Raw genomic sequence first — 72,089 nt, forward strand, 5'->3', positions numbered from 1 at the left:
GAAATTTCTTATTCCAACAGTTCCTATAACTATTTAATATCCTTGACCTTTAGTTTGAAGATTTTAGTAAAAGGGTTAGGTATCACTACTCACTCCAACTAGTGTTCTTTCTGGCAGTCCTCAGGGAAGGTGATCCCTCGGAATCTGTCCAAGATTCACAGATCTTACAGTCCTCCCATGGCCATTATCTTTTTTATTGTTGTGAAATACTTTAAGCATCTTGAAGCCACAGCAGTTGATGGACTGGATAAATTTATGCAGTTTCCCTTGGAACTCTGGGGCAGAGCTGCACAGATGTGCCCACTGCATGAGCAGTCCCCCACTGCTCTTTGTTTGGTTTGAGCCTTGCTCTCTTGAGCCTCAGTCCACGCACTTTAGCTCTCCCACCGGCACAAACAACACACAATCAATTCTTATAGGCTTTACTCAGTGCCTTTCAAGATTTTGCCATGTCTTTTCCAGACTGAAGAGTTGTAGTTTATTTTATCCTTTGCTCATCCCCTTTGTCTTTGAATCCTTTCTAGTTCCATTGCATTCTTCCTGAGACAAGGGGATGAGAAATGCATATGGTATTAAAGATAGGTGTGAACCAAGGTTATTTTCTGCTTTGTTCTTTAATCCTTTCTTGGCAATTCCTAACATTTTAATTGTTTTTCCACTAAAAACAAATTTACTTATGATTTGAAGGATCTGTCAAAACTCCAAGTTCTTGCTTCTAGAGGCAACAGTTAGCTTATAGTCCATAAACATATAACCTGAAGCTGGTGCTTTTTCCCTTATATACACATCTTTCCACAGCCTTCAGTGGCAGAGCTACAGCAGAAATAACATGCACTTCTAACTCTCCATTTCTCCAGTGTGCACTTACAGCATCCTAAAAAGGGCCAGAAGTGGAGAGTGCTGCTCTCTAGCTCCAGGTCCAGAGTAAAACAAATGGATTTAGTCCAACCATGGATTTACAGTAAAATGGGGTGAGGCCATAGACATGGGTATCAGGACAATTCACATCCCATCTCCTTCTCTACCAGGTGAGACAAGAGTGAGCAGATTCCACCCACATGCCACCATTGCCACAGAGTTCACCAATTCCTTTGTGGAAGATATAAAACAAACACATCAAAGACAACATTTTGACTCAAGAAGAGCTTAAAGTCTTAGGAGACAAAGAAAGGAAAGAAAAGGCACATGGAGTGAAGGATATGCAGCAAGCCAGAGAAAAACAAGGAGAGGCAGGTCCATCCCTAAGCCATGTAAGAGTCATTTTTGCTGCCTACTCTAACCAGAACAGAATAAAATATTAAGGGAACTTGACTAAACACTTGTTCCTCTAAAATCAAAATACTTAAGCTGGTAAGTAAAAAGAAAAGATTTCTACAGAGAAGTTGCTTTTCTGTTCTTGCCACACAAGCCTCCAGCCAAAGTCACCCAGAGGCAATCTCTACTCTCACGTCCTGCTAGACAAAGGATTGTCCAACACACACCAAAACCACAGACCCGGAAAATGAATAGAAACTTTGCCTATAGGCAATAGGAGTGAGACTAGAAAATTTGGAAAAGAAATAAGCTTATAAATAATTGAGATACTATTTTTATTTAATGTTTTTCTTCTTTTTTTTTTCATTTTTCATGCCTCACTCTTTTCTCATCCCCTCCCTATCCTCCCCCACTTTAGTATACTTAGCAAAGCGCCCGTGCCAAGCAAGTTCAAGTGGAGCCATGGCAAAAAATTTACAACATGGAGGAGCCAAGAAAACATCTCCATTCTAAGCTGCATGCAGGCGTGGGTGGACTCAAGGTGTCATATCAGGCTGTCAAATAAAGTATGAGTGGGCAATAGTGAATCAAAACCCTTTAAATGAATTGTTTTGTTTTCCCTGTCTGCCTGGTAGGTGCACCTGTGCTCCAGATGACATACATCTTTGTTTTCCTGCTTAATATTCAGCACATGAGACACATGCATAGAAAAATAAATAAAAGGGAGGAAAGCAGGAGGAGAAAATAGATTATTTTTTTAAGTGCCTTCAGAATTAAATCTTAAGGGCAAGGTCATGCATACAGGAGGCTGGAAAGACTGGACAATTACCCATGAGGCTTGCATAATAAATGGAACTAGCAGGTAGGAGATGGGCACTGAAGACTGGGGGAAAGAAGCTGCATCTCACACATTGCCAGGGGGACCACGGGTGTTTGATAGCACGAGCAGGTGCAGGAGTGCTTCTTAGAGTCTAATGGGAAAGGGAACTGTCTGGTGTCTCTTGTGATTGCAATGCATTTACCCCAAGATGCAGCTGAAATATATTGTTGCTTCTGTTGTCCTGGTGCAGGTGAACATGCATAAAAGACTGTAAAACTAGTCAGCTATTTCACAGACTGAAATCTTGACAAAACAAGCTGCCATTGTATAGAGTGAAAGTAATAAAAATAAGAGAGGGAGAGGGAAGAAGGGTTTCTGCAAACACAGGCTCCCTCATAACCAGTGAATACTTTTTTCCTCTTTTCTTTTGCTTGTCTGCAGTGTCAGGAATCAAACTGAACTGTACTTTTGGCATCAGCTCCTGCTAGATGTGAGCAGTGAACTTGCCCTGCCCTCCAAGATAAAAGTTTAAAAACCTGAAATGGAAGCTGCTCCTAAGAGCAAAAGCTGTTAGAGCAAACCAAACTGGAGCTGCTGTGTTGTTTTTTCCCTTTAGGACATCACCTCAGTATTTTGCAGTGATTGCTTCATACCCTGAGGCCCTTGGATGCTGGAGGGAGAGATCCAAATTTTTTTTTCTATTGACTTCAGTAAAACCCTTCTCTGAATTACACCTAGGAATTTAGCTGGCCTCCTGAAGGGGTTTGTAAACCGCTTTCAGTATAATTACTATTTAGCTGTAACTAAGCTCCTTTAAAAGGAGTTTATATAAGAGAAAGGTTTATAATATAAAGTTTATCATATATAAGCTTTTATATAAGAGAAAGGTTTTTAGGCTTTGATTCCCTGTAGCCTCCATACTGAAAGCTGAAGTCTAACAGGGCAAGTGTAGGCGGCAGTGCCACATGTGAGAAATCTGTCCTGGGACTGAGGAAAAAATTGTCTACAGTTACAAGTCTTTGTTTTGATACATACTAAGATTTAAGTTAATTAGTCTTGTACCTAGACATCCCACCAAATCACTGCTGCCAATCTGGTTTCTTTTTCTGGGACCCTGAATAAGCACCCACCCACATCACCCCCAGCATCTTACACCTTTTCAAGTGCTCACCCCTCAAGCAAAGGACTGGGTGAGAGCCACCAAACTATCTAAATTAACTGCAGAGAGCCAAGGAAATATGACTGAGCCATGCTCTACATTAAGAGCAAGTAATGTTTTTGACAATATAAAGGCAGAAAGATTTGGAAGGGATGGACTTATCAGTGTTCATTGGGGAATGAATTGCATCTGAAGCTGTGCCCTTCAGCAATGTGCTGTGTTGAAACTAAAATTGATAATTATAAAGTTGATCGATGGACTAATACAGTAGAAGCCACAAGCACCCTTATTGCATTCAGATAGTTGGTACCACGCACTTGGTGACAGCCAACCTTTATGTTCTGGTCCACTAACAAAAGGGTCTTTTGTCGGAGAAGGACACTGAGTCTTTGGGAAGCTGCCTTCCATGGATACGTCATGCCCTCCCCATAAAAAGTTGGCATTAGGGCTAGCATTAGTGCAAAAAGATTATAGTACAATAACAAAATAGAGGGTCAAAGATGAGAGAGTTCATAGTAAGGATTTTCTCACTAACAAAATGAAAGCTTCAATATTTCACTTCAGAGAGCAGGGCCCAAAAGAAGTACACCCCCTCTTTATCACTTCAGGAGGCAGAGGTATTATTAAGGTCACTGAAGTGTAAGGATGACAAGCCAGAGGCCTGAAACTGTGCCTCTGAGTATTTAAGAACATAGCTTTTAAGGGAGTACTAGCAGGTAGCAACTGTTTTGAAATACATATATAAAAAGGCAGAACTGAGAAGTAACTTTTTAAAGAGAGACATAAGATGAAACCAAAACAAGAAACCCCTTTCCACCTTGGAGTAATATGTGAAGATGCATTTCAAGTGTCCCCAAGTCTGTTCACTCCATTACATGATAATTTGTAAGGAAATCTGTAAATAATTGTCTTGGCTTTGGTGATGACAGAGCCTCTGGTACTGTCCAGCTGAAACTGTCTCCTTACTTTCTTCTTCCTTGCTGTCTTTGGCAAGTTGTTTCCATACTTGTCCTATGACGCTTGCATTTTTTCACTCTCCCAGTATTAACAGGAACACACAAAACACTCAGTTAAAAAAACCTCCAAATCCTGTTGAAAGGCCTTCATTAAAATTCTATTAATATCCGTTTGTCTCACACCGTGAATAAATTGTTGACACTTCCATGCTCTTCTAAATAAAGCCAAAAATAAAGCACTGTCTTTCTGAAAAACACTTGACATGTAAGAACAGCCAAGTTCTTGATGGAGCACACTGTATTTTCACTAAGGGCTCCACTGTTGAATATTCTGGTAGCTTAAGATGTTCATCTAAACAGTAAATGCCGCGATAATGGATGCAACATTTCACAATTTAGTTGGGATCTGCCTACATGAGACACAGTTGCTGAGAAATGGACAGATGGAAGAAAACAAAATATTTCTTCAGGCCCCTGACTTTCATTAGCTTTTCACTCCATAACCCTTAGAGTGAGATCACAAAGTTCCAAATAGGTTGAAAAAGAATCCAAATTTTGTAAATATCCATCAACAAACAAGTTTTCTCTCTTCTCCCCTGTGTCTCCTAGGACTTCTGGCCCCATGTTAGGGTAGAATATATATGGAATCTAAGTGGCATTTTCTAGCAGCACTACCATATGCCTTTAACATTTTTCAGAACAACAGGAAACCCTTCCCAAATCAACTAGCCAACAGTTTCCTTGAAAAGGCTCACCTAAGCAGGAGAAACAGAATATTAGCCAGGTGAGTCAGAGGTCAGGAGTCCTCTGTTTCACATCAGATGTAAGCGTTCTTCACAAAAGTCTGTATGTCACATAAGGGTCTTGCTGCAGTTTTAGCCATTTGAGAAACACATCTTTCCAATGCTGAAGTTTGCACAAAAAATTTCATCATTACAGAGAAGTGGTGCTTTGCTAGGCAAAATCAGAATTATTTGGCCTTAGTTAACAACAGGGCTTCCCCTTATCTTTTTCAAACTTTTTTACATCTCCACTTCTTCATTTATCCTGTTATCCTCTTAGGAGAAATCCTCTTCCATATTTTTCCCCTTACCACTCTTTTTTCCATCTCTTCTGCTCCACAGAAGCTGCTAGTTTAGCAACTGTGGTGGCATCAGCCTAGCCTGTGATAGAGCTGTGATGGTCCAAGACTGCTCCAAGAGGCCTTCATGTAGTTTTTTTCCAGCAGATATGACTAGATCTCAAGTCTGATTATTTTTATTGTTCAGAAGCTTAGAGTATGGAGAGTTCCTGTGCAAACTCTCCTTCACTTGCAGGCAACTGGTGCAGAGGTCTGGCAGATTTGAGATTAGCAGTGGAAACTGCAGAGCTAAAGCCAAGAAACTTTTTACCACAGATGAACACGAACCCTTCAAGGATGCTTACTTCTGACCTTTACACTAACCTGAAGAATATGCTCAGTGAAGTTCTTTCATAACATTGAGCTTTACAATTTAGATCACTAGTAGGACTTTGGTGCCAAGCCAGGGAAAATGTCACTTTCCCCATTTAAGTGCTTGCCCCATTTATGTTGACCTGAAACAACTTCAAATACAGGATTTCCAGGAGTTTGTGAATAAATCTGCTTAGTACTTTTAAAGTTGGTCAAATTTCTCACTGTAAAAGTAGGCACTGCACCTAATTCCACAGATCTGGCAGGGTTCACTGTAAATATTTCCAGTCCATCCACACACAGTAATTTAGCCTTGGAGATATTTTTCCTCATCAATTAGTGTACTGCTCCTTTTCAGTGTTTCCAGATATGAATTGAAGGAGCATCATGTTCCGAGGCTATTTCTAAGGAAGGTTTCCTTGCAGAGCAAAAGCGAGGGTGGAATCATGGCTTAAATCCTCTAACATGTGCAGCCAGAACAAAGTGAAAGCAAAGCAAAATACAACAAAAATGAGAAACAAAATATACACCTGACACTTTTAGCATTACAGGGGCCAGAAAAAGCACTGGGCTGGGATTTTTCTGAATGGTGAGGCAAGTTGCAAAATAAGGGGAGGGTATTTTGTCAGGAATGTAGTCAGCATGGCACTGCTCCCCAGTGAAGCAGCCAAAACACTTGCCCACACAAGAGAAAGGTACTTCAAATCTGCTTTGAGCTGTGTTAATCCATGTATGCAAGTGCCTTGTAGCATAGGACAGACACCTCACAAACTGGCCCTGCCTGAAAGCTGCAGAAAAAAACAGGCACATAATAACAGAAAAACATAAAAGGTTGAGCAGAGAGAGAGAAAAGCATTAACACTGTTTCTAGGTACATGCTTGAACAACGGGGCAAACCAAACAATTTTCCCTGTTTCATTACACTTGAACACAAAGAGAGGGATCCTGTGAATCACTTCAAGCACCTCCTCCAGTGGTGCCTGAGGGGCCACAGCACCAGACAGAACTGAGCCAAAGAGACAGCCATTAAAAGATAGCTAAATCATTAAATCTTCATGCTCATGTAGTGATTTAACCCCAGAGCCTTGTAAGACAAGCACTTCAGCACATTCTTTTCACATATCTCCATCATGCCCACTACATTCCCTCTTGTTATTTTTGCAAGCACAACCTGTATTTTGTATTCTCCAGGTCATTCACTCTTAATGTTTGTGATTCCTCTTATAAAGCTTGGAAACAGCACTTCTTCCTCAAAAGGTTTTGTCTTTTTCCACTTGGCCAATAATATTTCTGCTGTCACAAGGTGGGAGCCAAGACAGCTTTGGTTTGTTTGCTTCTTTGTTTATGCACTGGCATCCCTGATCTGCTTTTCCTGTAGATATCAAATTAAATGAGAACCATTAGCATCTCTGGTGCAGGACACTGAAAAGGTGTGCATGGCCTCATCTCAGGAAAATATGAGAATTTTCTTCTTTATCCTAATGTCTTCCTTACATTAGAAGGTAAAGGAGAGGGATTCATCTCACCTGAGTACACACACATGCAACTTAGATTTCCTTAGTAGACAAGAAAGTAAAAGGCTCTCACCTCTTATCATGCTTTATACCATGCTCCATCTTCTCCTATGAGTATAGCCATGATATTGAAATGTGGTTTTTTTCCATTCACAGCAGCAGTGAAGTCTGACTGCTTCAGATGTAAATGGTTATTTCATACTCTCAGAGTTACATAAGGTGAAGTCCAGCCAAAGCATCCGATCACATAAAAAACATAGAGCACCAGAAGAAAAACAAGGGCTCCCTGGCAAAGAAAGTTAGTATTTTCAGTTTGTGTCTTCTGAAACAGCAAGGTGACAAACAGAAATGACAGTTTGTTGTTGTAGATGTCAGTGAACCCAATGAGAAGAATGATGATGTCTGACTTAGTTCAGAAGGCTGAATGATTTCTTTATTATAATTATGCTATAACACATTAATATACTATATAAAAGAGGATACTAAAAACTACATGCTACTTTCTCTAACTATCATATCTCACTAACTCACAACTTGTGACCCTCTCGCAAGAGTCCAGACACAGGTGGAACTGATTGGCCATCAGGCCCAAACAATTCACCATGATCCAGCCAAGCATTTGCTCTAGGTAAACAATTCTCCAAACACATTCCACAAGAGAAAAACAAGGAGCAGAAATAGAAATTGTTTTCTCTTTAATTTCTCTCTGTGCACCTCAATGAAAAATCCTGAGAGAGAGAGAAATGTGCTTGCCACACCTTGTAAGCTTTCCATTTCCACTATTTTCAACTCTGGGAGCTGAGCTGATGAAAGAACAGAAGTGGCTGAATTTGTGTCACTACATTCTTGGACCTTCACTGTCCTCTGTTACATAGTTGTTTACTAAAAGGTTCAAAAATAACAATTTCTTTTTAAAAAGGAAGAAATTTGTACTTGTCTCTGCTGATGCAAAATATAAGGCGGCAAGGACCCAGGCATTGGAGTTAAAATCCCTGCAGTTCTCCAGAAACTGATCTGGAGAAGTACCTAGGATTTCCAGAGCCATGGATCTGCCCTGACTTTCAGCTGCCCTCAACACCTTGGACACAGTCCTGGCAGTTTTCTGCTGCAAACTCAGCCAAGGAAGGGGTAGCGGAGGTGCACGGATTTCTTACTGCCTTTTTTGTGGTTATTCCCATATCAGTTTAGTCAATTTTCCTGTTTATTCACCTTGATTATATTCTGCTCAGTGCAGGAGAAATCACTCTGGGTTCAGATATCTCATGTAAATGCATAGCTTACATTTTTATTTTCAGCATGGACAGCTTACATCTCTGTAAAATGCCAATGACTGCCACACGCTGGAGGATGCTGGCTTTCTGCAGTAGCTTTCTTCAGAAAAATAGATTCATTTCCAGTTTAGTGAACTGAAAGGATCAGGCCGTGTGGATGCAATACAAGGAGAGAGAAGGGGGTTGGTGACCTCATTTCGTTACTTTCAGTGGAACTGCATCGATGCTGTTCCGTAAAACTGTGCAAATGTAAACGAGGTGTGAAATGCTTTCACATCTCATTTAGGTAACAGATGGGGCATGAAATGTGTTTCAGGGGCACGTGTACCAGAGCAGTATGCTAAGGCTTGTGACAATGAAGGACTCCTTTTATCAAACAGAAGAACCCTTTCTCAGAGCACTGGATTAGCTCTGAAAGAATGTGTGAAGAGGAGAGAGATCATCAAGAAATGGCATGTCGTCTGCTTTTATTAGCTCTCAAAATATTTTGGATAGTAATCGAAGTTCCTGGGTCCTCTGTCATTGCAAAGTTTGATTCATTTTTCTTTTCCCACAAAATAAGTCATCTCCAGATGGTACCAAACAATGAAAATAAATAAGTGAGTAAACATAAAGTCTCTGCTCCTAGAAAATAGCTTCTGAGCCAGGATGCAGATTAATTTCTCTTGAAGAACATGAACCTAAAGTAAAAAATAGTCTTCAGTTGTTTTTCAAAAGAATGTACTTGCCAATCACACAGCACAGGTAACATCACTGGACTTTTTCTAATTTCTAAAACAAGTACAGATAAGGTAGAGGAAAGTTAATGCAAGTTTAAGGTAAACGAACACAGCTACAAAAAAAGCTGGGAAAATGTGAAGAAAAAAAAAGCCAAAGTCATCATAAAACAAAGAAGTTAAAAGTAAAAATGCATTCTAAATTAGAGAGACTCTGCAATGAACTATACAACCCATGGAGAGATACTCATCTTCTTGATATCAGGTGAGCATAGAAAGATATTTGCTGGCAGAGAGTCAGAGGAAAATGTAAAATGTATTTTGATGCCAGTGGCACAGTTGAAAAGTTCAGCAAAGGACACAGTCATGAGGAGAACATCCTCATGCTAAGGGCAGAAATGTAGACATCCAAGAGCAGAGCAAAGCAAAGGAAAACTTCCTTCGAATCACAACGGTAAAGAGTTCAAAAATGTTCGTATTTTTGTAGAAACCCACCAAAAGTCACTTCAGATGTCTTCAGCATTTATACCTTTTATCATAGAAAAAGTTTGAATATACCTGTTCAGAATTTGAAGCACTTATTTTTTAATTTTCTATCACTGTGAAACTACTTAAAAATCCTAAACAAACCCATTTGTGCTCAATTAAGCACAACTCCCTTGACTGACATTACAATTTTTATAAACATTAGAAATTAATTTAAAATTAATTATACTTTGTTCATCAGGAAAAATTAATCTGAGAACTGCTTATGGACAGTGTTCCAAGTCTTACAGTTTCTTGCAGTGTTCTTTTTTTAATTCAGGTAGAGCACATCAGGTACACATACAAATTGACTATTGATGAATAATGGCTTTACAATACTGAAATAATAACTTGAAGAACCAAATACTTCAGCCATTAATTAGGCGAAAATCTCACTAATTTGAGACTGAAAGGGAAATCTACTTCAATAAAAACTGCACGATCAGGCCAAAAACTGCTAATAAATGAAAAGGAAAAGACTGAATGGAGAAACAAGTAAAGGACTCAAGAGTTCTGGACAGTGCAGAAATGACCTGGCAGAACATTGTTAATGATTCAGATAAGTCACTGCAAACATTTTTGTTCTTGTGCATCTCCCTCAAACTTAGGAAGCATTTGGGTGCTGTTCTTTATCATAAACATTCCCTCCCTCTCTCTGTTCAATCTAATTGGTACCTGCCAGGTCTCCTGGATAATCACTGTCATTCCCTCAATTAAATTATTATAAATCTCTTGCCTAGCTCTCATTTTCAAGGCTATAGACTGCCTGCATATTAAATTAGCACTGCTCCTACCTCCCTTCTCAACCCTTCTTCAGCACCTGTCCCTCCATCTTTTTCCTACTCTTTCCTTAGGTTCCCCAGCTCCCCTCATTGTTCTCTCTGAATGTCCTTTCTCCATCTTTACCTGAGAAAGGCCTGTTTTGCACTCAGCTGTGCATCACAGAATCCGCACGCAGCCAAGATCTGCCAACAGAGACGCCCACAAACTGCCACCCACACACTCCTGATTCATACCCAGCCATCAAGATCCCTTCAAAGTTGGTCTGCTGCCAATTAATCTCACCTTCAAAAGTGACTGTCATGACATGGCATGTCAGCAGTCCTCTGGCATTCATCCTCTTTTCATCTCTGCATAGAAATGGAACATAGTCCTTATCTGTCCTTTGCAGTCGTTTTTCCTCTAGATCCATTTAGTGTTTTACTCACCTTTGCAGATGAGAATTCCAAGGATAGTAGAGACCCTGGGCTTTACACTGTAGCTTCAAACCACACAGTAGAAATGTCAGTCTGTGTGTCTCTGCCTCTCCTTTTCCTGTAAATGAGTTCATCTGTCTAGGTAAATGGCAGCCATCTGCAGATCCTCTCAGAAAGATCACAGCCTCAAAGATAAAAGATACAGTAAATAAGCCTTTTGTAGATAACCATTGTCTCAATTCATCATTTGACTGACTCTCAGCAATTACTTATTTGCTAACAGGCTGGAAAGACCAGAGAGGCCTTTAAGTCCTACTGTGGAGCACTCAAGGCACTTAAAAATATCATCTATTGTCGATTTTTATCTTCCTTTTTTGCTTTGGTCAGGGTTGGGATTAAATGGACAGAGATGGTATTTTGTATTTGGACTCAGATATTTATTAATTCTTATTTATATTACAGTCTTACAAGTGGTGATTTCTACAGTATTTCACTAACAAGCTACAAAATGGCTCCGTATTTATATCTATAAAGTCTTTTAAGGAAAAACTATCTAATTAAGACATGACACTTAAATTATTTTTACTTTTAACCTAATAGCTAATCACCTGTGTCTCACAATGCGGACTTTTCTGTCTAATTATACAATACCACCTAAAACTCTGAAGAAGAAAGTGAAGAAGGACTAGCTACTGCTCTAAAACTTTAATCTTGTTTTATATATGTTACTATATTCTAAAACCTTAAACTCTAAGTTTTCTACCATGGGATATTACACACTTCTATTCAAACTACATACCTATAATCCTAGTGCTATCAATCAATTTTGGAAGCCTTCTCCACAACTTCAGGTCAAATGTAGTGTTCTCTCGAGGGTCTGTGCCTTTTAACTCAGAAAGTCTAAAATTCTTAACATCTAGAGTTCTAACAATCTCTCTTAACAATTTTTTTCTTTTCCAACCAGCATTGCTTTTTTTGTTTCATCTTCTGCAAGGTCATCACCTGACAAATGCCAGTTGGGCAGCCTGTTGGCAGAAGCAAGTACACCAAAATCACAGGGTCGATCTGAAGGGTCATTCTGTAACTCCTGATATAATTCTCTCTTACTAGGACCTGTACGTACTGCTGACCTCGTCAACTAGCCAGTATGGTTTCAGGGATCAGACATAGATCAAGATTTTATCATGGTCCTTTCTTTCTTGCTTCAGTGATCAAACAGGTCCTGTTGTAATTCTCTGAGCACAGCAGGTGCAGACTCTGAGTAGTTATGTTTTAATCTGATAGAGGGATGTTAGGATGGCATTTCACTGTCAGTGGAATATGGGGCTGAATGGCTTTTAATCAGATATTCAAAGCCATTCAATGTTTTACGTATTTTATTTAATGGCCTAGAAAATATGCTTTTTAGCATATAAGACTGCAGAATTAATGCCTGAGGACTACATTATTGTTAGAACATCATGCAGTGGCAAAATGGACCATCTTTCCTGAGTATTTAATGAACAAACACCATTGAAAAAGCACCACTTATCCTCTATTAGAGTAAGAGCAAAGATACTGTGCTAATACTGTGTTATTTGTATTTAAATAAATGTACAGCATAGACAATCATCCTATCAAATAAATGTATTGGTGCAGCAGAGTGCAAATTTTTCAATTAATTGTTACTTACCTGCAGCTTTTTGATCTTTTCAAGTGTGTTTGCATGAGGTGCTGATTCAAGGAGTCAATGAGCTTCAACAGCATTCAGCACACCTCAGGAATGTGATCTCAGGTATTCTGTGTTTCAGTCAATCAGAGACCACTTTATATATAACAAAGACCATGACTGAGAAACAGAAAGTATTATAGTTCTGCACACATCTTTTCAGAAAACCTGATTCATCTTGTTAAATATTACACCCGAATGCTGATCAGGAATCCTGCCACTGAATTTACAATTAAAAATAAAGCTAACTAAAAATTAAAAAAAAAAAAAAAAGGCAGATTATTTTGGTTCCAAATCCTTTAATTCATGATCAAACATAAACCTTAAATAAGAAATAGTCTTGTTAATCTCATTTTACAGTTTTCAGATTTCTCTTCCTACCATGCATATCTTTTCTTTTTCTTTCTATACTTTTCTCCCCTGAACCTCTGAGGTACTGTTTCACCTTTAAAACTAATAAAACTCTTTAATCATCAGGTGTTAATTCAAATATTTCTTTTTCACTAGTGAAGAGAATTAACATTTTCTTCACTTTCCTGTAAGGGATTTGCAATCTTCCACTAATCAAGATAAATAGAAGAGAAATCACAAACTACCCGAGGCAAAAGAGTTTTGTACTTGGGAGCTTAATGACAAGCACATAAATCCATATAAAAGTAACCAAATAAACATCCCAATTAAAAAAAAAAAAAATACAGAACTTCCAGCAATCCCCATTGATTTCCATAGTCACTTTGTTTTCTTCATTGCTAGTGAAAAATTGAGTACTTACACACAATGCCTAACTGTGGGTTTTCACATTTGAAAATATTTACTTCAGAAAAACTATTCTCAAAAAACTTCTGCCCCAATATAAGAAATTAAAAATATCAATATTTTGATAACAACTGTAAATTATGGGATTAAGATAACTTCTTATATCTCAAATAACATCAAACCTATTGATTCACGGTGCCACTGAGTTATGCGTATTGACCTGAAAGATTTTAGGTAAATAGCAAATAAAAGTGTTCCTAATAACTGGTAAATCAAGGCATTCAGATCTGCAAAGCCTAAGGTAGCCACTGCATGAGTTCACATTTGCTTTCAAAACAAATAGCAAGAAAATTGTTACTATACTGAAACTCATAACTTTGTCACAGGTTAGGGAGTTCTCAGACTGCCATTTCTCAATGGGCCTCACCCTATAATCACTACACAACTGATCCCACACAAGGGAATTTCTAAATTCAGGCTCCTCAGATTTCTGTATGCAGCTAGTTTGCATCATTTCATAATCTGAGAATGGGACAGGGAATGGTAAGGAATAGTAAGACCTAAAAAGTATTCAAGAGTGATGGTTTGCCTTCACCCATATCCCTGCTCCACACCCCATGCAATCACTCATACCATACCAAAACTTCTTTGATTACCATAATGTAGGAACATACCCCATTAGAAAAGCACCAAGAAGAATTCACACCTCCAGAGCTTAGAACAAAACTTACACCTCAAAAAACAAACAAACAAACAAACAAACAAAAAAAAAAAAAACAAAATCAAAAAACCACCATACTAAAGAATGACACATTGTCAAGTGGTTTGGCTACTGCTAGACTATCAGGACATTTATTTTCCTTCAGGCATTTCCCAGGTGGCTACAGAATCTTCCAGCTGAAACCTCTGTGCTCCTGTGGCAATACTGACACATGGCAGAAACACCGGTATCTGACCAATCTTTGTGAGACTGCAAATACATAATGCTGTTTACTCAGGACTGTTATTAGCCACGGAGTCTCTGAGCCCCAGTTGTTAGTAAACATTCATTATCAGAATCTTCTATGAAAATCACAAGAAGGAAGCAAATATGACGAGGCAGTCTTTTCAGTTTTTCTCATGCAACTGCCTCTTGGGACTAATTAGGGCTGCTTTTGTAATTCACAAGCTATAAATTCCTTCAGATGCTTTTGGAAACACTATGTGATCTCCTCAGTGGGATTCTGCTTTGTGCTGATACAGCAAGTCAGCTAAACTTCTCAAATCATGTAACAATCTGTCCGATTAACATGGTAAAGTCAAGCATGGTAACAGAATAATGGCAGCTGGTTTGTTAATTTGACGTTTCCCTTCCTCACTCACTTCAGGTTAATTGTACATCCTGCAGAAGTCTACATTCCATTCTCCTGCTAGACTTTTTTTTAATTAGCTGAATAACTCTATCTTATTTAATGACTGACCACAGCTAAGAGCTGGAACAGACTATGCCTACATTGCAAAAAGAGCAACTCAAAGCCATAAGATGGGATTTCAAAAGACTGGTTAATGTAGAATACCAAAATGCAGATATTGTCTCCTTTTGAAGGATTCAGAGGATGTACAGCCACATATTTTAAGTCACACTTGCAATTATTCCTTTCTTGCGGGCAGGTAGGATCCACCATCAGACACGTTATGTATGGACCACACCACTACACAGGCATCTCCCAGACACAGATTCGGCAGCAGCCAGTGCCCTTACAAGTGCCCCTATGGGGGACGGCAAGCCCGCAGTAGGAGTGCAATGTGCATTTGGGGCGCAAGTATAGATAACCAAAAGGACATTTCACCCTGCTCCTGGTGTGTCTTCCCCCTTCAGATTACAGCCAAAGCACAGAGAAAGTCAGCAGACTACCAACAGAATTGGGAATTTTTGCTGAGGCTGACACTGGGGAAAATTAAGAGAAAGCTAATCATGAGAAAAGCAAGACTAGGCATCAGCAGCAGAAAGGGAGTGGCAGAGCTGTCCATGGCCATCCATGCAGATGCAAAAATCCAGGTGCATAAGGAAGGACTGGGCTCTGAAGGAAAATTAACAGATCTGGGTTAGCTGAATGTAAAGGAAAAGACTAAGGGACATGAGAGGCAAATAATACCTTAGCAAGATGCAAATGGTATTTTAGAAAGATTTTGCATGGAGATATCTAAAAGAGGCAATATTTGAAGAATGAAACAATACCTTTTATCAGAGGAGACTGATTCAGGTAGGAAAAAAACAAGCATATCTCATATGCTCCTCTTTTTTTTTTTTTCAGTTATACCAGTTGACCTAATAAAAGATATATCTTCTAAACCATCTCCCTCTTACATCCTGAGAGAATCACAAGTGCAATAACTTTTTACTATCATGCTAATTTTAAAATATAATATTTAATCTTTCCTGTAAACATATTTGGAATATGTGAAAAGTTGATGGATATTATAGTTGTGTTTTTATTTCAACAATCTCCTTACTAAATATTATTGAAAACAGAACTAATCAGACTGGGATTTCTTTTCTTCTTTTTTTTTTCCCTTCAGTCAGCTCCTTTGGTTGTAAAGTTTCTCTGTTTTGCTTAAAAAATAAAAAATTGAGTAGAAAGAAGCAATATAAATGGATAATGAAAGCAAATTATTATCAACATGCTTCCTCCTTTACTGCTACAATAAAAACAAATTGTATTATGCTAACAAAGCCAAATTGTCAAATACAGAACTACAATTTGGTTTAATATACCATTGCACACTGCATATTCAAAATGTCCCAAAGTGTCTTATAATAGTAAAAAACCAGCCTTATTACCATATGTGTCTGATTTTGTTACCAACCAAGTACTAAATTGAACAATTAAGCATCTAATATATTTATCAAAGCTTTCTGGGTTTTCTTCTCCCACAGCTGTATATAGGGCTGTAATCCTGAATTTTTTATTTTTGTTTTGGTTTAGACCATAATTTTGAGTTTTAAAGTACAAGAACTCAACCAAAACTACATCAGCAACTCCAAGTTTAGCCTCTGGGGCTACATTCCTGTGAGTGCATTAAGGAGAGTCTGTGAAGATTCACAGGTACTGGGCAGTAATTGCCATTTGCCCACACAGAAGTTCTACAAGGGTCCCCAGCCCAACTTTGGGACACGTCATACTCTCCAGGGTGGTTGCATACTGCTACCTTATTCTGGAGTCTGTGAGACTCTAGAGTTTACAAACTCCTGAGTCTGTAAGGCTTCCATAGCAAGAGATTAGGCACTGTATAAGTTTGTTTACAAAAGCTGTAGCCTCTGTATCTTTGAAACATATATTTAAAGATGTATATTCAGAAGAGATCTACTGTCATATAAAGACCAAAATATTCAGCCAGATTTGCAGAATTGTACCATGAAGATGTCAATCAATTCTAAAAATCCCTGTATTTTCCATTTCATTCCTCTAAGTAGGATAGAATTTTTTACAAATCTGATGCTCCAGTATAAAGAATTCATCTGAGACTAGCTGTAATGTATACAGTATCTAACCAAGTTTCATCTGAGTTATTTAAACCCTATTGCACTCTGTTCAATATGAGAGTTCAGAAATGTCCCAGATAAAGTTTCTCAAGCTTATCTCACTTCTGCTGCATCTAATTTTATCAGCTGCCTGGTCTCAGTCCCTACCAAAGTATTCTCCAAGCTCAAATTTGGGCATGAAGTGGATTTTTTTTTCAGTGCAGTCATCAAACCAAACTCCTGTGGAAAGAGAGAAAGAAATTAATAGTTTGAGACACACCAATTTTTTAGAAGTTTGTAGCACCCTAAACTCTAATGTACCTAATGATCATAACTCCTAACCCCACTGAAATTCACATTCACGCCTTTAAAATAAATCTTACTCTGCACCCACAGCTAATTCTACAATACAATCTCCTCTGCTGCTTACTTTTTGAAGTCTATTCACGATTGCAAGATGAATCTTTCAACTGCCTGTTGTAACACACCCTGTTCAGTACTTTTGTGGACTGCTGGCATATTCCTGACAAAGATGCAAGAAGCTAATACCAGTGTGCTGTCTTTCTTCCTCCACATGGCTACCTCTAGTATTCAGATAGTTATTTCCAGCTGCTGGTACCATCCGTCAGTAATGTCTTTTCCTGGAAACATTTTATCTTCATTTCAACATACTGGGGTCTTGGCAACACACACAATAGATGTTGATCACATTCAGCTGAGGATCTTTTAATGTACTGGGTTACCTTGGCAAGATACTGTGCTGCTTTTCTTGCCAGCATCTTGCATATGCTACTAGACTCCAAATGGTTTCCTTCCACAGCATTGGGATCTATTCACCTTTCTCTGACCTAGGCCCGCTTCTTGTCAGCACTGCCAGGATTATACTGAGGCTGGGCCACAGGGAAGATGAAGTCTATCTGGTCACTGACGTAATAATGCTCTCTGTAGTTTCTGTTGGCTCCTCCTTCATTCAGCAGCTCCACTAAGACCCTTTGGGCCTGCTAGAGATGCAAGTTCTCTAAACATCTTGAAGACATCTTGCATGGATGTCTCTGTGATATCTAAGGAGTACAGGCCAGGGAGTCAGGACAGGACGCCTGTAGCTCAGAAGGAATGTTAGTGTTATTCCCTGACTACTCACCAGCACAGTCTTCTTGTGCCAAATACAACATAGTACCTTCTGGGGGGACTTCTGTGACCAGCATACTAATTCAACATTAGTCACTTGCTGTCACTGCAAAGACAGATTCCAAAGTCAACTTTAGTCAAGAAAACTCCATGCAACAGCTCAGCCCATATGAAGAAAATAGCCCAGTCTTGAGCTTCCTCTCCATCTATGCTATAAAACTCACTCAGTTTTCACCTGAGCACAACTTGTCAACTATGAGCTCTTATACATGGGAAGTTTCAGTTTGAGCACAGCTTCAGGCCCACACTCATATCATCATCAATCCTTTCTATGCTCTTCTGCTATTTTCTTCCTGGAGTAGTAGTAGCCACAGTTCATAAAGTTTTCCTACTTCTCATTGTATGGACTTGTAAGAAGTGGCCTTACTCTGTCACTTTCCTCAGCACTCATGCTCAAGAGTAAGACCTGAATTCTCAGATTCTCTGTCTCCTACCATTACATTTCTATCTTAAGACCTTTTACTTGTTTTCTACTACTTGCTTGTCTCATTTGATCCTTTAAATTTTTTTTCTGTTCATATGTTCTCTTGTTATTTGCCTGCTTTTCTCTAAGGCTAAACAAGATTTTATGGAATCTCACGTGTAAACGGATGTCAGTGGTCACACAAATTACTTTCCTTGGCTCTAATTAGTCAGTCAATTATGCTTCCAAAGTAATGTAAGGAGGGCAGAGATCTTAGCTTGATAACATACACATCTATTCACTCCAAGAACGTGCCATTAGGCAGGCAAGTCTGGTCCATCAGAGACAGCACTCTAAATCATTAACAAGGTGTCAAATAATTTGTTTCATAAACCTATCAAATTCCTTTTTTAAGAAGCAGTTTTCTGCATTGCCCTAACTGTTGAAAACTTTATTCTAATTTTTAATTTTTTCTCATTAACAGATAGCATAGATCTTTCGTTCATTTATCATCATCATTCTTTGTCTTAATGTGTTTTTTATCCTTTTGTAGTGTTTACTCTCTTGATATGTATGTGTGGATGGCACCCATTCCTGCTTATCCTTAATACTGCTAATCTAAAGAAAGCATATCGTATTAATCTCTGTTTGTAAGATAAGGATCTCCATTTTCTTAGTTACTCTAGTAACCTTCCTTCCTATATTTTCCAATTTGAATTATCTTTCTGGAGTAGGGGTGATCTGAAGAGCACAGACTTCCACATCCATTGCAGAGAAGCAAGCCCTTTCCCTTCTGTATCTCCCAACAAAAGAAGAATCACAATGCCTTTCTCAAAGTAGCATCCTTGGTGTCTGACTACCATTCTGTAGGGAGCATCATATGTGGATCCTCCATCTTATCAAAGACTTCTACTACTTTTTCATTTCCATTATGAAGCTTATTACAGTCTTTTTGGGATCAGTAATGTCGAATGTGTATTCTATCAGCTCTTCTCTTTCTCCTTTTCTGCATTATTACAGGCAAGAATCTCAACTGGGTTTTCATTTTTTACCTTCAGTAAACATGAAAAAAGTACTACCGATTCCCTCTTTCTAAATCCCACCTCCTCTGTCAACTCAGTATGAGGACTTGTCCTTCTTTCTCTTCTGTGCAGTAGTCAGAAAATGCAATGTCTTCACAGACTTAAAATCTTAAATGCTGTCAGATGTTCTGCTTCTGTTTTGCAGAGCACACTAATAAGTGTGCTCTCACTTGACCAACCACTGGCAGGAGGCTTCTCTTTCAGACCTCTAGCAGTGCCCCAGAGCAAAAAGATCACATCTTAGCTAGCCTTTTCCAGCTCTTCATTCTTTCACCTCTCATCTCGTCCTCCAAATCCCTTGCTCACATCTAGAAAGGAAGGTCACAGTCCAGCTTGACAAAGGTACACACAGCAACATGGAACAACTCATCCAAAATGATGTGATGGCACTTATGCTTTTCAGGTCTCAATCTGCACGTTAGGAGACATGGAAAAGTTCCTGTACCACAACGGTTGTTTGCAGCAGATTCTCTCCAGCACACTCCAGCCCTGGAGGACAGACTTTTTCCCCAGTATTTTCACTCCTGCTGTCTTCAGCCACTTCCAAACCAACCATTATAGCATACATCAAAACCTTTTTGTCTGAAGTTCTACAGATTTCTAGAGAAATGTTAGGGGCTTATTCATTTAATAGACACCAGGGAAGACCAATTCCAGGTTTAAAAATCTCTGAGTAGCTTAAATGAAGTTATTTTCCCCCTGCTTAATCCTTAAAGACAAAATAGCGCTATTTTCTTAATAGCTTACCCCAGCTTGTTTTCTTTCACAAGCAGCAGCACTTTAAGTAGAGAGCCCACACTGTAATAATTTACTTGGGGAGAACAGATGGAACTGGAGAGGGTCAAGGCTGAGTTGCATGCTGTGGCTTTTTGTGTGCATTCATCTGTGCTACTTTTCCATTTTTGACAATGTAGTTCTAAGACTATTGGTATTTTTTCAGACAGCGAATTATAAAGTTAAAAAGGTAACTGTGCTTAGCAAACAGGCCATAAACTAAATTGTACTACATTGTGTTTTCTTATTTCAGATAGAGGGTCCAATTCTTAGTACTTTTAAGGACTTTAGAGAGCAATTTGTGAGGAAAGTGGGAAGAAAATAATTTACACAATTTCGCCCATGCCTCTGTTTTGAAAATTGTTTTCACTTATATATACAAAGTTGTCTGAAGATTGCTCTTCTTCCATCACCTGCCAGCATCTTTGAGAAGCCACAGCACAGAAAGAGAAAGGAGAGGTACAGTGGGATCCCAACCACAAAGGTAAATAATACAGTTTATCCAGTCATGATCCTACTTAATATTCTCCACTGGCTTTTCAGAAGGGTCATATTAAATAGAATATAGGCATTTTGGTACAGAAAAAATTAAAGCAAATTTCTTCTTCTGTTCTTGCTTTAATTCCTAGATTATTTGTAGAGATGAGGAAATGAATATGTCTGCAAAATAATGCATGTCTCTCAAATACACATACAAACTGTGAAACTTTTTAAGTCTATGTAAACCTGGTGTTCATCTGTGAGGGTATCTGTCTATGTTATCCAGCCTTTTGGATCAGGCTGCCCAGGGAAATGGTGGAGTGGAAGTATTTCAATGACATGTAGATGTAGCATTTATACAAACATAGTGGACTTTGTAATGTTAGGATAATGATTTGCTTCAAAGGCCTTAAAAGTCCTTTCCAACCTAAATGATTCTATGATTCTAAAAGAAAGAGGAGTACCAGCATAAGAGCATGGTTTCTGATTGAAAAGGTGTACTTGGTTGTTATAGTAACTTGACTTTTGCAAAGCTCACTTTGTGACAAAATAGAGGTCTTTTGCATTAGCAGAGGATCTTTTGAGAAAAGATGTAAAATTATATGTGCAAGATATATAATTTGAAAAGTTAAAAAAATCTTCCCTTTGTCTTTGTAATCAAATTAAAGCAGCAAATACTTTCTGAGTCAGTGACAAAAGCAATAAAGCACATAAATCCAAAAACTTTTTTAAGCTCCCCATAGATGCAAATGGAGGAGAGACTTTTTCTGGCTTCTCAGCAGCAGAACTAGTTTAGCTGTTGGGGGTGTTGAAGTCTCACACATGTTCAGATTTAATATTCTGCCAAGTTCTCTATCATGTCGTTTTCTTAATAGGCAGGGCATGGGGGAGAGGATTGAACATTTTATCAAAAAAGACTAACAAGGTCTCTTTGGTTGACTTCCAAATGTCCTTTGTAAGGGATCACATGCTTCTTTTCCTACTTCATAAGTTCCTTCAGAAAAAGGGAGATTTAATACACCTAGGGAGACAGGAGCATGTGTGAAAGTCTTGTCAACTGCTGACAAAGTGTCTTGATGCAGACATTAATTTGTACGGTGTACTTGCTTTTGGGGGAAGATCAGTTTCACACATGTCCTGCTTATTTTTCTCTGACCTTTGAAGGCTAATTCAACATGTATACTTGATTAATTTCATGATCCTGTCCAATCTGCACAAAGTGCTCTGTTTGAGCATGTGTAATTAGCCATCTTTTCTTTGCTCTGTTCCTATAGCCTGAATGTAATGAGATACATAATGCTTTCCTAATGTGCTAGAAATTTTATAGGGTTTTTAACTGTCAGTTTGATTTGCTGTTACTGTATGTTCTTTTTATAAATTGATCCATTCTTTCTCTCTCAACACCCCAGAAATTAAACCTTTTAAAAAGCATTCTTTTCATCCACATCTAGCTAATATATAAAATGTATATATAACACCACCATAGAATTCATATGCACAAATGAATGCACACACACAACATATGTCTAATAAAAAATTTCTTCTCAGTATGCTTCCCTGATGCCATATTTGGGTGTTAAATTCAAGCAAAATTCCCCAGACCAAACATTATTCTCCAACTCAGATTTGCATATGTACAATCGACAGAGTGGGCAGTCAACACTCAGTCTCCCACCTTATCCATAAAAACGTGTTCTGTTTCTGGGACTAACGTCTCTGTTTTGCCATCAGTTGCACATGTACGAACCAACAGACAATGAATGTGTCTGTAGAGGCTAATGCATATTTCTCTCACAAGAGCTGCAGAAGCAAAGATCTGCAGTTTGGCAGAAGAAAGAATTCCATTTTGATCTGCTCAGTAAACATGATGCACATATCCCGGTCTAGATTTTCACTGTATGTTGAACCTGAGATAAAAACCCTGACAGAATATTCTGGACACTAGCAACATGTTTTCTACAGCCTGATTATGAGTAGGGACTACAGTCCTCTTTTTCACAGCTTAGGAACAATCTTTCCTGAAACATGACTTCCTTTATACCTTTCAGAAAAAGAAAATGTCACGGCTATCACAATTATTGTAGCCACATAATGATTAAGGAATCTCCACAACAATCCTGAAGTTCATGCTATTAGGATCAAATAACAAGCCCTTCAGCAGCATAATGAGCACTTATGTAAATAAAAGCCCAATTTATTTTTTCAACCCTTCTTTAAACAAAAGCCTGCCCCTTCCACAGATCTACCTTCTCACCAGAGAAGATAAACAATCAGAGAGATACAACAATCTTTGACATGATTTGCAGAAGATTCTATAGCCTAAGACAACATCAGGAATAAGAAATGGGACCTCCTGATTCACACTCTCATGGTCCAGTTCATAGATAATGTAAGTAAATATATTTTATATGTGTCTGGGAAGAAATATTGGTTCATGCATAAAGTTATTGTAACCTCCTGAAAAATATAACTTGTGGAAGGGGCAGTAGAGGCACTTAATGAAAGAGACTGTAAATAAATCTCCATTCCTCTGGAATAATGACTAAACAATCAGAAGATTGATTTTACAGTTTAATGTTTAATCAAAATGACTCATGCTCCAAAAAGTAAATTATTTTGTCTAATTTTTAATCAGCTCTAAGAAAGATGAACCACCCTCTACATGCTTTCTTGCATTGCTTTTCTGCATTTACACCACAAATGCTCTGGCCTTCCTCAGGATTGAAACAGGTGTTTTATCATGATCAAAGACTGCATATCTACAGCACTGACTACATCTATGCTGTCCAACGAGTGAAGGCTTTTCTTCAGCTTAGCCACCCATAAGATTGTGAAATTATATTGATTTATTCATATATTTCAGAGGGTGAGGATTAGCTGCCCAGGGGGACTAAATGCTGGACTATTCCCCTATGAAAAATCCCGCAGTAAGTTTGCAAATACTTGTTTGCTTAAGAGAAATCCACATTTAAATACCTCTCATTTTGCTAGGAGAATTTATTTTCAGGAGAACTGGGTGAAATTTCTCTCTATTTCTACTTTAAAAATAATAAACTTTTACAAGACAGAGTTCATTTCAGTGACAATTCTAGGAGCAGTATGGACCAATGGATCACACATTCCTTCTCCAGGCGCTGGGAATCTGCACACAGGTTATGCATACATGCAACCGTGTGTTAAGTCATGGGATCTTGTAACAGTACTTGGCTGTTCTGCTAATTCCTCATGATAAATAACAATGTTTCTCTCACTGACACTGCTCAGAAAGTAGATAATGCAGAAAGGTTATTTCAAGCAAGAAAGGAAAGAAGGAACTTGGAAGAGGGAACAAAAGAAAGACTATGTACCCTAAAAGAAACAACATTAATCATCACAAGTCACAAAAATACTTAGAAACTAGGGGGTTTGTGTGTAGCTACCTGCCCAACATACAAATTTGTTACTTAAATTACAATCACAAGCTAAACTGAGTGTGGAGATAAGAATTTAGGCAATGCCAATTGTATCTGTTTGTTTTTAAAATGTATTTTCTAATCTGGTTTAACTTTTTATATACAGCATGTATCTGTCTTTGGTATCTCCTTTGTGCTTCACTGTCTTTCTAGGCTGTTAACCTGTCATTTATGCTCTCCAGTATCTGCTCCAGTTTTACACAGCTGCTTTTCTTGCATTCTTTTTTATCATCCTGCAACTATGCTCCTTTTCCCATATAGTTTCCAAAATGCAATGCAAGATTTTATTTGAAAGAGGGCAAAATAATTTGCTCATCTCTATCGCTGCCTTGAAATTTTTGAGACAGCTGAAGGCAGTATTTCAGAAAATAACTTGGCTTCAGTTCAATCTTAACACTGTTTTGGCCAGTCTGCATAAATATCTCCATCCCTAAGTAGAGATTATGTTTCACTTCCAGGTCTAAATATCCCCTCATGGTGTCTGTCCCACCGAGGCAGCAGAAGTGCTGGTTTAGTTGTGTGCAGAAGAAGCAGTGCCCTCTCTGACACCAGAATCACTTGCTTGCACCACACTCTGATTTCTCTTTTCTGGTGTAGCTCTCTGCAGAGGAGGAACCCTTGTCTGCTCCCATTTCTACCAGCCATTTTAGCTAAGCTTTAGACCTGAATGTTTTTCTTCCCTAATCTGATCCCACTCCATGGAAATGCTATGTCTTTTGGATTTAAGCATGTTGGCTCTGTTACAGTTCCAGTCTGATTTGTGTGTGGCAGCAAATCTGCTTTCATGATTTGCTTAGTTCTCCATTTGTTTTCCTCTCAGCTATAAATAAACAGTGCAAATGGTATATCTTTCTGAACTGTTCCTCCCTGTCCCATGCCAGGGACAGGAGGAAAGGGGTGTGAGGGTATAGAGAGAATCCATCCACAACATGAGACAGGACAACTGAGAAAACTAATACAGAGGATGGCATATTTTGGGGCAGTTGGTGTCCTCAGGAACAGATAAGGACAAATGTTTTTTTTTTGTCAATTCCTGCAAATGTGATTTTACTGTCAAAAACGAGCTGTTCTTTTTGGCACATTAGGAACTAAAAAACAGTAGAAACACCAGGAGAGAGTAAAGCACTCAGAAAGGGAGTTGAGGGGGGAGAACATTAGCTCAGCTCTTTACTACATGATACGTCTTGAAGACAGGTCAAAGAGGGGATTATTATTGCCATCTCAGAAGTGAAATGCATCCATGATTTTCATGTGACAAACACATTCCAAAGATTTTTTGAGAAATACTGCAGAGACCACAACTCTTTTGTGACTGAGTATGACTTCCTAGACATGAAGTGTTCTGCTACCAATCCATCAGAAACTAAACAAGCAAGTGTGAAGTGGTGAGGCTAGCAAACAAATGTGTTTATGTAGCTGTATGCTGCACAGCAATGACTGGCAAAGAGAGACTTTACAAAGTGAGGTCTCTATGATCTTGAATTGCATGGTGTGGGAACATGCAGTTCCTGGTGGTCTTATACTTATGGAAGTTGGGGATAGGAACACAGCTCTTCTAGAGCATATAACTCCTAAAAGGATTTTTCAAAACTATTCTTCAAGGCTGGTTTGGATACCTCTTCTTTTTGTGTTACATCATCACTATGCAGCTCTGTTTTAACACCTCCCTTCCCTTAAAACCAAATTCCCAGCTGGTTCCCCTCTGTTTTTAAAAAAAAAAAAAAAAAAAAAGTAAATTGGAAAACACAAAGGGACAGTCAGAGTCTCATTGGCAAACTTGGGAAATGTTCCTTTCAGCACTGAAGAAAATAATCAGACCTGGGAGTTAGAAGCAGGAGTGATTAGATCATTGTCCAACAGGAAAAGATATCTTCTACTTAGCTGGATGTCACCAAACATTTTTTATTTTCACACACAAGATCAGCAAGCATTAAGCCAGTTTATCTAGCATCAAAGAGTAGAGGCTCAAATGTTTAGCAGAGCTACTTTATAATTCTCTCTTTCTGCTAATAACCAAGAGGCAATGAGCTGAAAAATCAATTAATATAATGTCAATTCAATGTGTATCAATGTTGTGACACAGTTGTTATGTAAGATGAGTTTCAGACACAAACAACATAAACTTTCCATGGTGAAGCTAGGGAACTTAGCTAATACTTGGGAAAATAACATTGAAGTTAGAGTAACTCTAGATGTTAGGAAATAAAGGAAAGGACCCTCCAGTAAGTCCTTTCAGTCTCCAGATTCTGCTGATTTCTGCTAACAAGATAGAAAGGTTTTAGAATTATTATTGTTATCCTTCATTCATAAAACCACTGCTATAAGGGGTGTGTAGTACCCTAAAAAGCATGAGATTTTATAAAACTTGCCCATACTTACAACAAAACTTCCTACCAGAAATTGTATTGGTCCTTTCCTCCCTGTGGCATGCCAGTTTCTCAGGTCTATCAACTGCTCAGCCATTCAATAAGCCAAATAAATGTCTGCTTAGGTCCACTGATCTTTCTCATTTTTGAGCTAAGACAGATTTGAGGACTGAGTTAAGCTTGATTTCCCTGATGGATAATGTGATGTCCATGCCCCAAAACAAGTTTCAGAAAATTCTGTATTTGGCTTAAGAGTCAGTATTACCCATATTGAAACATCAGCATTTCAAGCTGTGCAGCAAAATCAAGTCTGTATGCATAAAGAACAAAAAAAAAAAAAAAAAAAAAACAAAAAAAAAAAAAAAAAAACACTTCCTAAAATCTGTAAAATGAGGGAAAAAAAGAGAATTCCTGTGGCTGTCTTGCTCATTTCTTGACTGACTGATATTTGTTGTTAAAAAGCAGTGCACGGAGGATTAGCCAGAGCAATTTGTTGAGCACACAGGCATCCCACGTTAAGTGCTGTTCTCCATTAATGGACTAGTGGACTAGCAGAACATGAGTAACAGGGCCACACACTACTGACTGCTGTGTACAAAGCAAGACTGGCTGTCACACTTATAGAAGAGTAATGACCAGAAGTAGGAGGAAATAAGCAACTTTATCCAGACTCTTTCAAGTTAAAGGGACACCAAGATATTCATCTCTTATTACACTAAGTGAAGCAATATTTACACAAAGAGATCGTGCCCCAGGACATGAACTAGCTGCTGCTGAAATTTAGAAAAAAAAGTTCTACTGAGAATCTCATCCTTAATTGACTGTGAAAATATTTCTTGCACCTTTCACATAGGCATCTCTCTCTGTGCACCCTGAGAGGACACTATAGTCTAACTATAGCAAATGTAAGCTACTGATAAATTATTTTCCTTTTCCTGAGTGATTCAGCGAGACCATAGCCTGAAAATTTCAGAAGCATCTTTGTGTGCTTTCTTGCCAAACCATGGATCTGATGGGTCAGTACCCAACTGTCTGTGCCCTGCTTTCTTTTTCTAACAGCTGAATCTTTTCTCATAACAGCAAATCCAACAACAGACCACGCAGAAGTGCTTGGAGAGCCATGCCGACACACAAAAATGCCAGTCTGGTGTGACATTCATTTGTAGTTCCTAAGTCAGTTCTAAAACGCTCTGCTAAGTTTTTCAATTAAGGTCTGGAAAAAGAAGATGGCCTTGCTGAAGACATAACCCACTCACAACATGAAGGACAGGGGTTATAAGGGGTGTTGAGTAATGTCCCAATAACAGATTTTCAAGCAGCTATGCCCACCTTCCATAGCAACTTATTTATTCGCTGAAAATAAACAATGACGCTTGTTTATACAAATTGTATGTGGTCTTCAGATTAGCAAAAGGTGTTTTATTTGTCAGCCCTATAGAAGCTGACAATGGAAAACCTGTTCCCTCCTCCTACTTCCATTCCCTTTCCTTATCCTTTCTCCAGCAGGAGCTTCCTCAGAGCCAGTACTCTCTTACACTGCATAAGAAAAAGTGAAAATATGCCTCTGAATAATCTCTATCTCTTTTGCTTATGTCTGTTCTTCACTTTAAATTTCTGTCCCTTTTCCCTTAATGTCCCTTCGTCTCTTTCAGCCCTTAATGGTCTTGCTCTTTCTTACCCTACCTCTGATTGTTGCCCACCCAACTGCTCAGACATTATTTTCCTTCTCCCAAGTTTCCAAACAGCTGAATCTAACACTTCTTCATCCATCCATGAGCCTTCTTTCCCATCCATCATCTGCCTAGCAAAAGAGGTAGTAGCTACCACTTCTTGATGCTGTGTTTCCTTGTTAGAGATTTTTCACATTTTTCCCTTTCTCCCAGTTCCTATGCTGCACACCCACTTTGTTGTCTGTTCCAGAGTTGGAGAAACCCAAGAAGAATGGTGGATAACATCCCATGAGAAGAGGCTGAGTGAAGGCCTGTCTTCACACAATGTACACACAAAGCACCTAAGAAATCAGTCACTGAAAGACCAAGGATGGAGATATTTCACAAACCAGACAAAAGGCTTCAGAGTGCTTAAACCTCAGCTGAAAAGTCAGGCAGGTTTTCTTCCCAATAGTACCAAGCAGGTAACCAGCCTGGCAGCTCATTTAACCATGGAAAAGTATCTCATCTAATAAGTTCAAGAAGCTTTGGTTTAGACAGGGACACCTTTGCAAAATCAAATCAGCCATTAAAACACCCCCAAACCTCCAAAAACCTTAAGTCTCATTGATTTAAAAAAAAATAATCCACCTGAAAGCTGTCTAGGAGAAAACATGTCACAGGGGAGAAATAGTTGTCACAGAAATCTGCAGGAAACAGACACCACACCTGCATCTTTTTGACAGAAGCTTAGTATTAGACTACTCCTATCTCCATTTCATACTAGCTACTTTTGAGATCAGATGGGTTTTTAGAGGATTCAGACTTAATACCACCAGTAGTTTAAGACCATGAAATGGAGAAAATGAACCAGGCAGTAGCCAAAGGCTTTATGTTTTTTTCTCTGTAATATTATATTTTTTTTTAATTTACATTGGATAGCCAGTTAAAGTTCTTACACAAGCTGAAGAAAACACCAGTCATTTCTTGTATCTTGGTATTTCCCTTTAGAACATGGACACAGCTTTATGTACCCTGAGTATAGAAAATATTACAGAAAAAGAAAATGCTACATTGCAGGTAAATGTTTCATATACAGATTTTAAATAAATTTGTTATTCACCCGGATGACACAAAGCCACATTGCAATATTTTTACTCCAATTAATGGCACCTTTTCACAAGAACTCCCATTGACTCTAACTGGGCTATTAAATTAGAGCTGACTCCAAATATGCTGTATTGCAGCCAAGGGTTGCATTTACTTCACATTTCAAATCAGCCCTTGGTAAAACAGTGTCCAGCATGAGGAGCGTCAGAATTCAGCTCATAATGAGGGAGTTATGGGAAGTTAGCCTCATTTCTATCCTCACATTGTGAAAGGTGCCTGGCTGATGTACAGGATGAAACTTATGCATCAGATGATTAGGGTGAAATCAACCATTAAATTAAGGACAGGAAGGGATATTCCTTTCCTGTTCACATTGGAAAGAGACCAACAGGGGGTAGAGGAGGTATTTGCTTTCCTCTGTTTTATGAGACACTGTCCTCTTTTAAGGAGTGTGCCTAATGTCATTGCATGGACCTATGACACCAAAGACAACCACAGTCATTCTTCTTTTCTTCCTGTGCCAAGTGGCAATTTTGAGATCCTCTTCTACTCTTGTCCTCAAGTGAGTCTTGTGGGTAGTAGGAAAAATTCTGGAAATCACCAAGTACTGTCATACTCAGGGAGACATTCTGATTACTTTGGAACTGGAAAAGGGAATTAGATCTAGTCATAACTGGTCTTTCTAGGTGTGGTTGTGCCTGTGCTCAGTCTATGCAGCACTACAGAAGAGGGTGGAGTAGTTTGAGATGCTGTAATTCTAAGTAGTTGTGTAGTCTGTTTTGCTGGGTTTTATTGGAAAAGCTTCTATCCTGTTCTATTTAGTGTAACTGACAAAATGAAGCCATGGTTGAAAAATAAACCAGCTCCAGTCATCAGGAGCATTGTAATGCACATTCACATCTTGACAGTTTTTCACAGCTTTCCAGTGTAGGAGGAGAGTGCTTGCCACTAGAGCTGTAAATACAGTTTTTAGAGAAGGTTCCTGCTACTTTTTGGCCTACATGCATTTGCGAAACAAAATTGAGTGTGGGCATACTGAATTTTTGAACAGGACATTGTAAAAATATGAAACAACAAGGAAATTAGAGCTCAGAAATCACATAAAATTAAAGCTCAATCTAAGCAAAGAAAAAAAAAAAGAGTAGAAGAGGCAGAGGCATATTCAATATAGAGAGCTGTTAAAGCAAGGATAATGGCTTTACAAGGAGATTTTAATTCAAAAGGATAATGAAAAAGAAAACAAAGAGGTAATAATCATCCATCCATCTCAGCATAAATAGTTGTTTTGTACTGCGTGTGAAGATTTCATCTGTGATATAATTTGCCAAACATATAATATTCCTTCTATTAATATGCATTTGCCTGCAATGAGAAACAAGACTTGAAGTATAAATTGGAATATAGGTTTTTCTAAAATACCTAAACAACTACTACTTGAGTCTGCAAGACTAGCAACAAAATTCCATGAAGCACTTACAAAAGAGACAATAAGAGGTTACAGAAATGTCAAATGCAGCACCTCTTACATGATAGGCTGCAGCCACCCAGCACCACTGCAAGTTGCCAAACTAAGCCTAAGCAGAGAGGATATTGCAAACCATATCACATCATTTCAGTAATATGCACCAGTCTTGACTTGAAAAAGGACAATCTTGGTGCTTATCAATTCCTTAAAATTTTGCTCACATTAACAGTAAAACAGAAGAATGGAGGTATCTTTCTCAATGTTGACTTTGGGAAAGTTAAGGTTTTAGAAATTCAGTGAGATTATTGATAAACCCTTCAGTGCTTTTTAAACAGCTATTTCTGCTCAGGTGGTCAATATTCTAGTTAATATGTTGAAGGGCAAATGTTTGTATCAGATCAGTTGTACTTAACCCAATTTTTCCAAAATAAGTAAGTAGCCTTCAGTCATTTCTCACTATATATAGGTTAGCCCGCAAGAAAAAATTGCATCTAAATACATAATGTGTATGTGTGACCTAATTCACAGTAATGTTTCTGAGGGAAAAAAAAAAATCAAAAAACAAAAAAGTTACTGAAATCTGAGGTCCAAGTTCAACAAATCACCAGGCAAGTTCCTAAATCTATGTTCTGCTAATAGTTTTCATTTACATTTTGATACCAAGCAGTCTTAAAAAAAGGAAAAAACGTTGAAGACATCACAACAGTGTAATTTTCTTCAATCATACTATTTCTTCTTGAGAACAAAATGACACTGAGAATCATGAGAGCTGTGTGGGTTATGATAGTAGTGAAAATCCCTCTCCTTCACTCTATCCCAAAAGGTATCAAAGGAAATTGTCTACTGCACATTGTGGGCATAATTCACTATTACTTTTGCAGCAATGCTGAAGGATTCTGCAGAGGATAAGTTAAACACAACAGTGTCACTTTTACAAGCTCTAGTGCGGTGGATGCTCACTGCTTATTTCTTTGGGTTCTTGAAATATTGCATTAAAATATATGAATGGCTCCTTAGGTTCACTCAAGATTCACCTTATCTGTAGCCCGCTTTCAGACAGCTGCCAGAAGAAGATGATGGGGGAAATAGAGCTGTAAAACACACATGCAGCAGGGTGATCATTCCCTTGGCACACCTTCCCACTTTCTAGCTTCTTTAAGTGAAGATAGATTTTGAATGGGTGTTTAAAAAAGCTAGATTTCACAGTGGTGAAATCCCATGTGTGCTGTTTTGACAACCCAGTTTGTAACCTCTGGTCTAGCCCCAGCGTGGGTAAGAAGTATGACACAGTGATTTAACACTGCACATTTTCTCAGTGAATCAGCATACATATCCAGGACAGGAATTTCTTGGTCCTCAAAATTATACTTCTACAAGCAGGATACTTAAAACCAACATGTAATTCAAGCAGGACACTTAACACCAACATGTAATTCATTGTCCTTTCTTGGTCCCGTGTATCTTTTACTCTTTGCATAAGACAGGATCTTTTTATACTTCCACCTATTAACTCTATTTTGAATGGGAGGATTCATGTTCTTTTCTGTCTTTACCACTGGGGGAAGAAAATAAGACCTAAGTCATCCTCACTGCCTTCAGTAGGATTGTTCTCCCAGATCTCTGTGGGAGTCTGCTGCTTACTAAGAGAAAAATCAACACTGTCCAGATGACAGGGCCTCAAAGGCAGAATTGTACAGTGGGATATAGGTTAAATCAGAGCTCAGAATACATGGGTCTTCATCCTGGCTCTGCTACTTGCCTTCTGAGTGACCAAGGTTGAAGCATTTTGCTGCCTCAATGACCCACTCTGTAAAAAGGATACAGATATTTCTTGTGAAGTATTTTCTGGTTTATGCGTTCCACAGCAATGATTTTTGCTGTCATATGCTCCCACTTTTTACTCCAAGGCTTGTTGAGACCCCTAAGATATGCAATGGGACTAGATGAAAAATATAAGAAAACCATAAAGAGTTTTACAGACCATGTGCTGGAAGTCATCATCTGGATTCTGACATTACAGAGGACATTACTTGGTGAACTGTGGCTGAAAAAAAAAATTATACATTAAGAAGAAATCTGAAAAGAAACTGTAAGGAGATGAACTCACCGTGCTCAACATAACACAAAGTTTTGATGGAGGTATAAAGGTCTGTGGGCCTTCTAATGAATGTATCATATTTTCATACTCATTTATTTTATGGGAGTTTAGATGCAGGGGGCTCGAGGGGGGTTGTTTATTTGGTGTGTTTGCTTGGTTCATTTGTTGTTGTTGTTTGGTTTTTATAATTTGTTCAAACACATAAACTGAAAAACTAATCTGGAAAAAATGTAATCATTTAAACAAACCAGCAAGATAATTTTACATCATTCTAAGCTTCTGCCTCCAGTGCCAAGACTTCAAACTATTATTTTTTTCCTTTGATTACAGAGCATTAATAGATGTCCAGTGAATGCAAGCAGTGGGGAAAAAGGCAACACATATACACAAAAACCATGGGAGATTAAATGTTTACAGAAATTGTGCTGGAATTATTACATATATATTTTGTGAGAATTTGAGATATTGATGTGAACTGGAATAAACCCTGAAATTATGTATTTAGTCAGCCTGAAGAAAAGGAAGAATTTTGAAAACAGACTGGGAGACGCTCATATCTCCCATATTTTGCAATATGCAATTGAACCTACCATAACAGCCATAATACTGCGGCTTTGCTAATTAGCTACCCTTCAGTAGCACACTGTCTAATGAGAACATCAACCTTAGAAGTTTCTCACAGCAAAGATGTTTCAGAAAGCTGTAGTGAGATTTGCTATTAAATGTGCTTTTCTTAATTCATCTCATTAAGAGCATAAATAGAAAGGATATCTAGCTCACCATCTACCCTTTTCCTGTCTTCTGCACCTCCTATCTTTCCTCCTTCTGCACCATGCATGCTCTGGGGAATAACGCTGCCTTTATTTAATTGTACATTGCAGGGAAGAAGAACTCAGGTTTCAGTGGGACCTCAGGTGGTGCCAAGTAGCAGCAGCAGCCAAGGCTAAGCTTCAAGCAGAGGTGTCAGGAAGAGATGCAGAGTCCTTCTGCCTCACCCGGCTCAGCAAAGCTGCTTAGTCTGCTCTACTGTGAGGGACAGCACTTTGGCAAGGAAAACATCAGGTTCTCAGATGTAGACAGGAGCAAATAAACCTGAAAAACAACATTGGGTAGGAGCACTGCAGAAAAGCTGCCAGGTGGGAAGCAGGGAGGGGGAGTGTTGAGTTAGGGGGGAAAGATTAATTAATTAAAATCCTTCCATATCAGGAAGCTGTGAGCATCCTTGTGCTCTGAAAGGGTGGAGCAGTCCCACAGACACTTTTTTTTCCAGCACTGCTGCTTCAAAGCCCCATAGCAGAAATTTGCATAAGACCTGCCCTGAAAATGAGGGCAAACTGGGCATTGGCCAGAGTCTGGCGCCATGAAATATGTTTCTCTCTTATCTTCTCTTCCATAGGAGATGCCAGGTGCTATGGACTGAAGCACAGCATGGCCCAACAAAGAACTGTGCTGGTTATAGTACAGCAAGGCAGGTAATAGAGTAAAATTGAGTGCTTTTGAAGCAAGCTGTATTACTGCCAGCACTTTGAGTGTAGAAACTTTGTTAATAGGGATGTTTCAAGCTGGGTTTTTTGGGAGAGGACTCTGCTTTGCCTCACGTTGTATCATCAGGTTTGCTTTTATGCTATTCTGAATATCCTACTCAAGTTTAAGAAATTCCACAGATTATCTCTTCACTCTGGGTCTGGTGTATGATTGTTTGTCCAATTAATGCAGGTAGTGGAAAAAACCCAAATCCACAAAGCAGAATAATAACTAGAAAAAGATTTCTGAGGATCCCAAAAGCTTTGGGGAGAGTTGTGGGAAGCAGAAAACTCCAAAACTATGCAGGATGGTATGAACAGCCCATGGCAAATAATCCTTTCAGTAAGTCAGCATTTCCAGTTTTCTCTCATTATTTGACATGACTTGTCTCTGAAACAGAAAACCCCAGATATGAACAAGGATTAGCTGAAATACACTACCATAAATCTAGCCTACTTTAGGTTAAAATATATTTATACTTTACTCTGGAAAGCTGTAGATGTCTTATACCCAGAGCAAGCAAGGCTGAAGTTCCATGCTGCAGGAAGAAGGAAAAAGGAAGGAGGTGGTGAGTCGGGAAGAGGTGGATGGCAATGCCACAGCATTTAAGAAGTGCCTGGCAACACTGGTCCTCAGCAGGAGCCTGTGGGCTTTGTGGATGACAGCTTTTGGTATGAATCCCTCCAATGACCTCTCACTTCGAGGGGGTGGGGGACCTGAGGAGCATGAAGATGGCTTTTCTCCCCTGCAAATAGGGTCTGCAAATTGAAGTGCCAGTGCTGGTAATGCTAAGTGCTGGTGAAGCTTTTGTATCAAACAGAGATGTAAAAAGTGGCATGGAAAAATCATTCTACTTAAAGAGCTGCAGTTTCAGCAAGCTACTTTCTGAAAGGCAGCACACTGTTTGTCTTACCATCTAGAGACTTAAAATCACAACAGTCTCCTGAGCAGTATTTCTCTAGTCTCTCCTTTTTAGCTGTCTCTCTCTGGTGAAAGGAAGATCCCAGAGCCCAGCTCTGCCACGGGCATACAGCCTGTCTTCATTTCTCTCTCCCTCCTGACACTCTCCAGCAGACCCTGGGGGCCTTTTTTTCCCCTGTGCCTCAGGTAGTGCTCAGTCTCCTCCTTGCCTCCTGCAGCCCTAAGCCTGTGCTGCAGACAGCCTCCATGCTTCATTCCACAGGAGCAGCTGTGACACAAATTAAACAAGGAGCCACAGAAATTTTCACAAGAAAGACCAAAAACCAGAAAAGAGGAATCATTTCCAGAAGTGGTTAATTTTAATGTCAAAATGAAGTGTGGAGCCTGTTTTGGCAACAGAACCTAGGAAAGTTAGACATTTTCAGATGTTACCCTGCAAATTTAGGCTCTATGCCAAGCTTTACCCTGTTTCTTCCAGGTGTGTTGAAGAAATTTGTTTCTTCTGTCTCTTTGCCTGACAGCTGCATCATAACTGGAAATAAGATATGGGATCTCAATTGCCATTGGCACCTCACTTATTGAACACTTACTTTATTTCCTGCAACCAGTGCATTACACGTGGGATTCAAAATGTGGAGACAACAGGTCCAGTTGAAGAAAACAACACTCAAACTGATTCCATTAAAATATTCAATATATAAAGGAATATTTTAACCAGAATAGCAAGAAGCAATAAAACATCACCCTCTTAACAGTACCATAATTTTGCCTGCCTCCACTCACTCCATCTGTACAAATGAAATGTTTTAGACAAAGCCACATCCCACGAACATGGCAGATGCAAATCTTCCCTCTGAGGATAGGGAGTGAGTGCATAAATCAACCATTTTCATATCAGCACTACTGGCATATCTCAATAAACCTATCTAATGCAACTACTTCAAACACTGTAAGCCACTATTACATTTCACTGCACACTCTCCATCTGAAAAGGTTATTGTTGTTACAGTCTAGATGCTACTTCACTTAGCTCATCCTATGACAGATGCTAGATGCAAAAGTGAAGATTATTACCAAGATAACCCCTCTGTCAGTCCTTGTAAGTTGCTCCTCTGATCTCATCCAAAAATAAGATTACCCAGAGGCTTTAATGAACTATATTTAATTGATGCCTGGTATTAACTGCACCTTCATAAGAGAGATAATATCTTTTCCCCAGACACATATCACTCATACCCTCATATAAATCTAGTGTTTGTTGAGTAGGCCCATTTATATCATCTTACAAAATGTCAGACAGATCAGTTTTTGCTCCAGTTTCTAATTTCCTGATATAACGGATATGTACATCCACAGTTGCCAGGCAGCAGATCTCAGGCTGGAGCCTCCACGGCATTATTCTTCCCAATTTCCACATTAATTATTGACAGGTTAAAATATATTAATTAGTAACAGCCAGGAACATTATCCTTCATTGTTAAACATTGGGATTACCTGGCATAGCAAAAAAAGGCAAATAATCTTTAGGGCAATATCTGAAGGATTGATTGAAGCAGAAACATACAGAGGATATCCTCAGAGGCAGAAGCTCCCTCTTCCAGCAACAGGCATGTCCTTTCTCCTTTGCATCTGTATCACCAGCACAGGCTCAAGCCTTATGCTGTGTAGAAGGAGCCACAGCCAGGACAAATAACTGTGTGAACCCCTATGTCTGCATGGCCCTGAAGAATGGCCCACAAGACTCAGGAAGGGCAAAATTTGGCAGGTTCAGCTTCTCTTGCAGAAATACCTTTAAAGCATCATCCAAACCTGGGCCAAAATATTAACAAAATTCCAGACAGACACAGTCCATTTGAGTTCAGTGTTTCTGAAGAGGAGCTAGACCTTGGGCTTGGTCATGCTGAGGACTACACAGAGTTTCTACTTGCCTTAGTACATGGCTGTTACCACTTTGTGCAAGAGACTACAGGAATAAGTGTTCCTGGTGGAGGCTTAGCAACACAAGTACATGAGAGGAAAAGGGAGACAGCCTGCCATGCTTGGTAGCAATGCCTGGATAGACCACTGTCGTGGTTTGACATGGAAGTGAATTTTTTCCAGGAAGTTGGGTCAAACCAATCAGTGGTCAGGTTTGGATATTGGCACCTGGAGTGACCACTGAAAGTATGGACACGCCTCTGAGAACACAGGGGGTTAAAAGCAAGAACTCCCAGGAGAACTCTCTCTTTTGGTTCCGGTCGTCAGAGAATGCAGACTCCCCCCCTGCCCAGCCTTAGGCTGGGTGGGGGAGGGGAAGCCACGTGGCCTTGCCCAGGTAGGCCGAGGGGCTGAGGGTCTGGAACCAAGCCAGCTCCTGTGGACGGAAGGGTGGAGAGAAGCGGAAATGCCTTTGCCCCCCCCCCCCCCCCCCCCCCCCCCAAGAGGGAAAGAGACAGAGAGCCTGGCGGCACCTGGAAATTTGCCGGCAGAGGAGAAGGAGAAGGGGGGGGAATGCCCAGCGTGGGAGGCAGAACAGCGGACAGAGATATCAGCCGTCCAGGGAGTCTGAACTTTTAACCCTTTCCAGGAAATGAGGGCTTTTTAAAAGTATTACTCCTCCTTGATTTGTAGTGGAAGAGAGATAGTCCGGGAACTGAGATGTTAGAAGAAGAAATATTTAGGTGGGAAGAGATGATGGAGTAGCTTTTGGCTGGACTTTTCTTGTTAGCCATGGACTGAACCAAACTCTCCTGCAATAGAGACTGCATTTTAGGGGGATGCAGTGGTGACCCAGGGAGACCTGTTTCAGCTTCGAGCAGCACAAGAATGGCGAGAAACGAGGAAAGCTGAAGAGGGAATGGTGATACCCTCTGTCTTCGTGAAGAAGATGAGTCCTGTTTTTGGACCCCTCGGCCCCAGGGGAAAATGGGGGGGACTGTAGTCCCAGGATGAGAAACTGAACTGTTATATCTTTGGGTCCGTGGCAAAGCATCCTTAAAGGAGCCCTATGAGCAGTCTGTCCATGCACGGTGGTGAGAGCACTGTGACATGGAATGGAGAGTGTCACACTGGCAGATTTTTTTCTTCCGGGCGGTGGCCATGTGTGACAGGGAAACACAGGGTGGCAGCTGTGTTTCCTGGGGGGCCTGTGGTGCAAGAGAGACTTCTCTCTCCCTTGATAGTTTGAGTATGGATTACCTGAAGGGTGGTGATTTGATCAGGAATCCCGGGTGATGTTTCATGGCTGGGTATCTTTGGAATTGGGAGGAGGAGGGGTGCTCTAAAAGGTCTTCATCCTGGATTTAGTTTATGTGTTTTCTGTATTAGTAGTAGTTTAATAAAGTTTTTTCCTTTGTTATTAAGCTTGGGCCTGCTCTGCTCTGTTCCTGATAACATCTCACAGCATTTATTTAGGAAAGGTGCATTTTCATGGGGACGCTTGCATTGCGCCAGTGTCCAACCATGACAACCACATTCCTTACAGCTGAGAAAACTGCAGTCCTTGGGACTGATGCTGAGATTTCCCCCAGGGTACGCAATCTCTGCTCTTTGTAGAAAAAAAGTGCCTGGTTAAGCATACACAGTGCTGGGAGATACACAACCTGTACAATTGGAAAAAAGGCAGCAAAGCCAAAAAACATTAGGTCCAGCATCTGCTACTGATAATCACTTGAAAGGTAACCAGTCCCAAGAATTTTTCCCCATCAGAATGCAAAGAAAAGATCTTATTTCTCACACTCCCTGCTGAATACAAAATGGGAGGGAAGCAAAAAATTCTCAAAATATTAATACTAAGATAATCATTCATATATAAACAATGAGCAAGATCACTGTGTTTCTCTGATGATACTACTTTAAAGAGCTGCCATCCAACTATATGAACACTCATTTGCACACATACAGAGATCAAAGGACTCTAGCCTACCCCAAAACCTTCTCCGAAGACGGTGTCATAACTCATTGCCAGGAAAATTGCTTAGACATCATATACTTCCAACAGGTAAGATCAAAGGGACCCATGTATGAAAAACAGATTTCTCCATCTATCTGTTCACACAATCTGCTTCTATATCTTTAAGAAACAGAAAGCCAAATGCACCAGTAAGCTCGACTTGTCACATGCACCAGCTAACCACCTGTTGCTGGGTGAAATCAGAAAAAATCTTCCTCTGATTCTATACACATGAAATGATGGAGACTGCCTTCCAGTAAGGGTGCATCTGCTGATGCTTGCTTTGCCCATCCTCTGTCTAGTCCTTAACTATTCATGAGCCAGGGATTATTGATTTCCAGGCTTTAATACAGGCTCTGATTATTCATTGAGGTCTTAGTGGATAACTAGAGGAATGATTTGTTGCCATTCAGTCATTTGAAAAATTGTTAGTGGCCAGCACAACCTTGCTTGGTTTGTTTTGCCAAAGTAATTTAAGACTGAGGGTGTGCCTCTGGAGGTTGCAGCCTAGGTATACGCTTTCCTACCTGACCCCTGGAATTAAACTTCTCTTCTATACTACTGAAAGTCTTCCATCCCCATTCATTCAGCAGGACTTTGAGAACACTGAGCATTGGAGTGATATTCCTGGTGCATTCAGTGAAAGTGATCCTGAAAGCACAAAGACAGACACAAACGAGACACTAAGGGATCAAATGCCTTGTCTGTCTCCGTCTCTCTCTATTTTGAGAGAAAATACTCTTTTTCATCTGTTTCCTTTTTCATTTCATTTCAAAGAGCACACATTTTTTTCCACATTAAAGTGTCTTCATCTGCAGCCAAATAAAAACATTTTGATATTCAAGGCTTTTTTAGATTCATATCCTTGAAGTCTGTAGAGCCCCATTAAAAGCTGTAAGGTATCCTCCTCATTAAATGTGGCTCTACAGATGAGCATAGGTTGTAATAGGTTCTTTTCAGTAAAACTGCTACCATACAAGCATCATATTAGGGTAAAAAACAAATTAAAACCCTCTTAGTCAGAAGCTTATCTAGGCTTGAATTAATAGCCTGCACATCCAACTTCCCGTTTGCTGTGTGCACCCTTGCTGCAAATGTTCAACACCTCATGCTGCTCCTGTAATTGTGTTGAAAAAGGCCATCAGATTCAGAGCACTGTTTCTCATATTTCTGAATTACATTTATACACTAAGGCACTCCAGGGTACAGCGTACACTTATCTTTCTGCACTTTAAAACATGGCAGGGGTACTGCAGTCCTGGACTAAAGATGCATTAGCAGAGTCATGTGGTGACAAATTGCATAACACCTGCTTTTACTAGGTTTAGCTCTAGTCTGCTATTAGTCCCTTGCTTTTGTGAACAATGCATTTTCTCGTGAAAGAACAATATAAAACTCGGTCAAGGCAGAGCTGTAAATAAATACCAGAACATTCAGCTGAAAAAGCTTTAGAGAGCGTTCCTGTCAGCAACCAGGAAGGCCAAAAAGCTTGAAAGCACAAAAGTTTACACACAGGAGATTGGTGACACATCACACCATTGCCTATGTCACTTCATACACCACCACAGGGCAGAGGTTTGGGTCTATCCCAAGATAAGGTTGCTCATCTACAAAGGTTAAGCCTCATCCATTTGGCTCACAGTCCACATAGCCAAACTAGGCCGAAGGAGAAGTGGCATCCTGTGGGGCCAGGCACCATTGCACTACTGCTCTGAAGGCAGCAGCAGTCATGTAACCCTGCTTGCACAGGGTATTTTTGAGCACTCAGCTTGCCTGCTTTTGTTGGAGCATGGTGCAAAGGCATTGTCCTGGGGTAATGGAAAGTGGAGGGTGTTGCAGGAACCAGCCCATAGTATGAGCACAATCGCCCTTTGATCTCAGCATTGCATTACAAGAAAGGGAAGCTCCTTATCAGCAACGTGGGTCCACAGAAAAGACTGGGACAGCCCCTTTCAGCCACAATTGGCAAGAAACCAAGAAAATTCCCACTTTTTGTGGTAACACTGATGGAAAATTGTACCAAAAATTATGTCTTTCACCTCTCTGTCCTGCAGCAAATTAAAGCAGGAAATAGAGCTTGGCCTGTGAGGAGAGAGTGAAACCCAGACTAGTGGGACATGGAGAAGTACTCCAGCTGAGGATTGAAACTCAGGAAAAACAGTCCCAGGGCTGATGGGAAATATACTGAATAAGCCAGTAGTGTGCATCAAAATTATTTTATATTATTATTATTATTATTATATCCTGGAAAGAAATAGGAATATGGAAGAGCAAGGGAAAAGTATTTAACAGCAAGAGGAAAGGTAAGGTGATAAGAAAGGCTGAATATAAAATACTCCTTGCTGAAGCAGGCATTTAGCCCCAGCACCAGAAAGGCACATCTGGTGGTGGCCTAGGACTCCCAGAAATTTCCTTGTGGGTTCTTTTGGAACTTGTAATATAAAAAAAAAGACACCAAAATAAACATATCTGCTTTTGTTCAGCACAGAATTCCAACTATATTTTCACTTCACAAATGTGACACAGGTATATGTAGGTATACATTTTTCATGATTCTGAGTCATGGAAAAAAGGTTGTATTACAAGCTGGTGTGGCCCACATGCTAACAGGAGGCTGGGGCAGCTGAGTTTAGGAACATAGAGAAAACAATGCAATCACTATTTTATGAGACTTATATGCAACACAAATACCCCAATGTTACTTAAGAAACTACTCTTAAACCATCTGCAAATCTTAATTAACTGCATGATTCCTGCTGCACTGCTCAGCCTTGCTGCTGTTTCCTTGACACGACCAGTGAGGTGGGGTCTCCTCCAGAGTTGATGCTGGGTTCGACAGATGAGACATAGGACAATCTCATGGAAGGCAAAAGTCTATGCCTGGCTCATATGCCACTTCATTTTATGGTGATAAAATAACCAAGCACATCTTCCCTATTCACCAGCTATAAAACATTGGTACTTTACAAACCTCCTGTAATTACCAGAAGGGCTGGAAGGCATAATCCAAGTCTGCAAAGCATCTTGTGATTTTCCACAAAGGAAGTTATCAATAGATTTACAGGTCTGAAAAGAGGGGGAACAGGCATCTGCCTCCCTGCTCGGCCCTGCCTAAGGAGCTCTCCTGCACAGAACACTTGGGGAAGTGCACTGCTGGTTTCAGTAAGGTTGTTATGCAAGGAGGGAGAAAAATCTTTCTGTTCAATGCGATTACCTGGAACCCAGAGAACTGTCTTTTAGCTTTAAGACTGCTGCAGATTTCTTACTGGCTTTGACTTAGCTGTTTAATCTTCCTGCACTTTCAGTTATCCCGTTAGGAGAATCAGGAGATAACCCTTTTAACTCACATGGGTGCTGTAGGAGCATTCAAGTTGCTGAAGAGCTCTGATACTAAGATGATTTAGGCTATAAAAGCACATAAGTATATTAGGAATTCTGTAGCTGGCTGATTCCTATTTCATAACACCCACTAAAACTGGCATATGGAGTTCTTAATCCATAGATAAATTCATTTTAATCCCCAAATCTAGTCAATGGCACTGGTTTGCTTCAAGAACAATGTACACACAGAGAAATCTCGCTATCCCAAACCATCTGGATATTACTGGGTTAAGAGAAGCCAGAAAAAAATAGGAAAATAAATAAAAACAATGGAGCAATAAAACCATTTAATTATAATCATTCATAATTCATCAATGTTTCAGCTGGTGTGTTTAAACTTTTCACAAGTAGATCCTTGCATAAATTCCCACATGCAAAATGTCATTCATGCTAATTTAGTTTTTGCAATTCAGAGGCCAGTTCAGGGACATGGTACTTCAAAAGTGTAGCGTTAGTTTCAAGCTGAACTATGAACAGAAGAAATATCTTGAATAAACTAATCATGGGGTCTTTCTTTTTACTGTAGCAGATCACATCTTAACAAAAGCAGCAAGCATACTGAGGATTGCATACCATAGAGCAAAGAGTGTATAAATTGCATTGACAAGTATATAACTAGTAAAAAACTACAATGTAAAGAAACCACATCATGTTAGACATGAAGTGTCCTCTCATAGATCAAACTTCAGACTGAATACAGCGAACTTAGTGGAATGAGTATCGCTCTTGTAGTATGACTAATGCAATCATCTCATTCATGTGACCTGACAAGAGCTTTCTGTATGCGAGATTTAAGGTGAGAATTTAATAACATCACTGAGCTAGAGCTAATGTCATCTGGAATTTTAAATCTCTCAGATGGAAAGTTATCAGCAGATAAAAACCTTTTGTTGAGTTCAGTTAGTGATTCAGAGAGGTAAATTTGCTGAAATGTCAAGACTGAAATGAAAGGTAGTGTTAACATTCATTCTTTTGCAATAAAGAATGAATTTAGGGGCTCAGGAGGGCTGGTGTGTAGAGCCCTAGATAAAACCAAGCACGGCCTGGGTAGATGCTATTTCAAACTTACTCTTCTGCCTCCATGTTTCATTTTAAAACCAATCAGAAGACAAAACCAAAACAAAAAAATCATCTATTTTGCAACTGGCTGTCTTTTAGCTAGATAATTAGCTAATGTCCTTCTAGCTGTCTGAGGCACTGATGCAGAAAAATACCCACGTGGCAATGGTAGAAAACAATAAATACTTCATGTGGCAGCCTAAATAAGCCTTAAACTTTGAAAAATGAGAGAACTTGACTTTTATTTCCTAGCACATTTCTGTTGTGAAGGATGATGACTTTTAGCCTTCCTGCAACCTGGATTTGATGGCAAACCTTCATCAGATTTTAAAAAGAAAGAAATCAGGTCTTTAAAGGGATAAAAAGACATCACTGTGTTTTAAAAATTAGCAAGGGATTTTTTGAATGAGTGGATGAGTTGTATTGCCAGGTGATCTTTAAGTCTATCTATATGGCCAGTAGAAGCAGCAGACAAAGGAAAAAGAGCCCATAGAAGAGTTAATGATCAGGGGTGTGGTTTGGATGACAGCACAAAATAAAATTACCAGTTTTCTTTTATAGGTGACTTTACAAGTGAAATAAATGCAGGACCTTCATCAAACTTGACATGAGAAAAGCATTTGATTAAATGTCACGTGGGAAAATATTTATTAAGTGGGAAAAGATGGAGATCAGTGGAAGAAATATAGTGGTATGCACTTTAAATGGAAGTTCTTGAGCAAAATGGAGCTGACCATGGCTGTAGCTGAAAAATCAGCATGAAGCATTCACATCTCATATCTTCATATAACAACTTCAGTTAAAAACAGGACTGAGCTACAACATTTGCTCAGGGATGTCATTGGTAAAGATGAGCATTAGCATATTGCGTGGGAAGCACCTGAGACATTTAAGAACAGGAGTAGTGGAAATGGAATCAAATTGCCTAGTACAAAAGTGCCATCAGCTTGCACTTACAGAGTAGAAACAAGAAGCTTTTCTCTGAGCTGAGAACTCATTAGTCAGTGATGACAGACAGGGAAAAAGGCCTGAGGGTTATTCATGGAAGACAGGATGCCTGGGCCATGATGGAAAGTGTAAATACACCCCTTGTTGTTATCAGGTAAAAAAATGTTTCTGGTAGAAACAGGGAAGTATTAGTATCATTATAGAGCTCATAGGTGTCACAGAGGTACCAACTGCAGTACACTTCCAGGCAGTCTTATTTAAACAGAAAAAAATTTGAATCACAAGCAGGTAATCAGGATAATTAAAGAAATTAACAGCTTCATCTTCCAAAAGGATGCAAACAGAAGTAAAACAAAGACTTCAGGAGCCATAAATGCTGTCCACAAGCATCAAAGAGAATAAACACCTTCTAGGAAAGGTGAAGCTCTAAAGGACAATACATGCACTGAAAATCATCAATTTGTCATGATCACAGCTTAAGACAGAGGTCAGAAGAGAAAATAAGTAGTAAAACAAATTCAAAAAGGAACAAAAACTCCTTCTATGTGAAGGAGTGTGATCCTCTTCCTGGCATCGTTATATGACTTGAGCATTTGCAAAACAGATTTGCCTCAGCTCAGGTGGACCCTTCCAGTTCCATACCTCTATGCATTGCCCTTAAAAATATAATATTTCCCTCCCATTCCCCCTTTTGCATTCCCAACTCAATTAGCAGTAGTTGGACTTAGCTGGTGTCTTGAAATCTGTGGATGTTTAAGAGTTCAAAAAGGATATTCTTTTCCTTCGTATGCAGCTTTTTCAGCTTTTTTTCCTGAACCAGCTGAATTATCAATACTGCTATGAATACCTGAAGTAACCTGATAAAGTCTTGGTATAAATTAAACAGGTGAGATTGAGACTTTAATCCTGCTAAAAAATATGCTTGTTACCAAAAAATAAAATACCATAGCATGAATGGATGTACTTTGGCTCTAAAACATAAAGAAACAAACAAACAAACAGAAAAAAAAAGCTTGTTACAAATGATTCAATTTCAGATAGTCAATATATCATCTGATTATAGCAATTCTACTAAGATTTATCTTACATAATCTTCTGTGATGTTACATGTACTAAATGTTCTAATGTATGAGTATTAATTTAAGCAGATAATGGCTGAGAAATGTTGATGAGTAGCTTGGAAGATGTTGTGAGAAGAGTTTGATATTTTTTAAAACCTCTCAATGAAGGGGGCTTCAGTCTTATATTATTATTGCTTGCAATGATCCTGTAGCATTCTTTACCCAACACTACCACCTTCTTTTTCAGCCTGACTAACGGCCAGAAAAGCCTTTGGTATTATGGATCACCCTGGGAGTAAATTGCTTTCATTTTTTTTACATATCAGAAGCAAGAAATAATTTCTCAATTTTTTGGCACCAAGAATATTCTTACTTATAGGAGTGGCAGTGAGAGCTGGATATACCCTGGATGGACACTTTTAACATCAGCACTGAACAAAACTTAGACCTTTTTTCTCAAGAAGGATACTTGCATTGGCCATAAACCCATTCATTCTGAAATAAGTAATTCCCCTTTGCTGGCTGTGTTTTGGGTGCAATAACTAACAGAATAGAAAAAAAACACAGATTAAGCAAAATCTTAAACCACGCAGATCTCAGATTTAAAAGATAGCAGAGGAAGAGAAAATGTGAGACAAGGCAGAGATTTTTCACCAGAAGAAACCATGCTAAATCTGGCAGAGACACACCAGCACAGAATTTGAGTGGGAGGGGCTTCCCATCCAAACTGTTCCTTTCCACAAAGAGTGTGCAACCAGTTTGCGGGAAGGGGCAGTTTTGGATGGGAAATCGTGTTGATTTGAAAAATCAACAAGATCACTACTGGCTCCCCAACCCTGTCCTGGAAAAGTGAGGACTTAAAATAGCCAAGAAACACATTCAAAGAAGTCTAATGTCTATTCAGAACTACTTCATCCATCTTGTCCAGTTTTGATTCCTCTTTGGTCTAAATGTGGCTGAATCTTAACCCTTGAGTAATTATGATTCTGTTCAATTAAGGTTACAGGTTATTTTTTATGCAGAAGTCACTCCAGAACATCATAGAATAGTTTTGGTTGGAAGGACTTTTATAGCTAACCCAGTCTACCAGAACATCATCAGGAACAGGATATAAGGCCAAAGATATGTCTTTAACTTACACTCTCAGAGAAATGTAGCAAGAATTTATGAAATTATGTGAGAGGATGGTATTTAAAGGAACTCATGAAATTTTTCCTTCAGTTTTTACCCTCTGCAGGTGTACTCAGTCAACAATGCAAACTGTGTGTTAGCTTTTTATTTTCATCAGATTGAATCTCCCACTTAAATGCAGAAGGGTAGATTCCTGAACTTCAGGTAGGCCCTAGCATCCCAGGTAAGCAGAGATTTGTACTAGATCATGTCTCCTCGTAGACCTAACACTTAATGACCTGTTTTTAAACCTAGATCTGCTAATCAGATGACCATGCCATCAACCATAGCTACAGTCATGGGGACTCAGCTTCTGACATGGTTTAAAGGGTGGCTCATCCACTCTAGAAGGAACAGTGGAAAGCCCGTTGGCTTATTCTTTTGGAAAAGAATAAAGGCCATCTACCACTGGATTCCTGGAGTAGTAATAGAGGCTTTGCGGAGAGACAATTGACCTGAAACTCTTCTTCTACCTCACCAAAAAAATGAAACCAAAACCAACCCTTCCGTTACAGTACATTCAGTTTATGCCTCAAACTGGGGCTCATACAGAGTGGTACTCTGTTCATCCTAAAATGATCTCTGCCTTTTCCCAGCCTCCCTGTTCTTCTGCTCCTGCATTTTGCTTCAGTTGGACAGGAGCCACCCAAGAGGTACAGAACAAAGCAGGGAAAATAATCACAGAGAAATAAACCCCATTTGTCAGCTTAATTTGCTGATATATTTGACAATGCATTCAATTTTTAAAAATAAAAATACACTCTCTAATGCAGCTTTCCAACAGCTGGCCTTTCTTTTTATTTGTCAACCTCTTGAGAAGGCAGATATTAAAATCATTAACCACCTTTCTTTAGAACTATACTGAACCCTTAATCAATTCAATTTTTAATAGCTGTTTAACGTCCCAACAGGAGTGATTTTATAGGCTAGCTTCCAAATTTCTCCACTGACTACTGAATCAACTAATAAAAGTTTCTGTTTTCAGTCATGTATGTAAAGAAACTATAAATGAGTCCTCATTTCATGCAATCCCATAATATATTGGGTACTTCTGTTCTGATCCAGCAAGGCTTAGATGAATGTCCTTCATTTCAAGGACACATTTCTCAATTCAGTAATGCTCTCTAGAAAGGGGGGAAAATTAATGTACTTAAAGTTATGTACATTGTTAAGCTCTTTCCCACAACAGGTGCTGTGCTCAGGTGCAATTGGACAGGATCCAGATACTTGGAGCTACTAGACTGGAAGCGTATCAGTTAAAAACCTCCATTTCCTGTGAATCATAGCAGAAGTTCCTCATTGGGGTTCAAAGCCTGTATAACCATTGCAGCTATTTAATGATCTTATCAACAGAATCCATATTTTAAATATTCTTTTCTCATTTCTGAGATACTCAGAATGGGAAATTGGACTCCTCTTATTTCTTATTTCCAGTGATCTTTTCAGATAATCTTTATACAGAATTTTGTAAGCTCTTCTAATTAAACCTGAAGCATTTCAAGCCATGCAATGTGTTGCTCTGTTGCTGGAGTACATGTAGAAGTTACTATCCGGGCTTAAATGTTATGTGGCTATTGCTGACTTAAACAGGAATGGTGGTTTTAGTGGGATCTTGAGCCAGAAATCTAATTTTCTATCTGCTTTTATAACACAGCAAAATGAGCAGTCATGAGGTAAACCTATGACAGGTTAGAAATGAGACATTTTAAAGGCTATTAAACTTTTTTTTAATGTTCCCAGAGGACTGGCATAAACTTACCTAGTGCCTCTACTTCTGTAATTGTGATATAGTGGGAAAATTCACAGTGTTCTGTGGTTTATTCAGTGAGCTCCTACAGCTTGGTAGTAACCTTGGCTGACATAAAAACAAGGAGGGTTATCACAGAATCTGCAAATCTGAAACAGAGTTTCAGACTAGTTTTTACTTGTTACATTATTCATGAACCTTATTTTGCAGTCTTGTTTTGCTCTAAGTTTTTATGTTGTTCATTTTTAGTGGTAATTCTTCATTTAAGAAAGGACTGTTCATGTTCAAATTAATTGGACAAAAAGTAGAGTTTGAAAGAGAGGCTAGACAACTTTATTCCTGATCTATGGGTAAAATAAGAGCCATCCAAAGTAGCATCCATGTGTTCAACATATGGCATCCACGTGAATGTAGTCAGGTGAAGAAATAAATTGCTGAAGGTCACAGTTATTGATGGACAGTCTGCTGATATACAAGACAATGGATGGAAATGAGCATGGCCAGGTCATACTCAGCACTTGTACACAAGTTTGGTTTTGCACCACAGAATGAAAAGATCCAAAGGAAAAATGAGCCCATGCAAAATTTAAGCAGATAGGAAATACCTGTACCAGGCAGTGAGAGAAGCATTCTAATAATCACAGCTTTAAATCAGCTTTCAGGCAGGTCCTGTATCCATAACTTGTGCCCTGAATGACACGTATAATTGTTGCTGACAATATAAAATTTATTCTAGATTTATACTGAGGTTACTGAGAGCAGAGGCCAATCTTTTAATATTAAATGGGTCCCCTGAGAGACCTTGCCTGGTAGCAGAGAGTGAGAATTTGCGTCACATAAGCTGTAATGACACTGAGATCAGAAAATGTCCTGTCGGCGTTCTGAGAGAAAAGCAGGCACCAAAGTATTCAAATTTCAATTTAGTGTCTAATGCATCTGGCACTGGAGAAAAAGTTTGGGTCTGAGCATCAAGGGAACTGTACTTTGCCTTTCTGACCCAGGCCTTGCCCCACCATCATTACTCAGTAAAAACATCTGTATCAACACAGGTCTCACATCTGACCACCTTTTCCAAGGAACTGTGATGAAAATCATAGCTAAGCCGTCATACACAATTTCACAGATGCTGCAAGCTTCTTGAAAGAAAACCTGGAAATGTTTCTCAGCCACGTATCTTTACAGAAGGCGCAAAATGTGGAACTGACTTGGTAAACTCCTTGAGTTCAAGCAAGGATGGAAATGGATAAAAAGAATTAGCTGTGCCCTTACAAGTAGTAGCAGCCATCTCCTGTTTTATTTCAGCACGGATCTTGGCTCTGCAGCAGCCCAAAAGAGACACAAAGCCACATGGGCTGACAAGCAGGAGATTCTCCTTGCGTAGGGAATTCATGCACCACAAAGTCAGAAACACCAACTCCATATTGTTCTCCCTCCCTGTGGAAGTCATGTAGGCAAATGTTAGCAGCAGCCCACAACCAGATCTCCAGCTGCTGGAGCAGCTGCTTGGAGACAGTGTTGGCCTGGAAAATATTAGAATAATATTAAGGCTCCTTTGAATCATTCCAAGAGCTAAACCAGCTGCTTAATACTACACACTTGCCCCTCTCAGACCTACTGTCAGGATTTCCTTTTCCATAACTGAATCCTTCCTCACATAGAGAGAAAGCTGTGGGTACAGATTATCTTCTCCAGAAGACAGAGCTAAAAGGCTGCTGAATATGTCCAATCCTGGATTTGAGGGGGAGCAAGAGGAAAGATTATCCAGGTGCTGCTACCAGCATATTTTCTTGTTTCATGGTAGGTCTTTAGCAAATGACTGACAGTACTTCATACAATTTAACCAATTGCTGCCCTCATTTAATGCCACAGGTACCCAAATCCTTCTGCCAATCAGACTTCAAGTGTGCCTTCCAAAGTTTGTCTCCGAGTAAAATTCATTATTTTTACCACACTGATACAAAAATCCGTCCAGCAGAGTTCTCCTGATCAGCAGGAGGTGAACAAGATATTTCCTGGAATAAAGCTCTTCATTAAAAAGTTTTCCCTAGCAGGGGAGTATAGTATGGTTGCTACAGCATGTAATTAGTAGTCAAAGGACTAAAGCTTAAATAAAAAAAAGCTGTGTGACTGAGTTATTAACTTCCTTAGCTATTAATTTACAATATATACCAACTCATTGCCATCATAGGGATGTTGAGAGGTTTAATCAGTGAATATACCTGAAGTACTATGAAATGCTGAAAAGCTGGATACTTGGCTTTATGGAGGTGACCATTTTAGTAAATACTGATGTAACTGAAAAAGGACTGGTAAATTTTGAACCTGTGGTGAGACTTTAACATTCTCCTCTCTCCATAGCTGTGAGAAGTTTACTTGGAGCTCAAGAGTAAAATGCACTCTGTTACTCTGTTTTCGAACAATTCTGTTATTTTAATTATTCTTTTTAATAGCCTTAAACTGGCTTAAACCAGATATTGGGTATTACCAGACAAAACTTATGGGCACTTGGGCCCAGAATTCTTCCCCTATAGCAGAGAAAAGAATTTTCATCTTCTACTGAAAGCCTTTCCTAATTTGTCAAAATAATTAAAGAAGGAAAAAAAGTCCTCAGGAAAAGGATGAAAGTTACAGCAGCAAAAAAAAAACCACATTCACTAGAACTACGCCTTTCACTTGGTAACACATTATAACCATTGGAAGCAACACAGACTTCTATTTTCCTTTTATAAAAGCCAAGTTTCATTTAATGAGCCATTTAAGGACAACTGTGTGCAGTTTTGGGCACCATGTTATAAAAATAGACACTAAGCTATTAGAGGGCACCCAGAGGAGGGCCGTGAGGATGGTGAAGGGCCTTGAGGGGAAGTTGTATGAGGAGCAGCTGAGGTCACTTGGTCTGTTCAGCCTGGAGAAGAGGAGACTGAGGGGAGATCTTGTAGCAGACTACAATTGCCTTGTGAGGGGAAGTGAAGGGGCGGGTACCAATCTCCTCACTCTCATCACCAGTGACAGGACCTGAGGGAATGGGAGGAAGCTAAATCAAAGGAGATTTAGGTTGTACATCAGGAAAAGGTTCTTCCCCCAGAGAGTAGTTGGGCACTGGAACAGGCTTTCCCAGGAAAATGGTCACAGCACCAAGCTTGACAGAGTTCAAGAAGCATTTGGACAATGAGAGCATGCACATGGTGTCACTTTTGGGCAGGACCAGGAGTTATACTCAATGATCCTTGAGTGTCCCTTCCAACTCAACATATTCTCTGATTCTATGATAACTTAAAGTCAATATGAAGAACAGAATCTCATTATGGTTGAGGAATGAAGGAACCTCTGGAGATCATCTAGTCCAATCCTCCTTTTCAATCAAGGTGAGTTACAGCAGGATGCCCAAGGACCATGTCTAGTCTGGTTTTGAATACTTCCAGGTATGGAGACTCCACAACGCCTCTGAGCAACCTGTGCCAGTGGTCACAGAGAAAAAGTTATGCTTAGATGAAATCTCTTGTAACTCAACCTGTTCCCATTATCTCTTGTCCTGTCATAAGGTACTATTTAGATAGTCTGGCTCTCTCTTATTACCCCCTCAGCTATTAATACACACACTGAAGAGATCCCCCTAAATCTTGTCTTCCAAGACTGAATAACCCCAGCTCTCCCAGTTTCTTCATGTATATGCCCCAACTCCTTAATCATCTCTATGGTCTTTCACTGACCTTATTCTGACCATGCCTCTCTTGCACCAGGGAGCCCAGGAGTGGATCCTTCTCCAAGTGTGGGCTCACCAGTGCTGAACAGAGACAGAAAAGTTTACATTAATCAAATCCTCAGTAAGTATATTTAAGCAAGCACATCATCCTTCCATATTCTCTGCACCATGACCTGATGGCACTTGGGCGCACAGAACTACCATGACCGCACACCTTTGTTGCTACATCCACACAAGTCCCATGAAAATGCTGCACCATCAGAGCATTGGAAGGAACGGCCCAGCAGGAGTGGAGGCTGCAAAAGGAGGAAGAACAGAGGCAGCAAACTGCAGCCACATGTAAAATAGCTTCTTAAACACTCCTCTCCTGCTTTCCTTGTGCCAGCAAACACAGTGGTTTGAAAAAATCCCCAGAAGTGGGCAATTTTGTCTCAGGTCTGTCACAAAATAATGTAAACTAGAAGCCCTATTTTCCTTATAACCACAATATACAGCTGGAAGAATTTAGTAAAGAGATTCACATGTCTGTTATAGGGCACCAGTTTGATAGTGCATTTTAATCATTGTTGTGAAGAAATAGTGAGATTAATCATGAATTGCTGAAGTAGGAACTCAACTGACACTACAGCTCTCTGTACCACTTGCTACACAAACACATGTAGACTGGCCTCAAAGAACTTGCAAACTAAACAAAGCAAAAGGAAAGAGCATTACACAGTTTGGAAAGACTAACTGTTTCCACCCAAACAGTTCAACAAAGACTCAAACTTTCCAGAGTGCCTGAACTATCTCTGCGTCCAGACAAAAAAATCTATACCTCGTGAGACTCTCTTCAAGACTTGGCCAGAGCTCTGGAGCACCAAGATGCTGAAGAATACTAAAAGGCAAATAAAAAAGTATCCAAGACTCACATGCTGAGCAGAATTATCCTCTAATAATCATATAATGCCAAATCCATGTGTAAGAAAATATATTTTCCCACTGACATCACAAATTATCTTGACACCTAACTTTGCTTCTAGAATTTTTCCAGAACTGTACTTATCTCTGACATTTCTCTGCTTGCCTTTGTCTTTTGCCATGATGTTATTCAGGTCTTCCTTGCTGTTTAAAACAAATTCTAGAAAGAGAGAGAATATTTTTTGAAAAATAAAAAAAAATCTGTAAGCAGGGGGTGCATTAGGTGTTCATGACTACAGGAGCAGAGCAAAACACTAAAGGTTACAAAGACCAAAAAATCATCTTTTCATCACAACTATGAGGAACCAGGATTACATTTTGGATGGAATTCCTGAAATCCCCAAGCAAAATCAGGAGAAATAAACAATGCCAGGAACTTGGAGACAAGGTAAAAAATTGAAATTATTCATAGTAATTTATAGAGAACACCACCAGGTTACAACTCACTAAAAGCACAGGAAGCATGACATAAAACAGACAAGTTTACATAGAAAACATATAGGAAAGGCTGCATCTTGTGGTCATAACATAGTTGGGTTAGCTGTGAAAAATCCTCTTCTATTTTGTGGCTTTGTATGGCGTTGTGTATGGCCTTCAGGGAAAAAATTGATGTAAGGACTGGAAAATCATTTGGCCCATGGATAGACTTAACGGTATCTAAGCTGTATCACATGGAAGCACATCTAGCATGCTTGGAAAGGAGTAGGCACTTGAGGGCTTTATACCATGTTTATACAGGCTCAGACACTAAGACAAAGGTCATCTTGTATTTAGGAGTGTACAACTTCTTGAGACCAAATATCCTTCACTAATCAGTAAATAAATAGCAGGGAACAATGAAGTCCTAACTTTGAAAGGCCTGAGGTGGGGAGAGTAAGGGAAAAGGGACTGAGCAGGTTAGAATAAAATTTTCACCTTATAGAAATACCACCAGTTTCAGAAGCAACTGGCATGGACTAGAGAAAATGGCCTGCAAATAAATCAGAAAATCCTTGATTTCAAAATCTCTATAACTGACAAATCAGAATTAAGGTCATTTTATTGCACTGATATATTAAAAAAAAAACCTAATTCTGCTACTGGCACAGTGTCAAAACAAATATCTGTATCTGTATATCAAGCAGATGTCAGATACTGTAGAGGTATACACACACACTTGCAACTTTAAACAAAAATTGGAGACAATCTGTTGCCCTAATTGCAACATACACATAAATCTTGGTTAGAGGGAAAAGTGCTGATTTCATATTTTTTTTTCCCCACAAACAGAACCTGTGTTCTGAGTACAAATAAACTGAAATAAAAGAATCAGTAGCATCCTTAGACAGAACCAGGCCTGTGTCTGGGTGCCATTATTTGTCCTTTTCATCCTAATACTTATTTGCAAACATAAAAAGAGTGTTGAATAAAATATTGTGTTTGTATTGCTGTATTGCAGCTAGGAATAATAATAGTATCCTTTTCTGAGACTAGATAATTTCTCACTTCTGGAAATATGGACTATTTTTCCACAAAAAAAAAAAAAAAAAGTATTTGTGGAAAGAGCCCATCACTGACATTTTTTTAACCACTCCATACAATCAATGACTTATTTTATTGTTATAGTCACAGACTCAACAAAGATGCAGATGTAAATGGAGTATGTTAAACCAAAAATAAGCTTCCTCAGTAAAGAATCCATGTGCAAAAGAGTACAGAAATTACACCTTTACTATAACAACATCAGACTTCTGTAAGATATCCACACAGATCTTTAAGAGGTAGATCGTTAAGAGGGACCTTTAGGAATGCATGTCAAGAAAACACATGCCCTGAAGACTTGTCCAAGAAGGTGCATTCCTTTATGTTTGTATGACCAACAACTGCAGTTTGACCCCGAAGCTAATGTTCAAGCCACTTGCTTCCACAGCATCAGTTGATATAAACTTGCACCCCATACAGGTGCAAAATTAGCAGTCAGTGACAATACGCCATGGACTTTGCAACCAAAAGGGGCATCACATCTTCCCTGGTGAGAATCATGAGGCAATATGTGATCTAACAGGATATCTTCCCCTTTTTTCCATCACACAGACCAGTTTTTCCATTTTGTAATCAATTATCTGTTATGCCATACGTCATTCAAATTATTAGTTTAGCCAAGAAGTTAAAGGGACTCCAAGTTGTAGACCATCATGCCCACATCTTGTGGCCTGTGTTCATTTAAGAGCCACTCATCTCAGAAAAACCATCAGCTGAGCTAGAAGAGACACAAAGGTGCGATTTTTGGCGCAGCTTCCAAACAAGGAACAACTAACACATTATGATTCCTCAATTTGAAAAAACAGAGATCATAAAGATAGAGATTAAGAGGCATTGGAAAAACTACAAAAGGTATAAATACAACAGGAAACAATTACTCTTTTTTTTTTCCAGTACAAGAACTAGTAGGTATCAAAATTTTCAGAATGTACCTTCAATACTAAGAATGCATAGTTCAGCTGCAGAATTTCTTAACGTGTTGAATGCTAAAAATGTACATCTGTAAAAAACTGCTCTGCAAAAAATTCCTGGAGGGATAAATAAATTAATGAATAAATCCATCAAAGGCTCTTAAACATCAAGACATCATGCCAAGCTGAGCACCTCAAACCACTAGAGGCTGGAAGAGTTTATGAGCAAGGAGGACTAAGTACTTGCCCTGTACTTCCATGGTTGGCCTATCATGTATGTCTGCCCAGTGCAAGATACTGTGCCACATGGTCCAATCAGTCATGATAATGATCAGTTAAACTTCTTTCAAAAAGAAGCCATGAGAGGAAAGCAGAGATTTCTTGCAGACTCAAGGGTCTGCAGGGAGAGCATTTAACTACATGCTTAGTTCTAAACTCATTCTTAACTTTAGTACAACTAAGGTACAAGCATAAATCCTTTCTTAAACTGAGGTGTTTTCTGGGATTGGAGGTCTTGTTATTACTGTTTATATCAATGTTTTTGCACAGTAGTCTTCACTCTCTGTTATCATTTTCCCAGATTAAAAAAAAAAGCAAAATGTGCACAGCGTTGCACATTCATTAAGTGCAGACTTCCGTGACTGAATTACTTCAAAGCTTTGTTGTCAAAGCTGATTATAGCTCCCCTGTACTGCAGGGAAGTTTGTCAACCAAAGATTCTTATCATCTACAAGGAACAAAATAGCTTTATCCAAAGTTTCTAATATTCACTAATAATATAATACATATTTTTTTTGCTGTGACACTCAAATTGAGCAGATAAAAAACCTCCCAAAGCATTTTCTTTAAAAAATAATTTATTTATAACTGTCAGTGAGTTTCAGGTATACTTTAATTTTAAAAGTTCACTGATTATGCTCCATTCAAAAGATACAGAGTGAGAAAAAATAAAGACCTAAAGGAATTTGTGTGTTCAGTGATGCTAATGACTAAAACTCTGGTCATGTTTTCTAGATTTAATAACACATCCTATAGCCTTTTGGACTAATCAAATGAAAGTAGGGGATTTATGTTCCAGTGTGCTGTAAGAAGAGGGCTTAGAAGACTCCCAAAGTAATTTCGTTTGACATTCAAAGCTATTTGATTGCAGTTTCTGAACATTTCTACCACATTTGTATTCAGCATGGGGTAATCGGAATTTTGTCATGTTTTGAGTCTGACTAATACATGGCATTGGTCTCTTTCTTTCCTGTTCTGCAGTGCTGATTGCTTTCATACCACTAAGGCAAAAACATTGTGAGTACATTCAAAATTGCTAACATTAGAAAAATCCCAGCATTACCAGCATATTGGGGGTTATTGAGTAGTATTTCGGGGTCTGAAATTGAAGGAGAAAAAAGAAAGAATTACTGTATATTAATGGTAAGCAATTTTCTGCCACTGCAAATTTTATAAGGACAGTGCAAAAGCTGCTTCTAATATACAGAGGACAAAATGCTGATGCAAAAACATTTGGGAGATTGAATTATTCTAATGATTTTATTTTTTACTAATATGATATGACATGGGTGACATAACAGCAACTTTAACCCTCTTTACGTTCATCTTGCTCTTCTCCACCTTACTTTCCAATAATCTTACAGGTACTGTACACAAGGTGCATTCTGCTTTATTATTTGGCTGGAGAGAAAACCAGCATCTTCAGCAATTTCTCATGGCTAAAGGCCTGGACACTTTTGCAGCATGGTCATAGGGTCAGACATCCAGCTGTTGCCTGAACTTATGGTGCAAAAAATCCAAGAGGCTGCACAAATATTCAAAAATGCTGAACCCTCTGAACCATGAAGCATGTCAGATTTCCAACCATTGCTCCAATTTTGACAGGATAGGGGGCTTTCTAGAAAAAGGAATTTGTAGTAAGTGGATGTTCCAGTTCATGTCAGCTATTTTCACACTCAGGATTTCTTTCCTGCCTTTGTTCCAAGGCTGCCCTAAAAGTTGTTACAGCAATAAAAGCTGTTTTGTTCAAAATCTATACAGATATCTCATGAAAAATGCTTTCATCTTCTCACCGCAACTGCTCGTCTTTCTTTTGATGGCAAGGACCTCTGTGAGAGCAGTGCATAGCATTGGATTTGTCCTTGGCTGCATAACACAGTTGTTGCAAATGAACCCATCCAACCCTGACTTGCTTTGAAAACACAACAAAAACCTCAAGGAAGAAGACTTCCTCATTCTACTGATAGGGAGGAAGATAAGTGAAAGCTTACAAGAAAAAAAAAAAAAAAGAGTATAAATGCTGGCTACTACCTATTCACTGGTACAGTCTTTTTAATGCTGCTGGTCACTCAGTCGGATGGGGGAGTGAATCACAGAATGGGATACCATGTTGGAAAGAACCTCAAGGATCATCTGATCCAACCTGCTGGCAGAAGCACAGTGGAACTAGTATGGCCTGCTAAACCCAGCTCTCAGCTATCAAAGACTTCAGGAAGCTGAAGTGCCTGGTGATTGACTGTTCTGGAGGCCTCAGAACAAACACGTTCATACAGGTCTCATTTGTTTCTGTGCTGCCTCTCCCTCATCTTCCATCTAAAATTCAGCAGCACTTGGGTTGCTGAGCAATGTTTCTGGCAAGATTCCTGCATCAGCCAGAGAAGGGATCCTCTCTGCAGGCTTCTACACCCAGAGCAAGCCAGTGTCCTGCAGGAGCATCAACAGGGCTTCTTCATGAGGGACAAAAAGGGAGCCAAGAAAAGCCTGCTCTTCACTGTTTCATTAACTAGCTCCTCAGAAAAGAGAGGTACAGACCTCTGAGCTGGCAGTCAGTTAGAGAGAAGGTCATAAAACCTCAATTTTATGCAGGCTTTTGCTTTGAGGATTTGGGAAGGCCATGCCAGTCTTTCTCACGTTGCAGAAGCACTAGCTCAGGATGCTCTGTCATGCAAGCAAGCAAACAAAATAGCTCTTAATAAATGGGGTAGGTCAACGCTTTTGTTACCACTCCTGTACCTGACTATTGTCCTGAACCAAAAAGCAATTAAAACAGGGATTATACTTTGACAGCTGCATTTGTGGTGATATGTATGCGTAGCAGAATTCTGCAATGCTTTGAGAAGCTGATCTATTTTTTAGCATCTTGTTATAATTAGAACCAAATGATTTACAATGAATTATTTATTTGATTAATTTCATCCTTTTTTCTTTTCTATCAATGAATTGTCCACAGACAGAATGTTGAATTCTTCAATTCATTTTTAGTTTAAATAATATATTTGATGATTAACTCCAGGGCTGTAAGTTATTCATCATTTGCTAATAATCACAATTCAGAATTTGTCCAGTGGCACGCTGTTTTCTGAGGCTCAGAGGACATATGGACTTTTTCCTCCTCCCTTTTTGGAGCAATATGCATGGTACAACATTATGCACACTTCTTAAATTTTATTATTACATATACAGTCTTAGCTTTTCTTATTGTTAAAAATTTAATAATAATAAAAAAAAAAAAAACTTCTGATGCTAAGCTTTATTGTTTAACCTTAATGTGATTTTGAAGGAAAATGAAATAGAAAATCAGAACAGGATGAAAATTGCTTCCAGAGATTTAGAAAATAAATTCTGGAACTTGAGAAAAATTATTATAACAGGCTACAGAATGATTTTGAGAAGTCCAGTGGTGGACACTTCTATGCAATTCTTCAAGCCAGATATTTTCGGTGGGTTTTTTTCTGACCATCATCTAGTTCCATCTTTTAGCTGGCACAATAGGAAATTTCTAAGTGGCTTCTGAAAACAAAGACAAAAGCAGTTCCAAACACAGAAATTCAACTTGGTCATGGAGGATGCATGATGTTACAACATACATCACCACATGGTAAAAATACCTCCTCTGTCTCATCTCATCCAACCTAAATCACCACACCACAAAAATCTGGATCCTAACAACATTTATCACAAGGTACAAATGCATTTATAATGTGAATCATTTATTCGGTGACTATTTCCTGTTCTGCAGAGATTCATTACTTGCAAATAGCAAATATTCACACGTTGCCATGGTGGAATATGGCACACTTTCCATGAGGTACAGGCTTCCAAGCCTTCCTCTCCACCTTTCACATACAGCACTTATAGTTACCACACTCACATTCAGAAGACTGTTAGTACAGAACTCTGTTTGTCTTACCAGGTGAGGAAGTTTTTAAGTCTCAGGCTATTTTTAATCTTCTGGATGTTTTTAAGCCTTGAGAAAGGATGCTCTGTTAATTTCCCATTTTAGTCAGCAGGAGTGAAGGCAGACAATGTAATAAGCACACAGCCGATTGCACACATGAAGACTTGTAAACTTGTCTGTAAATTCTACCACAAATTATTAACGAACATCTGCAATGTTCTTGCTGAGGAAAAAATTCTACTTACATAATAGTTCATCACGATAGATGCTGAGTGTTCATACAGATGTATTTTTAGCCGGTTCCTATGGAAACGTGACTTATGTGATCACACTTTATATATGTTCCTCAATAACTTTTGACCCTATCAGATAATTTCAGCTACCTCTGACAGAATGATGGACTCCTTCAGTTTGGGGAACTGAATCAGCTCAGCCTGCATTAGCCACCTGAGAGTCTACTGACTGAGGCTACAGAATAAGGTGAGAAAAGAAGAGGGTACATACCCTAGTCATGGAGATGTTGTTATTCAGAGCTCATGAGTTACCATGAAACACAAATCCATAGGAAACATTGGTCCAGATGCTTATAGAAATTCTTGTCTGGAAAGTACAGGATATTCCACTGGCCCAGAATTAGTTTAAATCTTGGACAAGAAAGAAGACCATAAAATGGTGCTTTCAGTTAAAGCATATAATGAGGAAAGCTTAAATCTGCTCTTGCCTTTGACATAAAACTAAGGTCATTCTGTGATTCTTAAAAATATAAACCCCAGACACAAAGGTGCTGAGAATGCCTGACTCCTGAACCTGCAAGTACAAACATAGAGGCATTACTTCAATGCATGCATGAATGTCCTGTTTAAGTAGGTTGAGGGAGAGCTGGTGCTTATAATCTCCTAAAGAACCCTTCTTTATATTCCTTAAAATCTATTCATGGCCTGGATGTTGTGTAAGTCTTCCTCACTGAGCCCACCAGCTTCAGTTGCTTTTTCCCTACACAGACCTTATCTTTCCAATCTCATGAGGATAAGCAGAGTGGGAAGCAGTTCAGACAGTCACAACAGCCACCTTCAGGAGAATGTGCATTTGGATTACGAATGCTGCTTCCTTCAGTGGGTGACACCAAGCAGGTCCTGGAAGGAAATCCAGGAAAAGCAAATTTCTACTCATTCTTCTCTCCTACCCCAGTTTTATTGGTGGATCAGTATAGGAGGTATGTAAATGACAAGTGATCCTTCTGCCTGCTTACTCTTCCAGTGCTTCAAAGTGAATTCCAGGCACAGCTCTGAAAGATGGTTCCCTGTATACCCTGACATGAAGATGCAGATTCCTGAAGAACTGGACCAGATCCCTGGTTCCACCTCGCTCCCATGCGCCATACCAGAATCAAACCTCCTCCTCCTCCCATGTGACCAATGCTCAAATGCACTGGGTCTTTAATCACTTTCCAAACAAAAGTCGGTTCCAGGACCCCAACTCTCAGCAGAATTCAAGCACCAAATGAATTTGGTACATAGTGCCAATTTTACATTTTCACCCTGCTTATCCTCACTATGGCCGTGTCCATTAACCATTACCCATGGAAGTTTCCACAAACTGCAAGTAACTTCCACTTTCAGCAGGTTTTTTGTGTGTTGTTATTCCAGTGCATGTTATTTCAGCGATGCTCAGTAAAATCAAGCATGCTTTTTTTGTTTTTATATTGTCACACTAATAAGAGATGTTAAGATTCTATGCACAAGGATAGGAGTAGTAATAAGAAGGGAAAATTCTCCAGCACTGCATTTAATTTAAAAGTGCCAAGATAAGGACATAAACTCTTCTGGACACTAGGAGTTGATATCTTGCTTCGTGGGTGTGTCTGTCTGCTTCTGTGTGGCTCTCACACCTGCAGCTCATAATTGTATGTAGTTTCAAATTAGTTGAGAAAATGAAAATTACCTTCAAATGGAAGGAAAATGCATTTGACATACCTCTTGTTCCAGCACTTGCGAGACTCGCTATAATTACTACTGTGAGCTTGCAGGCAGATGGCAAACGAGGCAGCACCTTGAATTCAAGTCAGCAGGATGCTGCAGAATTGCTCTCACTAACATTTTGTTCAAGATGTTTCAACACACAAATCTAAAAACTGGCAACCAAGACATAACTACTGTGATTATTAGTGAGCCTTAAATAACAAGCACATTACATCTCCACCAGTCTGCCACATCTCTCTGCACCCAGTGTCACCTATGCTGTACCCAACCTAGCTGCATGTGCTTGGCCCCAATTAATTTTATTACAGACTCCAAGATAGAAGGAAGAGTCTGCATTAACAGATGAAATTGAAAAGGACCAGATTCTGTTCCAAGGAATAAAAAAATAATCTTGCTCAGATCAAGGAGATAATTTTTAGACAGCAGTGGCATCCAAGTGACCTGGAGGTTGCCAGCTGCCTGAGTCTTACTGAGCTTTTAAAATGACAAAAGGAAGGAAAGGGAGGGGGAAAGGAGAGTTTGGAGAAGATAAGGCTTAAAAAAAAAAGGACATAATAGGCTAAATATCCAGCTGCCTTAAGGCAGAGGGGTTATCTCTATTCATTTTTTTTAATCCACCTGGCTCCTTGACTAGGGGATTTGGGAATATCTCTTTGCACAAGAAATTTCTTCCAGTGGAAGTGTAGAATAATTTGAGAGGTTGCAAAGGAAAGAGTGTTTCTATGTCTGAACAGTCTTATGAAACAAATATCAGAGTACTACTACACTAACAGAACCAGACAGAAGAGGGTTACCCTATGTTCTTTTGCGTCCATTTTTTTAAAAAAATGTCATTTATGCTGGTGGTTGGGTGTTTTTGTTTGTTTGGGGTTTTTTGGGTGTTTTTTTTGTTTTGTTTTGTTTTTGGTTTTTTTTGGTTTTTTTGTTTGCTATGTGAGATGTGATTTTACAGTTCTGGAGTCCCTCTCTACATAGCTGCAGTGCTGTAAAAGCAAACATTGGCTCTTCAGCTGCTGTTGCAGTGCAGCCAGCTACCACACTGCTGATTTAGACCACAGGAATGAGCACTTTGCAGTATTCCCACAGCCAAGTCTGAGTACTGTATGTAAGGATGAAGTGATTTCCCTAAGAGCAATGAATTTTCCTTTCTGAAATCACTTTAATCCATGTTACTGCACCCCAAACTGATTGCATAACTTAAAGAAATGGGTAGCATTTATAGTGCAAAGGTAAAACTATTCCTACTGTTTGCTAGCTGTTTATGCTCATACACTGTTAGGGTTTATTTCAACTCACAGAAAGAGGGATTTTTAGTGACACATTACATAAAATTAAGTTTAAGATTAATAAAGTAGATAAGACTTTCTAAAGAAAGTGTTTTTCCCATGGCCATCAGAATGATGCTGGTATGAGAGTAGAATCAAGGTCACTATTTCTACCAAGGGGATTTAAGGGTAAAAGCAGAACATCTATTCTTTGTAACACAGGGTGGCTCAGCAGCAGCAAAGAACAACAAATGCAGTACATGGCATATAAAGGGTACATAAAAATTCCCATTTTATTCTTCAACTGAGATGCTCAGAAAATTTTCAGAAAATTTTAAATTTGCTTCTTGTGTATTTGGCAAATAAGAGCAAACATGGAGTTTGTGGTGCTGCAAAAGAGTCAAATCTACTGTTGTGTCATTCACTACCTTGATTTTGTGTCTGCAAAGGTTAAGAGGATAGAGGTTAAGAATAGAGCAGCAATTTCTCTTTGACTGGTAAACCACACCACATGATCAAGTGCCTTATCATTGCTGCCAATACTGTATTTTGATCAGTCTTTGCAATATATTTTACATGCAAATGGATCTTTTGTTACAAATACATATCAAAGGTAATAAACACCTGCTTTCCTATGGCCTAGATCTCAAGGTGATTCCCACTTACATTTTATTGCAGATAAATTACATGAGGTCCATGCTGTCCCTTATCTCATTAAATTTATCTTAGGGTAAAACTAAGGTATCTTCTGTTTTCCTCATGATCATCAAAGTGTGACATATACTGTGGGGTTAAAAAAATTAATGCTAGCAATATTCTGCACCTTGAAAAAGACATCTGAGGCCTGCCCTCAAACAGCATAAAATTACTCACATGGCAAGCACCTCTGTCTTGCAGAATCCCCTCCAATGGGGTAAGAAAAAAATGCCAGTTTTTCCCACTTGCCCAGTGACACACCTTGGCTATCTAGGCATCATCACCTCGTTTTGATGGAATGCAATGAAGTTATGTTTTGTAGCGAGTGTTACAGGCTGCAGAGACATCAAGATTGAGAACTTTGGTGCTTTGTCACAAGGGTTAAAATCTGCCAGGAGTAGGCAGCTATTGCTAGATTTGCTCAGTCTGAGTTGTACTTAGGCACTGAAGAGAAGGCAGAAAAGTAACAGAACTAAGAGGATGTATTTGCTGAATATATATTTTCATAACCTAGATAGCTGTAGTTAACAAGTTAGAGCATCCTACTTCTGATATAAACAGCAGCAAATTGGTAGATGAGGTATACAGAGGCTATGCCTCAGCCAGAGGTCACAAAAATAACACAGGAAAAATAATACGGGGGCGGAAGGAAGCGTCAGCATTTTAACAGGCTTTGCATAACTCTGTGACAAGAACTACAGCAAACAAACCACAGAGATCAAGAATCCAGAGGGTTGCAGACAGCACTCAGATCAGAGCAAGGGTGTTCAGTAGGCACAGAAGCTGCTGATCAAAGAGTAACATCCTCCCCATCACCAAGCATGCCGCTCCTTTGCTAAAAGCCCTTTAAAAAAGCATAGCATGAAACACACACTTTGAGCAGGAGCAAACTTTGAAGAAGGCAGACATGCAAAGAAGCACCATGTATTGGAGCAATTAATATTGAGAAAGAAATTCTATTTCCTGCTAATCCTTTCATGTTGTCAAATAGGCAGCCCAAAATAGGACTGGGGGAAAATACTCTAAAAGGTCACAGGGAAGGATCACAAAGAGACCATCAGGTAGGAATAAACGGTAATATTTTTACATAATATAGATTAATAATATCTGCTGAAAATCAGCCCCAGCTGTTCATATACTTCTCATCAGAGTTATATTAGAGTACCTCAGTTAACAACACTATTAAGAGAAGATATTTTCCCTTGCTGGAGCTGGCATGGGAGAAGCCCGGAATCAGGACATTACCACTCTCAATATTGTAATGGCCTTGACATGTATCCAGATAACACACCTTCTAATTTTTAATTGATGTAATATCCTTTCAGTACCCACTAGACATTGCCAATGAATGTTTTAACATTAGCAGTGTTTAAGCATTGTTAATGACAAAAATTACACCTGTAGCACATTATATTTTTAGAGTGCTTTAAGTTAATTAGTTAATAAATTAATTGATCCTTAACAATATAAGTAGGTTGCTATTTAGACAAACATTTTAAAGTGGATAACAGAAGGCAGGCACAGGTTAAGGACCTTGCCTGTGATATCACAGCAGAAGAAATAAATGAGTCTAGATTAAACCCAAATTAAATGCTGATTATTAAAAGATTTAGGTATGCCAAAAAATGAGGTAGAGGTTCTTTTTTTCTGGGGGTGGGGGAAGCTAAATTTCCCCGTGGGAGGAAGGAATAACACAAAGAAATTTTGAAACCTAATTTACAGCAGTGGAGAAGGTCATGCTGAATTTGACTTAAATAATGTAGGCAGAAACCTTCATTGAATACCATGACAAGCAAGAAATACTGAAAATCTGTCCCTGAGATTACCTCAGTTGATTACAGCATGGTGCTAATAACACCAGGGTTGTGGGTTTGATCCCTGTACAGGCCATTTATTTAAGAGTTGAACTTGATGAACCTTGTGGGTGCCTTCCAACTATGAACATTCTTTAACTCTGTCTGTTGAGCTACAGGGTTAGGACAGTATCAGCACTTAATGCTCTTCTGTAAGATGGTCAGCGTTTTGATGTATTTTACCACTTTTGAAAACATGATTTAAGACATCTACGGACAATCATACTCCTTTATGAGACATAGAGATAAGGTAAGTTTTCTTTAGCTTATTGGGAAAAAAGAGAAGTATTGCAAGTTTGTATGTAGGAATAAAACTTGCAGATATACATGTAAGTCAGTAAATTTCCAAGAAAGCGACTATAATATAAGGCAAAAAAGACTCCAAGTAGCAAACAGTTGTACTTTTCAATTAAACAACATTTTTATACAGAAATAATCCCATGGCACATGAAAAGACATACAGAAAAGTATTGCTGTACCAGTTCAGCAACTGGGTGTTAAAGACTTCCCCATGGAAAATGATAGACACTTTTTCCACTCCGTTGCTTTCCAGTAAGATGTGGAGCCATTTCTTATTCACTCAGATAGAAATGAAGGGAAAATACTCCATTTTTAAATTAAAAATAAAAAATCCAGGATCCCCAGTCACAGTGGGAAACTGCTCCCTGAAAGTGCTGCCCTTCAGGGAGCTACCAAAATTTTGTCATCCCTGCTCACCAGTGGGTGATTTTGCTGTTGCAGAAGTTTCCTAAAGTCTACTCATCATCAGACTATACATTTAAGTCCTTAAGTAAATTTAAAGCGTCTTTGTGGACTTATACAAGTACTTCTCTGAATTCACTGAGAACTAATAAGAATTACTGCAGATGAGCAGTGCTGGGCTCTGTCAATACAAACTGGGGAAGTTTCTGTGTCACATATTTTTTCTCTGTGTGACTCCGGCAGACATCATAATTCGTGAGTCTCTGTGGCATAGGTGCTACAATCACTTGGATGTTTTACATGAAGAAGCAAATAAAAGTTAAAGCTTTCATCTATTTTACCTTGCATTCATTATGAAAGAAATCTTTTTTATTTTCAGGGTAGGTTCAGTAGTTGTATGGAGTATTTTCAAAGTCCAATAAGCAAGTAATTCACAGACACAAGGTAAAAATGGAAAATAAAAAATAGGGGGAAGTATTAAAGAGCTGAGTTGGCCTTGGATATGTATTTTCACAAGTGATAGAAATATAAGAGTTCAGAGGAAGTGTAAGTTACAGAAAAGATGACCTTACCTGGTGGTTGTAGCAACAGGATTAGTGGCTGAGAGGATCAGATTCCTATTCTGGCTGAGTTGCCCTCCTAATGGAAAACAATTAGTAAAATCAGTTGATGTTAACCTGTCTGAGCTGTCAACTTGTAATAAAAAGTTGAGATGAGGAACTGAATTTGAAACAAATTCTCTGCAGGAAAGCTGGTTCAAAACTTTACAGAAAGAAAATTATGTCCAAAACAATCACTTCCATTTTGGTACCACACATCAACAGAATTTAGTAGAGGCATTTCACAGTCTTTCTACATTCAGCTATTCTATTTTGAAAACTATCATTCTAGTAACAGAATAGAAGAGATGTGGTTAAGAAAATAAATCAGTACCTTTTTTTTTTCATACAATTTAAAGTACAAAAGTGAAATCACAGTGAAGTTAATAGTTTCTAAAGTAGTTGCTATAAGAAGGGGTCCCCTCTTCTTGCAATGTTTTCATGGTAAAAAGAGAAGGAAAGAAAAGTTCAGTCTTTCTATTAAAAGCAATGCAAGTTTTGTCTGTGCAGTGATAAAATTTGGTTCAGCATCTCATTTTGCTACAATTTATTTATGAATTCTCTCCAGTCAGTTCCTGTGTTGAGACATGATGAAAAATTTGGTACCCTGCTTAGCATATTTCCTATTGCCATCTAAGGTAAAAGGTGACTGATGCACAGGAATTTTAGATTCTAGTTAGACATTCACCTAACAAATATGAGTCATTCTTGTTTCTATGCAAATGTAATCCTTCACCTGAAGGAAAATTCCTGCCTCTTAATATTTAAATCTCATCTAGTTTTCATCGATTTCTGAACGTCACCACATCCTTGAAATTTTCTTGAATATACATTGAGGGACAAAACATCTTTGTCTTTTTTTACTTATTTTACCAAAGCAAATGCTCTTCTTAAGTAAGAAAATCTCAGCTATTAGAGAAAACATAAATACAATTTAAATAATTTCCCTCCTTGGGCAAAGAAAATGACACCAAACACAGAACTGCAGCTGGCAATTTTTATTGTTCATTTTTAGAGACCCCACTTCTAGTGACAGGCCTCTCTAATGGTACATACAGGGATAACCTAAAAGTCAGGATAAGGGAGAGCAGAGAATGAGCCGAATTCCACAGAAAGATTCTAGATATCTAGATTTTCCCCTAAAAGCTCTGTTCTTGTTTTGACACGGTTAAATACAAACAATAACACCCTCATAGAAGCCTTCTTCCATAAGCATATCTGAATTAGACCATAATCAGACCCACTGAGTTATTGAGGGTTGAAATGGGATGACATTGCTACAGCCAGGGATACAGTTATAACAGCTACAAAGTTAACTTTGAAGTGGTCATTCTTCAGGGGAGGAATTCTTCACTCTTCATTCTTTCAGGTGTAGTCCACTGGCCTTGGAACCACACTGCTCCAGTATCTAAAGCAGAGCATAAGTTTGCAGCAGAGATGCAGTGTTTAAATTGATTTCCAGTGTGGAAATCCAGTGAAAATCCAAAGGCCCAAAGGCTTCTGGCATGGAAATCCTTTCACTAAATGTTGGGCCCAGCAATGGAAACCCACCTTGTGGACATAACACTGACCCTTCAACAAGCTGCAAGCTGCTTGGAGAATACTGAAACAATATTTTTACCAGGACAATTTAAAAGATAGTCTGGGCCGTTTACATGCATGCTTTGCTCCCTATGGGTTCACCCAGGTGCTTGGAGCAAACAGGTTTCCCCAGAATGATGCATTGCTCCCATTTGGTGGCAGCACTCCATCTGCTCATCCCCTCCTTGCCTCAGATGATAACAGAGAACTTGATCATCCTACAAGAGAGAATGTGACAAAGAAACTGCTTTTGCAAGGCCACATCCCATGTCTCAGCAGCCCTATATCACAGCCTGCTAATTACAAACAGACTGAAGAGAGCTTTGCAATCCCTCTGTGAAAATATCCCTGGTGAACCAAAGTCTCAGGCCAACAGACTGCTAGGAGAAAGCCAGTAGCTCTGCCAGGAGCAATACAGAGGCACTGGCAAGAAGAGGTTGATATTTGTATCCCAGCCATTAGCCATGAGAGCAGTCACTCCTGTTTCCCTAGGAAACAGCTCCAGCCTTCCTTGCTCCAGCCCAGGCGGTGGAGCTTGTGGAGGTATTGCAGCCAGTACAAGATCAGCCTGAACCCTGCCAGCAATGCACATGGGTTTTCATGTCCCACTCAGATCATCTGAATAGGTAAATGCCTCCCAAGTCATAGTCCCAGCAGCAGCAGCACAGTTATGTAGACTTTACTTTTATGTTTCAGCAGCATCCAACTCTGTCCTAATTGAATTTATAAGTTGGTTTTCTGTGTAGTACCTGTGGAATTTCTGAGGTACATTGACATAGGATTATTGGCTTTTACTTCAGGCAAGAGAAGGAAATGAAGGTGCAATGATTCAAAGGCACCAGGAAGCAAAATTTGAGCCTTAGCTTAATTGCCTGAAAGAGCAAAGAATGACTAAACAAACTAATTATAAACTCAAGAAACAAGAACCCTTCCTCCCAAAACGATTTACTAAACACTAGACAACAGTAAAAAAGAATATTTACTTGGGCACTTTACACAGTTTTATTACTTTTAAAGAAAATTACTTACAAAATTACCTGTGATGTACAGATAATTACCAAAATAAATTGTTCTCAGCATTAAAATCAGTGTCTCTTCCATATATGCGAAAATAATGTGTGTTTTCCTATTGCTTCTAACTAAAGTGGCTTGGCAAAATACAAAAAAATAAGGAAGACTTCTTATGTTTCTTTTTCTTCAGAGAATTTTGCATTTAGTGGTCATTTTTGCTTTGGGATACAAATAAATACCAGAAAAAACTCACGGTGGTCAAGCAGGAGCATGAAATCATTTAGCTGCTCTGTTTCTTTTACCAACTCCTATGTTGCTGTATTGGACACATCAGATGAAAAAGGAGCAAAACTGGACAAAAGCAGCTGGGTGAGAACTGGATGTTAGAATAACTCAGAGACAGAAATACACAGGATAAAAAAAGTCATGTAAAGTTTAAAAAGAAACAGAATATTTAAGATGGACCAAAAAAAGCCTGGAAAGGAATAGCTGCTTCCCTAGTATAAGAATGAGAACAATTTACTATCCTGACATAGTATTATGATATTTACCTCTCAGGTGCAGGGAAAAGAGGAATATATTTAAAATGTTCCAAATAATTCACAAATTCATTAAGCTAGTCCATCTTCCATCTGGAAATGAGACATAGATCTCTGGAACTTCTCTGAATATCAGATTTAGAGGATATATTTCATATATTGATAGGCTGTTTAAAAACAAACATCTTATAGCTGACCCAAAAGGTTTCCTCTATTAGAACCAAGTGGTTATTAAAGTTCCCTGTTCTAAATATGTTATTGTGGAAACAGAGATGGTGGAAAGCAGTGCACTGCAATAGATACCCAGGCAGACCAAGGCTGAGAGGCAGTGGGCAGGGGTACAGGGCAGTCCCAGAGCTGTAGCTTGGATCCGGCCAGCAGCAAGGCTTATGCATTAGCCCAGAGCAAATGCATAAGGGGGAGGTGTTAGAGCAGAGGACCTAGAGGTACCTTCCAACCTAAATTATTCAACAATATTAAATGGTATTGATGTACTGATGGTATTATCACAGTACTGGGAGAAGATAGGGGAAAAAATGGGATTTGCAAAATCTGTCTCTGGATATCAAATTTATTTCTGCAGGCCAAACCACTTCACAGAAGCAGTTTCTTGCTCCCCAACAATGGCAGTATCACAGGTATCCCACTGACCCCATTTTCCCTGAGCCCTTTGCTCCATGTCCTCTGACTCATCCGAAGCTTGCTCCCTGTCACAGCACTCCCACATACCTGAAACAGAGAAGTTGCTTATCCTTTAAAGTTTCCCCACTCTATCCCACAATATCTACAGGAATTTTACAAATCTTTCCTGGTGTCGAATTTCCATATTTTTGCTGCATTCACATTAGCTGCAAACACCTGACAAAAAAATGTAGACGCAACTAGCAATTACAGCAGGTGTTAAAATCCTGCACATCATTTTTATCAGGTACTACAGGCCACCACAAGACTTATGCAACTGACCCAATTTAAAATAATAGAGTTTAACGAAACGTGTCTCTTGTAATCTACTGAGGACTGCTCCTGTCCCCACTGAGAATCAGTAACCACGTTACTGGAGGCAGAACCAGACCTTCTACGTCAGCACTGCCCATCCATATTCTAAATAAGTTGTACAAGGAGACATATTAGTTTCTAATCCTGGTTCTTCAGTGCCTATATAAGCCTCATCACCATAGCAACAGATGGCTACACAATCTTTAATGCCTTTATTTTCACAAGTCCTCAGAGAAATAGAGGAGAACAGCTGTCCCCATTTTACAACTGAGTAACTGTGATGCAGAGAGGCAAAGTGATTGGCCCCAAACCCTGCAAGAAATCCATGAAGTGCAAGATGTCAGGACACCAGGTCTCCCAACCAGTGCCCTCATCTCCTACTCCAACCTTACCTCTAAAAGTACTTTCTATGCCTATGGCTACATCAACAGAGACTCTAAAAACCAAGCTTTTTCACAGAGAGGCTCAGGCCTCCATTAAGTCTACTATCACTTCATAGATTGAGATGGTTTTGATTTATTTCTCTCTTTATTGGACAATTTTCTGCCCAAGAAGTTGAACTACAGAGGAAGTACTAAGGGAGTTGGAAAAAAAAATTATTTAGCCAATTTAGTAAGTCAGAAAACACTGAAGACACTGTGTGAATCTCATGAGTTTGCAAATATTTGAAAGGCTGCAAAGGGAACCAGTTCTGTGTTTTTTCCCCATAGTATTTGGCAAGAATTCAACTTCTACCCTGTACTCTAGGGAACATAAGCATTAAGTAGTTGGCAAAACTAATACCTGTCCAGTTGTTCTTCCCTATGAAATAGTTACAGAAAAAAATAAAGTCCATAACCTGGAAAGAGCAAAAGTGTGCCCCACACCTGTGCTTTTATGTGTGTTATACATGTCTTTATTTCTGAGCATAAAATTGCAAATCCCAAATGCAGAATATTCTGTTCTGGGACTCTGTCTTAGACTGTTTCACAAAAATTA

Source organism: Vidua macroura, chromosome 1 (assembly GCF_024509145.1).
Source record: "Vidua macroura isolate BioBank_ID:100142 chromosome 1, ASM2450914v1, whole genome shotgun sequence".
Classification (NCBI taxonomy): domain Eukaryota; kingdom Metazoa; phylum Chordata; class Aves; order Passeriformes; family Viduidae; genus Vidua; species Vidua macroura.